Source organism: Eschrichtius robustus, chromosome 3 (genome assembly GCF_028021215.1).
Source record: "Eschrichtius robustus isolate mEscRob2 chromosome 3, mEscRob2.pri, whole genome shotgun sequence".
Lineage (NCBI taxonomy): Eukaryota > Metazoa > Chordata > Mammalia > Artiodactyla > Eschrichtiidae > Eschrichtius > Eschrichtius robustus.
In genome coordinates, this window is record NC_090826.1 from 18,659,628 (window position 1) to 18,730,898 (window position 71,271).

At 46.5% G+C, this 71,271-nt stretch overlaps 2 protein-coding genes and 1 pseudogene across 4 annotated transcripts; all 3 read left to right on the forward strand.

Annotated features, from left to right (window-relative positions):
* Positions 1–18,225: 18,225 nt before the first annotated feature.
* Positions 18,226–52,384, forward strand: LOC137761953 (elongation factor 1-alpha 1-like; annotated as a pseudogene).
* On the forward strand, positions 21,925–22,866 carry LOC137761955 (protein BEX1). Its single transcript, XM_068539147.1, has one exon. The coding sequence runs from the start codon at positions 22,266–22,268 to the stop codon at positions 22,650–22,652; it is 387 nt and encodes a 128-aa protein (XP_068395248.1). The 5' UTR covers positions 21,925–22,265; the 3' UTR covers positions 22,653–22,866.
* A 1,628-nt stretch (positions 52,385–54,012) lies between the features above and the next one.
* On the forward strand, positions 54,013–58,190 carry RPL11 (ribosomal protein L11). Of its 3 annotated transcripts, XM_068539146.1 has the most exons (6): positions 54,017–54,091; positions 54,852–55,002; positions 56,028–56,134; positions 56,442–56,573; positions 57,566–57,676; positions 58,109–58,190. In XM_068539146.1, exons 1-6 carry the CDS (start codon positions 54,086–54,088, stop codon positions 58,136–58,138), a joined length of 537 nt encoding a protein of 178 aa, XP_068395247.1. In that variant the 5' UTR covers positions 54,017–54,085; the 3' UTR covers positions 58,139–58,190. The 3 variants fall into 3 exon arrangements, with proteins under 3 accessions (XP_068395245.1, XP_068395247.1, XP_068395246.1); XM_068539144.1 differs by having other exon boundaries at positions 54,013–54,091; positions 57,566–58,190; XM_068539145.1 differs by lacking the exon at positions 54,017–54,091 and adding an exon at positions 54,701–54,723 and having other exon boundaries at positions 57,566–58,190.
* The last annotated feature ends 13,081 nt before the right edge of the window (positions 58,191–71,271 follow it).

The window sequence follows — 71,271 nt, forward strand, 5'->3', positions numbered from 1 at the left end:
CCAGGCAAAGAGCAGAGAGGAGAGTAGCCCAGCGGAGGGAAGGGTACATGCAAAGTCTCCGAGACAGGAAGAGCAGGGCATGTCCTAAAGACTGCCAGGAGAGCAGCATGGTTGGAGCCAAGTGAGCAAGGAGGTGAGGGGCAGGAGAGGAGGGTGGGGAAACCACCAGCGTGAAGAGTCCAAATTTTACTACAAGTGCAGTGGGAGGTTTTGGAAAGTAAAGTGTTGTTTACGTTTTTAAAAGATGACTCTGACTGCTGCGTGAAGATCAACTATCTATGAATTCATCTAAATAGTTCTTGTAGCCACTAGTATTTTTAGCCACTACCCCCTCTGTGCAAAGCAAAACTTCCCTTTATTGGTCTTAAATTTACTGCTTTCAGGTTTCAAGGGGAGCCCCCTTCTGCCTTGTATCTGAGGGTTATTGGGCCCCATGTGGGATCTCCGGTCAAGATTTTTAGAGTGGTTGAGAGGAAGGTCTCCCAGCTTGCTCCTTACCTGCTCTGTGATGTTTCCCCACCTGTGAAATGGAAAGGATGAGAGTGGTCACCTCAGAGAGGCTGTGAGGATGAAGCGAGTTGCAGCTTGGCCACAGGGATTGATCGATGCAGGCTAGCTGCCATGAAGATGATAATGGTGCTGATGGCGATGATGATGATGAGAGCAGTGATGGGGGTGGTGGGGATCCTGCTGCACGATCTGGGGTGAGTCACTGAACCTCTCCAGCCTGCGCTGAGAAATAAGATAAAATCAAGGTGCTGTAAAATAAGGGTGCTGGACCAGATGGTCTGCGGGGACCCACCCTGCCCTGATGTCCCAGGATTCCCTGATTTAGACCCTCTCTTCCTCCTTTCAGCCTGGTCACTCTCCTCCCTGCAATTTTGCTGTTCCCTACTGATGTGATGAGAGATGGAGCAGTTTGGCAGAGAGAAAACTGGCCTGGAGTCAGGAGGCCTGAGATTCCGGCTGTGCCATTATGCCGGAGTCCTCACCACAGTGCCTTTAACTTACGTTTAAACACACACGTAGAAGGAGAGAAGGGAGAGTGCAGCGTGCAGGAATCACGGCTACGGAGTCACACTCCCATCCCATCCCATGAGCACTCACACCTTCATGGGGACATGACCTAGTGTGACCTGCCCTGGTCCCCCAGTTGGTCCTAGTTGCCCCACATCCAGCAAAGTGTGAGCTCTCACCATGCCCAGGGTGATCCTGGCATTCAAAGGGTTTTTATACTGTGTGGCCCTAAATACAAGCCAACCTTTTCATCTGGTGGTCAGCGGAAGCCACAGCTATCTGTAACAACACAGAAGAATGAACCCCCCATATTCGCCGTCAGCTGATGGATGACCCTGTTTCCTGTTTCACTGGAAAAACAGAAGCAATCAGAAGGAGGCTTCCCCAGACTCCCGCCTCACCCTCCGCTCACCTGCTGTCCTCTGTGTCCTTTCTCTGCCTCTGCCCCGTTGCACTGATGCCTCGAGTGTACTTCTAAGACTACACCCTCCACTTGGGCTCTGCACTGTCCCTCTTGCTGACGCCGGGACACATCCAGCAATTCCTCCTGTTTCTCCTGCAGCGTCGGGTTTCCTCCCCTTCTACTGGTTATTCCCATCAACACACAACTATGCTGCAATTCTCCTGGTCTTAAGCACACATACGCACCTGCAAACACACACACACATTTCTTTGCTTCCCTTTACGGTAAAACTTCTCCAAGAGTTTTCCAGATTGACACTCTGTATTGCTCTTTTCCTTTTCTCTCTTGAACTCACTCTAGTTGGGCTTTCACCCCCACCACTCCATGGAAACTGCTCTTGTCAAGGTTATCAATGACCTCCTGCTGCCCAGTGCAATGGTCAGTTTTCAGTGTCCTCCTTAGCAGCATCTGACCAGGTGATCGAGCCCTCCTCCTTGTACACATCCTTCCTGGATCTTCCTGGATCCCACTCTCTTGGTTCCCCTCCCAACTCAGAGGATTCCTTTCCAGTCTCCTTCTCCCTCATCTTCCCGACATCCACATGCTGGAATTCCCTTGGACCTCTCCTCTCCTCTGGCTCACTCTCCAGGTGCCCTCATCCTTCCTGAGACTTTAAATACATTCTTAAATACTAATGACTATAGATTTGTTTCTCCAGCCCAGACCTTCCCACTCAACTCCAGAATCATACATCTCTACTCAGATATTCAGCAAGAAACCCAAACTCCATATGTGCACAATGGAACTCTTCACTTTTACCCTCAAACCTGACCCTCTGTTGGTCTTCTCGTCTCAGCAAGTAGCAACTCCATCCTTCCCGTTGCTCAGGCCACAATGAGGGTCATCCTTGACTTCTCTCTCGCACACCTACATCTGACTCAGCACAAATACCCCGGCCCTACCTTCAAAAGATGTCCAGAGGGAATTCCCTGGTGGTCCAGTGGTTAGGACTCGGTGCCTTCACTGCCAGGGCCCAGGTTTAATCCCTGGTCGGGGAACTAAGATGCTGAAAGCCACGTGGCGTGGCCAAAGGAAAAAAAAAAAAAGATGTCCAGAATCTGACCCTCTCCACAGCTACTACCTGTGTCCAAGGCACTGTTTTTTCCTGCCTGGTTTTGTGTAAAAGCCTCCCAGTGGGGCTCTGCTTCCTTCCTTGCCCCTCCCGCCGTGTTCCATTTTCCACATCATAGCCAGCATCATCTTTTAAAACATGAGTCAAATCACTTCATTCCAGTGGCTCCCTTCTCACTTGAAGAAAATCTTAACACCTTACCGAGACCTAGAAGGTCCTACTTGAGCTGTGCACACCTCTTCACCTTACCTCCTCTGGCTTTCTGCTCCCTCACTTCAGCTACCCTGGCATCCCTGCTGTTCTTTGAGCAGCCAAGCACAACTGCACCTCAGGGCCTTTGCACTTGCTGTTCCCTTCCCTCTGGCCCATTTATCCATCCACAGGGCTCACTTCTGCTCATCAATAAAGAGGCCTTCCCTGGCCACCTTACATAAAATAGCTCCCTGTCCTCCCCCCCCACACCTCTGCCACTTTCAAGCCCCCTCTCCTGCTTGACTTTTCTTCATAGCACTAGTCATTATTGAACGGACATACTAACCATTTTCTTGTTTATTTGTTTATCGTATGTCTGACCCCTAGAATGTCAGCTCCACAAAAGCAAAGACTTTGTTTCATCCTCTGCTGTATTATCCAGAACAGTGCCTGGCTCCTAGTGGCTGCTGAATAAATATATGTTAAATGAATGAAAGTGTGTGAATAACCCAGAAGCTATTTTTTAGTATCCACTGGGCATCTTCCTAAAGGATTTTCAAGCATTTGCTCATTCAACAAACATTTTGTGGGGTATTTTATTTATGTGCCAACTTAAAAACCCAACTTCCAGTAAGATGAATTTACACCGTGTTCTCTGTGTCATGGCCCTCCCTAGGTTCCTTCGGTGAGATGCAGAAACCATATATTCAACATGAATTTGTTGAGCATCTGTCACGTGCTGAGTATTGTGCCAGGGTCTGAAATTCAAAAAGGAACAGTCCAGGAATTCCCTGGTGGTCCAGTGGTTAAGACTTGGTTCTTTCACTGCTGTGGGCCCGGGTTCCATCCCTGGTCGGGGAAGTAAAAGATCCCGCAAGGTGCGGAGTGGGGAAAAAAAAAAACAACCCACAAAAAACAAACAAACAAAACAAAAAGGAGAGCTCAAAATAAGATCATCTCTGGAGAGAGAGGCAGAGACGAAAATGATATAATGTAAACACACAATTGCCCTAAGAGTAAAAATATTGGTGAGGATGTGGGTAACATCACAGGTGGAAATGTAAATCGGCAGGACCTTGTGGAAGGCAGGTCCTTTTGCTCCTGAATCTCCAGTGGAGGAATTTACCCTCAGGAGATTATCACCCAAAGACAAAAAGGCACAGGGAAGTTCACTGAACTTTTTTTTTCCATCATAGTGAAAAGTTGGAAACACCAATGTCCAAACCATAGGGGTTGGTTATGAAAATTATGATAGATCCATACAATGGATACTAAGTGGCCATAAACATGAGGTTGTGGAGGAATATTTCGTGAAACTTGAGATGATATTTGCAATATATTATTAAAAGTAAAAAATTTTTTAAAAACAGATTGCAGGGCTTCCCTGGTGGCACAGTGGTTGGGAATCCGCCTACCAATGCAGGGGACACGGCTTCGAGCCCTGGTCCGGGAAGATCCCACATGCCGCGGAGCAGCTAGGCCCGTGCACCACGGCTACTGAGCCTGTGCTCTAGAGCCCACGAGCCACAACTACTGAAGCCTGTGTGCCTAGAGCCCGAGCCCTGCAGCAGGAGAAACCACCACAATGAGAGGCCTGCGCACTGCAGCAAAGAGTGGCCCCCGCTCGCCGCAACTGGAGCAAGCCGCGCGCAGCAACAGAGACCCAATGCAGCCAAAAAATAAATAATAAATAAATAAATAAATTTATTTTAAAAAAAAACAGATTGCAAAACAACATGTATGTTATTCTTTTTTTTTAAAATGCATTTATTTATTTTTATTATTTTTAAAAAATTATTTATTTATTTATTTTTGGCTGTGTTGGGTCTTCGTTTCTGTGCGAGGGCTTTCTCTAGTTGCGGCAAGCGGGGTCCACTCTTCATCGCGGTGCGCGGGCCTCTCACTATCGCGGCCTCTCATGTTGCGGAGCACAGGCTCCAGACGCGCAGGCTCAGTAGTTGTGGCTCACGGGCCCAGTTGCTCCGCGGCCTGTGGGATCTTCCCAGACCAGGGCTTGAACCCGTGTCCCCTGCATTGGCAGGCAGATTCTCAACCACTGCGCCACCAGGGAAGCCCTGTTATTCTTATATACACATATTTGTATGTGTTTAGTTCCCGGAGGATGTTTAGATGGACAGCTCCCACATGTTGAAATGGGGTGGTTTCAGTTATCGAATTGGGGTGGTGCATGTGTGGGTGTTTATTGTGTTACTTTTTCAAACTTTCTGCGTGTTTGAAAAAATCTTACAAGAAAAAGTTGAAAGAAAATGTAGTTATTTTGGAGTAGAATGATTTGGGGAGATTTTTTTTTCTTCTTTGTAGTTTATGTATTTCATTGAATTTTCTATAATAAGCATCTACTACTTTTACAAAAATAATGAAGTGATTTCAAAATAAAAGATAGTTTGGGAGTTCCCTGGTGGTCCAGTGGTTAGGACTCAGCGCTTTCACTGACGTGGCCTGAGTTCAATCCCAGGTCGGGGAACTAAGATCCTGCAAGCCGCTCGGTGCGGCCAATCAATCAATCAATCAATAATAGCCCTTGTCATACAAAAAAAATTTTTTATTAAAAGAAATAAATAATAGCTGCCCTGATAGTTTAAAAAGAAAAAGGAAGACAATACCAATACTTGCAAATAGAGAATTGGGTAAATAAATCATGGGAGTCATATAAATACTGTGCTACTGTTTAAAAATGTGTAATAGAAAAGATATTTATAGTACTTTGATAAGCAGAAAAACAGGCCGTAAAATAGTCTGTACAGTATTAACTCATTTTCAAAAAATATATATATATATAATGCCCACCCACAGAGAAAACTGGAAATATCCGCTCCAAAAGGTTAGCAGTAGTTTTCTTTGGGAAATGGAATTACAGGTTGTTTTTTCCCCCTTCCTTTTGCTTATTTGTATGTCATAAGTCAGTTTTGTCCAATAGAACTTTCTGCGGTGATGGAAATGTTTTATATTTGCACTGTCCAATATGGTAGCCACTAGCCACGTGTAGCTACTGACCCTTGAAATGTGGCTAGTGAGACTGAAGAATTGAATTTTAAATTTTATTTAATTGTAATTAATTTAAATCTAAATGACCACGTGTAGTAAGTGTCTGTTGCATCGGGCAGCACAGTTCTGAAGTGTTTACAAGGAACACACACAGGCTTTGCAAAGAGGAAAAAGAGCTTTTCTTTCTTGTTTGTTTTGTTTGTTCATTTGCTCTGCCATGCTGCTTGCAGAGCTCCCTTGAGATCTCAGCAAGAGGCAGTGAGTGTGAGGGCCTTACAGACTGTAAAGTGCTGTGCTCAGGAGCTGCTTCTGTACATGACTCTTCTTCCTCTTGCCTGGGCCATTTTTCTTCCCCACCTCTGGGCTCTGATATGGAGCCCCGATGACAGAAAGCATCTCTGAGTGGCTCCTGGAAGTGGGGAAGGGTGTCCTGAGATCCGGCCTCTGCACCTAAGGAGGAATTCATTCGCTCATGCATTCATTCAACAGCCATTGCACACCTTCCCCCTGCTGCCCAGGCGCTGCACTAGGCCCCAGGTATAGAGGGGCCATGGCATGTGGAATCTGCCCACATGGAGATTAAAGTCAGGCTTGGGAGGCATGGAGTGGAGAGTCACAGGGCATGGACACTGAAGGCCTGAATTCGGGCCCCAGCTCAGCCTCCTCTGGGCAGGCCATTTCATCTTCCTAAACCTCCATTTTTTTCTTGTGTAAAAGTGAGAAAATAGTGACACTGCCCTGCTGATCCCACGGGGTTGATCAGGGCTGGGAAAGTGAATTGCAAAGGCCTGCGGAGATGTTCATGGTCAAAAAACATTTTCTCCTGGGGAATAAGTGGGCAGTGACAGCCAATTCAATGCCCACTGTAGGTATTATTATTGTTAATATTTGATCACAACACACCATAGTTTCTTTAAGCATAGTTGAAATATCAACCTTAGGAAGGCCAGAAAAAGATGTAACCGTTCATCCACGGGACATTTACTGATCCCCTATGGTGTTCCAAGCCAAGGTGGGGTAGGGGTTCTGTCTGGAAATACGGACCTGGATAATGGCCCTTCCCTTGGAAACCTGACAAGAGGGCAGAGGGGACACGAGGAGACAGACGAACTCCATTCGGCCGTTCCACTGGTATATGCCAGGCCGCTGGGGACGCAATGGAACAAGGCAGCCTCCGCTCTCAGGAAGCTTTCAAAGGAAGTGAGGGAGGTAGATATTCATCAAATAGCCACCCAAATATACAATGACGAACTGTGATACGGGTAAGAGGAGGAAGCACAGAGTGCTATGAAGGCATATCGTGGGCGATCGTGATTCACTGGCGGTGGGAGGGTCAGAGGTGTCTCTGAGGACCTGAAGGAGTTTAATAGGAGGTGAAGGGGTGCGGAAAGAGGTTCCAGGTGGAAGAAACAGTATGTGCAAAGGCCCGAGGTGGGAGGGGGAAGAGCGTTCCTGAGGCCAGTGTGGCTGGAACCCAGTGTGCAGAACAGATGGACTATATTATGTGGCTGGGGACAGAGCAGAGCCCACAGGGTCTGGTGGACCATGCTTGGGAGCCAGTGAAGGGTTTGAGGGGAGGGGCAGTGAGGGTAGCCGTCCATTCGTGGAAGAACACTGAAGGGGCAGGGTGGGCACAAGGGTGGCTGGTGTAAGGGAGGTGGCATTGGGGATGTGGACCAGGGGAGAGATGTGAGAGCTGTATGGGAGGTAAATAACTTGGTGTTGGATTCGCCCTGGGGGAGGTGGCAAGAGGGATCCTAGTGTGAGAAGCTCTGTGAGCAAGAAAGTTCTGATTAAAGCGGACTTGAGGGGCCTGGGGCAGGCCTCCCAGGTGGAGCAGGTCTCCCTGGGCTGTGGAACGGGTTGCAGCACCCCTGGTGGAGAGACAGCGGAAAAACAGTCTCCACAGATGAACCCATGGAGCAAAACTTGTGTGTGCTTGGGGATCTGGGGGTGAAATGAAACTAACATTAATTGAGTACTGGCCGTTTGGCCAGGCCCTATTCCAAATGCTTTACCTTCACCACCTCATTTAATCCCCACAACAACCCTACAAGGTCGGTGTTATTATCATTCCCATTTTACAGATGAGGACACTGAGGCTGGAAGAGGCTCTGCCACTGGGGCATGAACTCCAACCAGGCTGACCCCAGACCTGCCTTTGGGCCATGGGGTCAAACTGCTCATGTAGTTTGGGGTGACTAGAGCTGGAAGAGTTGGAGAAGCGAGAGGGATGAGGCCGAGGCTGGAGAGATGGGCTGGGACCAAACCCTGAAGGGCTGCATGTGTGCGGCTGGGGGATCTGGACTTTATTGTAGCAGAATAGGTAGCACGTTCTTAGGGTGAGGATGATGAGATCAGATGTGCTTTTTTGAGAAGTCACTGTAGAACCAGACGGGCAGAGAAAAGCCAGAGGGGGTGGGGAGACAGGCAGGGGAGAGACCACTGCAACAGTGGAGGGGAGGGTGGGAGGGCGAGGCTGCAGCTGCAGGGCTCCGGCAGGGGTGGACCCCAGCCAGACAGTTCCAGGTTCCATTCAATAGGGTGGCTGGCAGGTGGAATGTGAGGGGAGAGCAATCAAACTTGAGTAACTGGGTGGTGCTGATTATTTTATGCATGCAGAGAGCAAACTTTTATTGAGCACCTACTAAGTGCCAGGTCCTGATAAATGCACAGAGAGCACAGAGAAAAAAGATGGGATTGCTGGCCTGGAGAAGCCAAGAAGGGAAGTGGGAAACACTGGAAGAGAGGAAGGGAAGGGGAGGCAATGATGAGTTTGGTTGGGGGGTGCTGCGTTACAGGGGCCGGGGGTAGCCATGTGGCAATGTCCGGGGGACTCTGGAGAGAGGGTCCGGGACTCGGGAGAGAGGTCGAATCTGAGATACACGATTTTAAAAATCAAATCTTGAGCGCTGCCCTGCACAACCCCCCCCAAAGGGAAGACTTCATGTTGCTTATTGCCAGTTTTTTGTTTGCTTTTCAGGTTTGTACTACAAGGTTTAATAACAAAATCAAAGTTTTTTGGGGAAAAAAAAAACTTCCTGAAAATTATTGAACTATACACTTAAAATGAGTAAATTTATAACGTAAAAATTATAGCTCATAAGGTTTAAACATGCAATTAGGAAAAAACTGAGTCTTGAATTTTCTAGGAAGTCACGAAACACAGATGCGGAGAACACTCCCCACAGAGGGCAGGAGTGAAAGCCTGGTGACGTGACTGGACGTGGGTAACGCGGTGTGGCTGAATTCGGGCAGCTTGGGAGGGAACGGGAGTTGGTGCCTCTCTCTGAAGCCATCTGTTCTAGTCACATCACTGAGCACTGACCCCCTGCAGGTGCTGCAACACGAGCCTTTCATCCTAGATGGAATCAATCCTCCAGACAACCCCAGAAGGAAAGATGCCATCCTCATCTTACAGATGGGGAAACTGAGGTTCAGAGAAGTTAAGCCAGTTACCCAAAGTCACATTGCCTTTATTAAAGGACTAGAATCAGTCCAGTCCGGCTCTGTCAGCTCCAAAGTTTGGCTCCCAATGAACATTCTAGACCAAGTTTTGTCGCATACAGCAAACATCCCCATCCAAGCATAGGCAAGCAGTGCAGATGGGACCTGGGAGCCCAGTGTAGGGAGGCGAGGGGCCGAGACACTGGTGCTGCGATGGCTCCATCTGCTGGCTAAGGTGTGGAGCTAGGCCGCAAGGGGAAGGCGCTCATTCCTAACACAGTTCTCTTTTTCTGCCCCTCTTCTCAAAGCGGTTTCCTCCCTACAGCCCTGGGGGGCTAGTGGGCAGGGATTGTTGTCTGGCTTCAATTTACCAATAAGGAGACCAGGGCTCAGAGAGGAGAAGTGACTTCTCCAAGATGACTCAGAGAAGTAAAGGAAGACCCAGGATTCAAATGCATGTCAGTGAGATGCACTCCACATTCCACCTGCCCCCGGTGTGGACTTAGCCCCCAGCGTGTCCCCTGAGGGCATCTAGGGGCATCTAGGTCAATCCCCTCTCTTTCTGGTTCACAGATGGAAAACAGGTCAGGTAGTGACCTGATCGACCCAGCTTTGTCTCTGCGGGATTATGCCTTGCAGAGGCTACCTCAGGATTCGCACGGGGTTTTCTAGGTTCTCTGTCTGGGCAGAAGTCCCTCCCCCTCCCTGCTTGGGAATCTAAGCCAGGCGGCATTTCTCTTTGAGAAGTGGCTGCCCTTTCTCCTTCCTCAGCCCCTCAGGTATTCTGGGTCTCAGCTTCAGGAAGTAGGAAAGGGAGAAAAAGAAGGGAAGCTCAGTAGAAGTGGTGGTCAGGAAGCAGTGAGCTAGGAGGAGAGGCAGAGGCAGGGGCATTGCAGGAGGCAGAAACGTGGGGCCAGAGCAAGGCCAAGGTCAGCGGTGATGACAGCAAGGACCCTAGGCTGAGCTACCACTATTAAGGGACCTGCACGAGGTAGGTGCTTTTCGGGGATATCACCCTTAACCCTCTCAATGACCCTGAGAGGCAGGAAGGATTATTACCTTCATTTACAGCTGAGGAACAGTATCAGGGGATTGGAGTAACGTGCCCAAGGTTACACGCAAGTGAGTATTTTAGCTGGAATCTGAAAACAGGAAATGTGACTCCAGGAGAAAGGGATTGATGGAAAGCAGATGGGCTACCCAGACATCAGGCTAGGAGCGGGGAGCAAAGCTGCTGGGGGATCTTGCCGTTGTGCATATGAATGTATATGTGGCAGGGAGGGAGAGTGTCTGAGAGTCTGTTTTCACACCTTGGTGACAGCCCCGGGGCATGAGTTGTCTGACTGTGGCTGAGCAAGCTGGGATTGGTGAGGGGCCAGAAAGGCTTCTTGTCCCCCACATCCCTGGGCCGACTCCTAGTCACACTTCCCAACTCAGCTTAAAAGTCACCTCCTCTGGGAAGCCCTCCCGCATTGCTAAAACAGGGTCAGATCCCCATGTTACACACATGCAATGCTTCTCCTGCCAAGCACTCATCCTGTGTGTTAGTGTTTAACTCTTTGTATTTACTCAGTAAGTGCAAATTTGCCTCTGACCCAATGGGGATTGGTAGTGGGCAGGTACCAAAAAACTCTAGACAAAAAATAGACATGTGGGGCAGATTGCAGAGAGACCCACTAGCCTTGAATACTCAGTGCCTCCTGAGCTCCAGGCTCTGAGTTTTACTGAGAGAATGGAGAGCGACGGCTAATCTTCCCGTGGGTTAACTGGAGTTATATCAAACCAGCTTCCACTGGGTCTGCTTAATATCCATCTTTCCACCCTATTCGCCAGCCTGTGAAGGTCCAGATAACTGTCTTGATTCCTGCTGTATCCTCAGCACTTAACACAAAACCTCACATGTGGTCCTGGCATTAGGTAAACACTTGTTGAACAAATGAGTGAGTGAATGAATGAGGGCCATGAGTCTGGGCACCGGCTGGGGAGGCCAGGTTTGTTGTGAGGGTGTGAGGGGAAGGGACCCAGGAAGGACTTGCACAGGGTGGTGGCAGGGGGCCACCAGGTCACTTGTAGTCCCCTCTGCGATGACGTCTCCTGGAGTTTCACAGTGGGGGCTACATCCGGGGGCCCTGAGACAGCACCTCTGTGCTGGGCTGGCTTCCCTGAAAGGCAACTGGGAGAGAAAGCCTGGAGAAGGCAAGCAGTGTGTCCCCCTTCCTCCCCAGCCCCCAACCCAGATGGCTGGTCCCCTCTTTGCCCAACCCCTCCTGGGGAAACCGAGGAGGCTAAGCAGCCCATCCCGGGGCAGCGGGCCAGGCCACCCCACCAGCACCTGGCCAGGTACTGCCCTTGAGGCTGTTACCTGCAGCCTCCCTGGGAACAGTGGTAACGGAAATAGAAAACTCCCCCCCAGCCCCCATTCCCATGCCTGATCTGGAAGTAGGACTTAGGGATAGTGACAGCGGGGAGAAAGCGGCGGAGTCAGACAGATGCCACTGTTCATCTGCAAGAGGCACGTGAGCCTCAGCCCCCTCATCTGGAAAGGGGGATAATAATAGCCACCATTTCAGAGTTTGCTGTGAGGATTACATATTTTCCGGAGCATAGCTCGGTAGGTGACACCACTACCAATATAAACGGTGAGGAGTCAACCTCTCATCGTCTGCCCCTCACTAACATTAATACCTCATCTTTAGGGAGCACTTCCTATGTGCCAGCTACACTCTTAGCACTTTGCCTGCATTAATCATTTAATCCTCATACAAGGTTGTGCCTGTTTTGTAATAAAGACAAGGAGTCTTAGGCACAGCAGGACACACAGCTAGTAAGGAGTGGAGCTGGGATTTGAACCCAGACAGTCTGGCTCCAGAGCAGGTGTCCCTAACCACTTTGCCACATACTTGTATTGTCTGGTCAGGAGCATTTTTCACATTGCTGCGTCATTAGGGGTGATAATCTTCTTAGCCTCGCTGCAGTTGGTTCAGCTCAGCATTTTCTGATCACTTATTGGTGCCAGGCCCCGTGCTGGGATAGAAAAGGAGGCCACAGAGAGCTCTCAGTTGGGTTGGAGACAGACACTTACACAAATACCCACACTAGCAAGTGGTGGGTTCAGTGATAGTGCTTCTACAAGGCACAGAGGAGGGAAGGGTATACCTTAGGACAGATTTGACTGAAAGCAGAATGATTGGCTCAAAGAGAATGAATGTTTGTAAACTGAGCAGGGTCTTGAAGGATGAATAAGAGTTTGCCAGGCAAAGAAGTGGAAAGAACACTTCAGATAGAGAGAAGAGCATGTGCAAAGGTGGCATGAAACACCGTGGTAGGTTCAGAGCAGCAATCATTTAGTAAAACTGGAGCATAAAGAGGAGGGGGATGGTGTGTGGATGTTTCCAGGAATCAGGGTTTTTCACTCTATAGCTAATGGCAGCATTATAGGGCAATGCTGTAAAAGCCAGCTGTGTGGACTTGGGCAAGTTCCTTTACTTCTCTGAGCCTCTACTTTCTTTTCTGTAAATTGGGATACAATAAAAACTTCCTCATAGGACTGTAGTGAGAGTGAAATGAAATAATATCTGTTAGGTGTCTAAAACAAAGTGCTCAGTAAATGTGAGTTGTTGTTATTGTTACAATTATTATGAATATATGTAAAACATTTACTTCAAAAAAAAAAAAAAAGCAACAAGCAAATCTCCTTTTTTCAGATGGACTCCCAGAAGTGAGGGAGGAATTTAACAGATCAGATAGCACATGTTGAATAAATGAAGTTGAATTATTTTTTTAATATAAATTTATTTTATTTATTTATTTTTGACTGCATTGGGTCTTCATTGCTGTGCGCAGGCTTTCTCTAGTTGACGCAAGCAGGGGCTACTCTTCGTTGGGGTGCGCGGGCTTCTCATTGCGGTGGCTTCTCTTGTTGCAGAGCACGGGCTCTAGGTGCACAGGCTTCAGTAGTTGTGGCACGCGAGCTCAGTAGCTGTGGCTCGCGGGCTCTAGAGCGCAGACTCAGTAGTTGTGGCGCACAGGCTTAGTTGCTCCGAGGCATGTGGGATCTTCCCGGACCAGGGCTCAAATCCGTGTTCCCAGCATTGGCAGGTGGATTCTTAACCACTGCGCCACCAGGGAAGCCCCGAAGTTGAATTATTTACACAGAATTTTCCTCCCCCAAACTTAAAGGCAAAGTTCACAGTTTTGTTTTAAACCCCCAGGAGCATGTAAAACCAGGGAACATGGGAAGAAACCCAGTGTCTGCAATAACCCTGGAGTTTTTTTTCAAAGCATTTACTATAATCCATAGTAATGTATCGATCTGTGCAATTTATCTTTTTAACCTTTTCTTGAAGTATAATAAACACACACAAAAGCACACAGATTCTAAGTGTACGGTTCAATGCATTGTCACAAAATGAACACACCAGCATAGGGAATTCCTTGGCGGTCCAGTGGTTAGGACTCGGCGCTTTCACTGCCTGGGCTCGGGTTCAATCCCTGGTCCGGGAACTAAGATCCCACAAGCTGTGCAGCGCGGCCAAAAAAAGAAATTTAAAAAAATTAAAAAATGAACACACCAGCATAACCTGAGCCCAGATCAAGAAACAAAAATGAGGGACTTCCCTGGCAATCTAGTGGTTAAGACTCCACGCTTCCACTGAAGGGGGCACAGGTTCAATCCCTGATCTGGTAACTAGGATCCTGCATGTCGCGCTGAAAGAAACAAATATGACCAGCTTCCCCAGAAGCCCCCTTCTCACACCTCCCAGTCACCCCCTCTCCCACAGGTAGCTACTAGTGGGTAATTCTTTATTTATCCACATAGAAAGCATCTGTATCCCCTATGTATTATTTTCTTAGGGCTGCTGTCATAACAAAGTACCACAAACTTGGTGCTTTAAAACACCAGAAATTTCTTCTCTTGTAGTTCTGGAGGCCAGAAGTCCAAATTCAAGGTGTTTGCAGAGTCGGTTCCTTCTGAAGATTCTGTGGGAGACCCCATTCCATGACTTTCTCCTGGCGTCTGGGAGCTGCCAGCAAAATCCTTGGTGTCCCTGGGAAGGGTGACTGCCCTCCAGTCTCTGCTGCCTCCACAAGGCCTTTTCCTCTGTGTCTTTCTCAGTCCTGTTTTGTCTTTTACAGGGACATTCTCATTGGGTTTAGGGCCCTCCCTAATCCAGTCTGATCTCACTCCATCCTTATCTTAATTACATCTGCAAAGACCCAAATAAGGTCACATTCTGAGGTTCCAGGTGGACATGAATTTTGGGGGAGACACTATTCAACCCACTACACCTTACAAGAGTGCAAGCCCCAGGAGGGCAAGGGGTGTCACTCATGTTTGGATGCCCAGAACCCAGCCCAGGGCCTGGCATATATGAGCTGCTCACGAAATACTGGCTGAATAGATGAATAAGCAGTACATCTTCACATCAGGGGCACCAGCACTGCACTACTGACACGCGGTGGGTGGTCAGTAATTGACTGATGAGCAAATGAGATTTGAACACGAGTTGAGAATGAATGCAGAGGGTAGAAATGATAATAGGTGCTGTTCATTGCGCACTTACTTTGTGCTCCCTGGTTTCTGTGTCTGCTTCCACGAAATCTCATTTTACATATAAGTAGAGGGACCATATTTCCCCTTTACATGGGACAGTGCCAGTTTACATGTATTGTCCCAGCATAGTGAGTATTTCATTCTCACTCTCCCCTTTCATTCTCAGAAGTCAATAAAGTATGTGGTCACCCTACAGATAAGGCAAGTGAAGCTTTCCAAAGTGCTGAAGGGAATAAATTCAGCACCTGATTTGCACACTCAGAGGCTCTAAAGTCCTTGCCCTCAACTGCTAGTAGCGGTGGGGTGTGGATTAGGAGAGGTTGCTTGGCAGAGATAAGCTGGTGTCATCCAATCAACTCAAGAGAGAGGTCACAGCGTGGACGGGCGTCCTCCTGGCACTACAAGGCCAGCTCCCTCACTGCTCCCATCCAGTGATCCGTGGGGAGAAGAGGTGCTTCGTGAGAAGGAAGGGACAGCCCAGAGGATCCCTTTGGAGGACACGGACAAGACCTCAGAGAAGGAGGTTGAAAAGAGGGGCTTCCCCCTGGCCAGGCAACCCCTCAGGAGAAAGGTCTCTACAGGAGAAAGCCCCCCAGAGGACACTGTCCCCCTTTTCCTGGTGCCCAAGGAAAAGATTCCTGCAGAAAAGACTGGAAAGCTTCTGAATTTTGATAAGAGAAAGGGCTCACTCTGAACACTGCATCTTCTTCCCCAAACTCCTCCTTCTCCAGACTCCCCATCTTGGTCCACAAATCCCCACCCACACAGACTGGCTACCTAATTGGCAGGGCCCAGTGCAAAATAAAAATGCAAGGCCCCTTGTTTAAAAAGTATTAATAACTTCAGGACTGCAGCAGCAGGGCATTAAACCAGCACTGGGCCTTTCTGAGTATGGGGCTGTGCAGGTCACATGCCCGTAAAGCTGGCCCTGAAGCCACCTATCACCCAGGCTGGAAACCTGACTGTCATCCTTGGCTTCTCCCCCTCCTTCACCCCCACTTCAAGTCCTGTAGATTCAAGTTCACCAAACAGCTGCCCCCCTCCATCCTAAATGCCATTCCTCTGATCCAGGCAGCACTTCTCACCTCTGGACAAGAGCATCCGTTCAAATAGCTTCCAGTCTCGCCTGCTCTGGCCCATCCTCCAGAAGGAAAGCCACAGAAAGCTCCCCGAAGGCTAGTCTCACCCTAGCACCTCCCTGCCTAAAACCTTCAATGGCATCTGCTATGAACTGAACTGTGTCCCCCCAGCCGCAAACTCATATGTTAAAACTCTAACCCCCAATGTGACTTCTTTGGAAATAGGACCTTTAGGAGGTAACTAAGATTAAATGAGATCATAAGGTTGGGTTCCCCGATCCAATAGGATTGGTGTCCTTATAAGAAGAGACACCAGAGAGCTTGCCTCCACCCCGTCCCCAGCACAAGCACAGAGAAAAGGCCACGTGAGGCCCCAGGGAGAAGGTGGCCGTCTGCAAGCCAAGAAGAGAGTCTCACCAGAAATCGGACCTGCTGCCACCTTGATCTTGGACCTCTGGCCTCCAGAGCTGTAAGAAAATACATTTCTATTGTTTAAGTTACTGAGTCTGCGGTATTTTGTTATGGCAGTCCGAGCTTATACAGCTCCCCTCTGCCTAAGCTCTGGTCATGGTCTTTGTGGCCCTGTGTGGTCGGGACCCACCTCTCCAGACCATCTTCTTTCCTGTCTCTGGGGGTCCACAAGCTCTCTCTCCTCTGGGTCTTCCAACATGCTCTTCCTCTGCTTGAAACAGTCTTCTCCACCTCTTCATCTGGCCAAACGCTGCTCTACTTTCAGTCCAGCTTAGAAATGAAGCATCCCTGACCTCCCCCACCCGTGAACCGCCAGGTTGGGACCCTTCCTCCCTGCCCCTACAGACTTTCCACGCTCCCTCTCTTGTCAGTAAGGTTTGTCACTCATGTCACTACATATTTGGGGCCTCTCTTACTTGCTAGTTCAGGAGCTCCCTGAGTACTGGGACTTATTCTGTTCAACCTTCTGTCTGAAGCATCTGCTGGTCCCAGGGCCTTTTAACCCTGGTGGCTACTGCAGGAAGTTTGAGGCCAAAGAACGGGGCCGGAGAAGCAGGGCTGAGGGTGTAGGGAGAGAGTTTGGTTAATCTTTCACTCCCAGGGAGAATTTCAATTAGATATGCTTGGAATGGGTCATTCATTTATTCAGTCAACAAACATTCATTTATCTCCCAATTAGTGCTGGGCCCTGGGCCAGGAGCTAGGATGATGTGGGGAAGGCACCTGGGTCCCCACCAGGAAACACACAGACACGAGTCATTACATTTATCTGCCAGGTGAATAGTGGGAAAGAGAGGATTCAGAGGTCAGATGAGCCTAGATGCGAATGCAGGCTTTGTTCCTCATTAGCTGGTGACACTGGGCAATCCGTGCACCCCACCTTTTATATCTTGAAAGTGGCCCTGACATCCATCTGTTTGGATTAGTGATTGTCAAACTCCTTGGTCTCAGGAGCATTGTTAAGGACCCTACAGACATTTTGTTTATGTGGGTTATTTCTTTTCAGTATTTGCCATATTGAAAATTAAAATTGAGAAATGCTTAAAACACAGGAATACACAAACACACATTCCTTTTCCCATCAGAGCAATGGCACAGTCATGCCCCAGGACCTGTGCTCAAGCAGAAGAGCAAGAACCAAAGCCCCAGCCCCCAGGTCCAACTTTACGAGAAGCAGAGGCAAACCTTAAAAAAAAAAAATTAGTTTTTAAAACTGGCATTACAGATGGGCAATATGGCAGAACCAGTTGGAGAACTATGGAGATATTTCTCCTCCAGTGGATAAATAGCAGCTACCCCAAACCCCATGGGTGCCCTGAGCACCCTGGCAGCCTCAGCCCACCCCAGGGACCCTCCCACTATTGTAAATAATCCTAGAAAGAATACCCCTGTGATTATATTTCCTTTCAATAAATACCTAGAATTGAATTACTGAGTCAAAAGGATACACATTTTAAGGCTTTAGAGTCATATTCCCAAAATGCCCTGCAGAATGTTTCCGTCAATTGAAATTCCCACCAAGCAAGTATGAGAGTACCCATCTCCCCACGTCTTTCTCCAGAGATGGTCTTTATACTTTTTCTAATGCTTGAAAACCCAGAAGGTAAAAAATAGTATGTTGCTTTAATCTGCATTTCTTTGATTCTTAGAAATGTTGACTATTCTTTCTTGGTTTATTGCCTATTGACAGGGCCTCTTTTTATGGATTTCAAAGAAATTTTTATATTAAGATGACGCAGGGAATTCCCTGGCGGTCCAGTGGTTAGGACTCGGCACTTTTAGTCACAGGCCCGGGTTCCATCCCTGGTCGGGGAACTAAGATCCTGCAATTTTGCGGTGCAGCCAAAACAAAGATGATGCAACTGCAAAGTAAACTCTTGTTTCCAACCTGATTTGGGTACTGCGTCTTCCTCTCCTACCCCTTCTAACCTCCTCCATGGATCTAGGAGAGGAATCATTTTTACTGAACCCAGTAAGGCTTTTTACAGAAGAAATCTTGAGAAGATGGAAAATGAGAGATACTGAGGGATTCCAAGTGTTTCGCATTTTGGAAGATTTTCCTCTCCAATCTATCCCTCCCTGCTTCAAACTGGAAAGATTGCTGTGTTCTTTTGTAGCCAGAATAACTGAGTCATGATGGGGTGTGATCTTTCAGGCTTGCTACACTCTCTGGGCCAAATGGGTCCCCACCCAGGAGATCTCTTCACTTTTGAGCTGTGCTCACACAGGTAAGACCCAGCTTCTTGTCATCTCACCAAGCCCTGACTCACGGTGTCTCTGCTGCTCACCAGCTGTGTGTCATTGCAGGAGTCCCTTAACCTCTCTGTGCCTCAATGCCCGCTGAAATGAGAAAAACATTACCCACACATTAAAGTAATGTGTGTGTATGAGGCACTGGACACAATGCTTGGCATAGTGTAGGTGCTCAAGAAACATCTGTCAAATTAATAACTGACGGTTGTTTTCCTTTCAGTTTGTTCTTGTTGTTGGGGGGGGGTGTGTCCGTCCTTGTTTAGCTTTCTCTTTTTTTCTACTAAAAACAAACTCAGCTTTTCAGAAATATAATAAACCAAACCTCTGTGTTTTAACCTATGTGGGTTAGAAACCTTTGGTGACAAGGAACAGAAATTAACTGGAGTTTAATAGAAAAGAAAAAAAAGTGGGGAGAATCCATTACAAAGACTCAGGGGTGTCTCAGATTTCAAGAGCTTGAAATGGGGATTCTTCTCTCTGCTCCTCCCTGTAGGTCTGCTGTGTTCCTCTTTCTGTTTCTCTCTCTCTCTCTCCCTCAAGACTGGCTTTCTCTGCCACTGTGGCCACCAACAACTGCTTCTCCCAGTTAAAGTCTCAACTGCATAGAGATTCACTAACTGACCCTAAATCCCCAAACCAGGTTCTGACTCAAATCCTAGATCCCAGTCAGATGTTGTCTCTGGAGAAATAACACAGTCATTCACTGCTGGAGGGCAAATGAGTTCATCAGAACTGCTTTTTATAGGCAGGGAAAGACTGGGCCACCTAGGAGCTTGAGTTCTCCCAGAGACTGGGTGGAAATGACTAGAAATTGAATTCAGAGCTCACAGAATTGACCTCAGAAGGTCAGAGCTTGAAAGAGATTCCTATATTACCTAGTCTAACTTCTGCCCACATTAAAAAAATTTTTTTTTAATAAAGAAGGAATGAAGCCCAGAGGTATGTGGTTTGTCCGAGGCCCCCCAGCCAGTCAGAGACAGAGCTGGAACCAGAACTCAGGTCTCCTGGTACCATGGCTCAGGGTCAAGTTCTCAGTGAGGGAGGGGCTGTGACACTCCCCACTCTCTCAGGGAGCAAGCTGAGGCACAGAGCAGTCAGGTGGCGTGCCCAAGGTCCCCCAGCTGTGGCACCATCTGAGCCTGGGTCCAGTTCTTCCCATGAACCCCTGCGGAAGAGGGAAGGTGGGAGGAAGAACCGGAAAGGAAGATGGAAAAGGGGGGAGGGCAGGGAGAAGGATGGGGGAGGGGAACTGAAAGGCAGGGGAGAGGAGAGCGCCTCACCCTGGACAGGATCACCCTGAATGGGTTTGTCCCCCAGGAATTCTAGGCCCCTCCGTGCTGGTCATGGCTGTGAGTCCGTCACCTCAGTACTGCATCTTGTTCTTTCTCTCCATGACCTTGACCTTGCTCTTTCCGTCTTCTTGGTGAACCTGATGGATATTACCCCCAGATGAGGCCTTTCCTTCCCCTCCCTTCCCCTCCCTGCCATGTCCATCTTTCCCACCTGGGTGAAGGCTGGGCTCTGATGGGAAATAAAAGGTCAGAAGTAGAAAACCCAAATAGAGAACAAAAACTGGGACCCATGGGCTAAATTCAACGCTCAGAAGGTCTGGGTTTGGCCCAGATTACAATCTTGAGAAATTTGAAACACCTTAAAGAACCAGGTGTGACACCTGGAATAGATCCTGTATGTGGTCTTGTGACTTTTTATCCTTTCACCCTGTTCTCGAGGTTGTCTTCACAGGAAAGTAAATATTTCTCTATGCCCCAATTTCTATCAAATGTAAGAAAACAAAAGCCAGTGAGAGGGGCTTCCCTGGTGGCGCAGTGGTTGCGAATCCGCCTGCCAGTGCAGGGGACACAGGTTCGAGCCCTGGTCCGGGAAGATCCCACATGCCATGGAGCAACTAAGCCCGTGCGCCACAACTACTGAGCCTGAGCTCTAGAGCCCGTGAGCCACAACTACTGAGCCCATGTGCCGCAACTACGGAAGCCCACGCGCCTACAGCCCGTGCTCCACAACGAGAGAAGCCACTGCAATAAGAAGCCCCCGCACTGCAACGAAGAGTAGCTCCCGCTCTCTGCAACTAGAGGAAGCCTGCGCGCTGCAACGAACACCCAACACAGCCAAATAAAAAAAAAAAAAAAAAAAAAAGCCAATGAGAGATGGATGTTTCAAGAAAAATGGAAGTATCTTTGTGAACGAGAGCTCATTTCTATATGTTTAATTTTAAACAAACTGTCTGTGTTGCAGGAAGACAAATGATGCATTTCAACCTGCCTGGTCCCAGGAGGCACTGAGTTTGCAACCTCTGCCTTGAATGGTTCTAGCAAGTGTTTCTCAAAGGTGGGGCATTTTATTGGGCAAACGTTCTCTCTATTGGGCGGGAAAATCCATGCATTGAAGACGTTCAGCATCCCTGCCTACCTCCAATGCCTAGAGAATATCAGTAGTGCCTCCCAAACCTCTTAGAGGGTCCTTGGTGTAGGTTTCGACCCAGAAGCTTCCTGGGGGCTGGGCCAGCACCTGGGTAGCCATTGCACCACCGGCCTGGGCCTGGCACAGCGTTGGTGCTCAGCAAGCTCTTGTCCCGTTCTGGTCAGTCCTTCACTGAGGACCTACTGTGTGCCAGCACCATCTAGGCACTTCATATTCATACAGCTAATCCTTACAACATCCAACTGAAATCAGTATCATGAAGCCCATTTTAGAGGTAAAAATGCTGAGGCTCCGAGAGGGTAGCAAACGTGCCCAGGATCTCACAGCTGTGGAAGACCAGGACCAATAGAACCCAGCCCTCCTGACTCCAAGACCAGCTGTTTTGTACTTGTGTGATCAGGCCACCCAAGATGGCTGTGCTCTTGCTCTCTGTACATCCCTTGCTCCACCAGTCTCTGCTTCACCTACACCCTGTTCACATGCCTGACCTGCCCTCTTAATCATAGAGCCTCATCAGTAATTTCCTATGTACTTGCCCCCCATCCCAGCTAGTGATTGTTCTAATATTTAGATCAGAACTATCTCCACTATGATGGTTTGTTAAAGGGGTGTGCCCCTCTGCTGGTTTCCCTGGTAACTGATGAGCCAACCTGATCTCAACTCCCTCTATAACTGGTAGCCTTCCCCCCCCCCCCCCCCATAGCAAAGATTGCTGCCACGTCTGCCACACATGGTGGGGCAGCGCTCCAGAACCTTGCTTCAGACACGTAAGACCCCCATCCCCATCCATTAAACCACTGATATCTCTGTCACTGACTCCAGGCTCTCTCTTCTGTCGTGAGGCTGGGAAAGCACAGGGCTTGCATCCTGCGGGGGGCAGCCCAGCAGTACTGCAACACAGCTGCCTCTCAGACCATGGGGGAAGCAGAATGGAGCCCCTGGGGGCAGAGGTTTTGTTGCTCTCGTTCCCCAGTATGTAGAACAGTGCCTGGCACATAGTAGGTGTTTAATAATACTTGCTTTAAAAAATGAGTGAGAGGAACACACAAAGAAAGGAGAGCGTCGGGGCCCAAGCCGGTGCTTGGACAAGTGACACGGGGGGCAGGGGGAGGTCCCTGCTCCCGGTGGCCCTGAGGGAGTGCGGGCCGAGGTCGACCCCCAAGAGTAAGAGGCGCGGGGGCAGCAGGTCTGCGAGTCGAAGTGTCGCGGCGGCGGCACACTTGCAGCAAGAATCGGGAGGAGCAGGAGACAGCGAGGATAGGCCCAGGAGCAATGGCGTCCAAAGAGGAACAAGCAGTAAAAAATCTCTACATGGAAAATGCCAACCAGGAGAATGAAAACAAGGATGAAAAGGGGCAGGATGCTAATAAAGGAGAGCCTTTCGCCCTCCCTTTGGAAGCTGGTGAATATTGTGTACCTAGAGGAAATCGTAGGAGGTTCCGTGTTAGGCAGCCCATCCTGCAGTATAGATGGGACATGACTCAGAGGCTTGAAGAGCCACAGGCAAGGATGAAAGAAGAGAATATGGAAAGGGTTGGGGAGGAGGTGAGGCAGTTGATGGAAAAGCTGAGGGAAAAGCAGTTGAGTCATAGTCTGCGGGCAGTTAGCACTGACCCCCCTCACCATGACCATCATGATGAGTTCTGCCTTATGCCTTGAATCCTGATGTTTTCCCTGAAATTAGTAGGGAGACACACCTGCTTCCTAAACTTACATGTTTGTGACGTACCTTTGTTGTAAACCTTTTGATGTTACTTGTTTCTTGTGGGTCTCCTATCACCAGCTTCTAATTGAATGTTGTGTTTCTGACCCAATCTGTAAGTTTCTGTCAGCAGGAGAGTTTTACCTATTGCATGGAGAGATGTTCTTTATATATTGTGACGTTAATAAAGCAGTTTAAAAAAGCAAAAAAAAAAAAAAAATGAGTGAATACACTGATGAATGTGACATAGGTTATTACCATATCACAACTGCTAGTTTAGAGAGTCTGAACAACAGCTTTTAGAGCAGGAGAGAGATGCTTTCTGCCCAGGGACTCAGGGCAGCCTTCAGAAAGACTGACCAGTGGGCTGGACCTCGGAGGATGAGAATGGTTTCCACGCACCAGGCAGGGAGTGGTAGGAGAGGGCATTCTTGGCAAAGGGAAACATATTAGCAAAAGCCTGGAGGCTTGGAGAGAAGAAGACTTTCCTGAGGCCTCCTTGCAGCTTAGTTAGGTGGAGGAGCCAAGATTCAAGTCCAGAAAACTCAACTTCAGAACCCGTGCTCTTAACCACTACCCAGACTGCTTCCCATGCAATAAACAGCAAGGTCAGTCCGGGGCATTCAGGGAAGAATTGACAGGAATGAGGGATTGAATGACGATGGAGAGGAAGAAATCGAGAATGACTTCAGGTCCTCAGTTAAGTCACTCACTGAACAAGTAGTGAGCGTACATTCTGTGCCAAACTCCAGCTAGGAGTTAGAGAGTCAGGCACAAGTTAAGTCCCACCTCTGCCCCCCAGCTCACGGTGACCAGGCCCAAGGGCGAGAGGGCAGCCGCGGGAAGCTGACTCCTGGCACAAGTCATTAAAAGGTATTTCTTTTCTTGCCTCTTCCTCCAGGTACACAGGTTTATTTGGCATCACAAACACCATAGCAACCATATGGGGGAATCTTGTCTCCCATGGCTGTGGGGTTCTTAACCCCCCAGGGGAAGGACCTAGTTCAGGGGGCCAGGGATACCAGTTTTTCCCACTGCACCAGGGATTCTGTCCCCATTCCCTGGGACCACCAAAATCAGCTTGTCAGACAGAGAGCTAGTAGTATTCTCTCTTTCTCCCTTTTGCAAACCTGGCCTGAGATGGACATGCATTCCCCCCACCCCACCCCCAGGCAGAACTTCCTGTTCCCCCACAGATTATGCCAGCTTCTGGCATTTCTGCTGCTGTTGGACCTAGAGAATCCCAGAATATCAGACCAAAGGCATTGAAAGTGCTTCTAGGCCTGAGACCCTCAAATCCCTACCCTGGCGAACATGGCCCTGGGTCATGTGTGGACATGGGGCTTCTTCAGAGCAGGGGTCACAAGCTCTTTTTTTTTTTTTCCTTAAATATTTATTTATTTATTTATGGCTGCATCGGGTTTTAGTTGCGGCATGTGGGATCTTTCGTCGTGGCTCACGGGCTTCTCTCTAGTCGTGGCGTGAGGGCTCAGTAGTTGTGGCGCACAGGCTTAGTTGCCCTGCAGCAACTAAGTTCCCTGACCTTAGTTCCCTGACCATGGATCGAACCCGTGTCCCCTGTATTGGAAGGCGGACTCTCAACCACTGGACCACCAGGGAAATCCCCACAAACTCTTGTAAACTGTGAAGTGGGCTGAGTGCAGGGGAAAAAAACTGAAATGGTGCATATATGTATGGTTCTGCCCCCCATTTTTACATGGATTCTAATGTGTAAGATACACAGTTCCTGACCTTACTTTTTTACTTAATTAATCTTGAAAAGCATTTCCTTCCTTCCTTTCTTTCTTTTTTTCTTTCTTTTTCTTTCTTTCTTTCTTCCTTCCTTTCTTTTTCTCTTTCTTCCTTCCTTTTTTTCTTTCTTTCTTTCTTCCTTCCTTTCTTTCTTTTTCTCTTTCTTCCTTCCTTTTTCTTTCTTTCTTTCACAGCTGTAATAGTATTCTACTGTACAGATGAACCAAACTTTTAAAACAATCTAGAGAGATGCCCATGGGTGTCCTTAAATAGAAGAGTTGAGAAGCCCTAAAATTTTATCCACCTCCTTCTTTTTTACAAATGAGGAAACAGAAGTTCAGAGGGAGAGGACTATCATTTATTGAACATCCAATACATGCCAGGCATGTTCACATATGTGATCTGGGTTTATCCTCATGAGATATATATTAGTATCTCCATTTTATGGAGGAGGAAACAGAGGCTCAAAGAGGTTAAGACACTTGTCAAAGACCGCACAGCTAGTGAATGACAAAGCTGGAATTTAAACTCAGGTCTGTGTAACTCTACGCCCTTAGCCAATTTGTAGAAAAGCCAACTTGTGCTAAGAAGGATGAGGCTAGGGATTTGGCCAGCATTTTAGAGGGGGAGGCAGGGTGTAGTGGTGGCCATGGAGATTACTGAGAGCCCAGGAGTAGCTGGGTAAAAATTCAGGAGCAGTTTGTGGATTCCTCAATCCCACCTGGAGTTCTTTCAGCTCAAACCCCCATCCTCACCCCACACCCTGATCCTAAACCCAGACGGCTTACTGTGGTCATAAATAGAATCCATTACTCCACACCTATGCTGTCCCCCTGCTTCCTTTGGGGATTCCATTTATACCTTATACTTAAAGTAGCTTGAAGTTGTTCCAAGCTCACTGATGCTTTGTAATTATTTTTAAGTCTTTTTCTCTTAAATCTGTCTCATTTTGGATACTTTCTATTGCTGTGTCTTTAAGTTCACTAACCTTTTTATTGGCTGTATCTAGTCTGTTGTTAGTCCTATCCAGGTATTTTTCACTTTAGATGTTGTGGTATTAATCTCTACAATTTTGATTTGGGTCTTTTAAAATACCCAAAAAGGGACTTCCCTGATGGCACAGTGGTTGGGACTCCGCACTCCCAATGCGGGGGGCCCGGGTTCGATCCCTGCTTGGCGAGCTGAATCCTGCATGCATGCCACGGCTGGGAGTTTGCATGCCACAACTAAGGAGCCCACGTGCCGCAACTAAGGAGGCTGCGAGCTGCAACTGAGGAGCCTGTCTGCTGCAGCTGGGGAGCCTGCCAGCCACAACTAAGGAGCCTGCCTGCCACAACTAAGACCCGGTGCAAACAAATAAATAAATAATAAAAACTATTAAAAATAAAATAAAATACCCAAAAGAATTGAAAGCAGGATCTGGAAGAGATACTTGTACACCCATGTTCAAGACAGCATTAGTCACAATTGCTAAAACATAGAAGCAGCTCAAATGTCCATCAGTGGATGGACGGATAAGTAAAATGTGGTGTATACATACAATGGAATATTATTCAACCTTAAAAAGGAAGGAAATTCTGACATATGCTACAACACAGATGAACCTTAAGGACATTATAAGTAAAATAAGCCAGTCACAAAAAGACATACACTGTTTGATTCCACTTATATGAAATACTTAGAGCAGCCAAAATCATAAAGACAGAAATTGTGTGGTTGCCAGGGGCTGGGGGGAGGGGTAAATGAAAAGTTATTTTTTAATGGATACAGAGTTTCCGTTCTGTAAGATGAAAAGACTTACGGGAATGGATGGTGGTGATGGTTGCACAACAATGTAAATGTATTTAATATCACTCAATTGTATGCTTAAAAATGGTTAAGATGTTAAATTTTATGTATTTTTTAACCAAAAATTTTAAAAGACGTTAAAAATCTTCCATGTCTCTACTTACCATGTTTAACCTTTCTTCTACCTGCCTGAACACCTAGAATGTAGTTACAGTAACTCTTAATTCCCTTTTCTACTAATTCTATCATCTGTGTCATTTTGGAGTCTGTTTCTATTGATTGGGGTTTTTTTCTGCTCATTTTGGGTCTTATTTACTTGCTTATTTGCATGTCTGACAACTTATTGGATGCCAGACATCATAAATTTTACCTTTTTTGGTGCTGGATATATATATATATTTTTTAAATTTATTTATTTATTTATTTTTGGCTGTGTTGGGTCATCGTTTCTGTGCGAGAGCCTTCTCCAGTTGCGGCGAGCGGGGGCCACTCTTCATCGCGGTGCGCGGGCCTCTCACTGTTGCGGCCTCTCCCGTTGTGGAGCACAGGCTCCAGACGCGCAGGCTCAGTAGCTGTGACGCACGGGCTTAAGTTGCTCCGCGGCATGTGGGATCCTCCCAGACTAGGGCTCGAACCCGTGTCCCCTGCATTGGCAGGCAGACTCCCAGCCACTGCGCCACCAGGGAAGTCCTGGTGCTGGATATTTTTGTATTCCTATAAATTTTCTTGAAATTTGTTCTGGGCCACAAGTTACTCGGAAATAGATTTATTCTTTCGAGGCCTGTTTTGAGGCTTTCTAAGGTGGGATTAAAGCAGCCGTTATTCTAGGGCTCATTTTGTGCCACTACTGAGACAGTACACTTCTGAGTACTTTACCCAATCCCTCTTGAATTGTGAGGTTTTCCACTCTGGCTGGTGGGAATACAAAGTATTCCCGACGCTAGTGAATTCTGGTGATGGTTCTTTCCCCAGCCTCAGGTAGTTAAGTTTCTTTACACATCAGCTAATTCAGTTCCTCAGCTGAAGAGGGAACCCTCTGCAGATCTCTGTCTGCAGCTCTCTCCTCTCTGGTGCTTGGCCCTGCTAACTTCCTTCCTTGGTTCCATCTCTACCCCAGGAGTCTGCCAGGCCCGCCCTGGGCTCCCCTCCCTCTGCTGCAGCTCAGAAACTGTCTCCAGGCAATAAGCTGGAGCCATCGTAAACTCACCGTATTGGTTTCCCCTTCTCAGGAATCACTGTCCTCCACTGCTCGTGGGCCATGTTAGAAAACCATTGTTTCATATATTTTTTTGTCCAGTTTTTTTAGTTGTTTCAGGTGAGGGAGTTTATCTGGTACCTGTTACTCTATCTTGGCCCACAGCAGAAGTGTTAACAGATTTTTAATGGACTAGTTTATAGTTTATTTTTAGGATCTACTAAGGAGAAGGGTCCTTGGACAAAGCAGCCTTTAAAATAGTCTCTAAGGATAATCACAGAAAGGCTTGGAGAACTACACAATTCATGAAAAGTAGAGGTCTGTTTTGTTTGTTTGCTTTTTAATTGAAGTATAGTCGTTTTACAATGTTGTGTTAGTTTCAGGTATACAGCAAAGTGATTCAGTCATATATCTATGTGACTATAGAACAGTCATATTCTATAGTCATATATAAGCATATATATATATATATATACTTTTTCAGATTCTTTTCCATTATAAGTTATTACAAGGTATTGAATATACTTCCCTGTGCTATACAGTAGGTTCTTACTGCTTATCTATTCTATATATAGTAGTGCGTATCTGTTAATCCCAAACTCCTAAGTCATCCCTCCCCTCTCCCTTTCCCCTTTGGTACAGAGGTCACTTTTTCGTATTAGGAGTCAGAGGCCAGAGTCCCTCCTGTTCAAGACAGCCTGCAGGCTGCCTTTCAGGGGAATTCAGACTGGTTCTTGCTCTCATACCTGACCCATCTGTCTACAAATGGTGGCATCAGCCCTCTCCCTCCACCCTCCTTGGTAGGCACCTGTGCGGTTACACCTACATCAAACTCCTCCCCAGAGCCACAGGAAACAGGATAATGGAACCTTGGCATCCCACCCTGGGAAGCGTAAGAATCTTTGCACTAAATATTAAATACGTTGGGAGATGGAGCGGCCTCTCGTAGCCACTGCCCCCCACACCCCCTCAAAAGAAAACTTAAACTTTTATTTTGGAATAATTATAAACTCAAAGGAAAGTGTAAAAACAGTGCATGGAGACTTGTGTATCCTCACCCAGATTCCCCCTGTGGTGACGTCTTACATAGCTGTAGTACAGTATCTTAGTTCCCTGACCAGAGATTGAACCCATGACCCCTGCAGTGGAAGCATGGAGTCCTAACCACGGGACCGCCAGGGAATTCCCTGTAGTACAGTACCTAAACTGGGAAAGTCACATTACTCCTGCTGCATTACTACTAACTGGTCCACAGATCTTGTTCAGTTTTCACCATCTTCTAAAAATTGCACTCATTCGTGTGTATGTGTGTGTAGTTCTACTTTATGCCCTGTAGAGGTTCCAGTAAGCACCATTACAGTCAAGTTGCAGAATAGTCCTGTCATCACAGCTGCTTTGTCCCGTGTCTTGTATTCCTAAACACTCCCACCCTATCCCACCTCCTCACCCCTGTCCCTGTCCCCCTGGCAACCACTGATCTGGTCTTCATCTCCATAGTTGTGTCGTGTTAAGAATGTTCTACAAATGGAATCACACAGTACGTAATCTTTTGGAATTGACTTTTTTTCACCAAGCATAATGCCCTTGAGGTCCATCCAGGTTGTTGCATGTTTCAATAGTTCATTCCTTGGTGTCGCTGAGTCATATTCCATGTCATGAATGCTCCAGAGTTTTCAGCCATGATTGCATTAAATACATTTTCGCCACCTTTCTCTCTTCTCCTTCTGGGACCCCTATAATGTGAAGGTTAGTACGCTTGATGTTGTCCCAGATGTCCCTTAAACCGTTCTCATTTTTTAAAATTTGTTTTTCTTTTTGCTGTTCTGATTGGGTGATTTCCATTATTCTATCTTCCAGATCACTTATGCCTTCTTCTGTATGACCTGTTAGTCTGCTATTAATTCCTTCTAGTGCGTTTTTCACTTCAGTTTTTGTATTCTTCAGTTCTGACTGGTTCTTTTTTTTTTTTTAATATTTATTTATTTATTTGGCTGCTCTGGGTCTTAGTTGCAGCACACGGGATCTTCAATGCAGCATGCTGGATCTTTTAGTTGCGGCATGCAAACTCTTAGCTATGGCATGTGGGATCTAGTTCCCTGACCAGGGATCGAACCCGGGCTCCCTGCATTGGGAGCATGGAGCCTTAGCCACTGGACCACCAGGGAAGTCCCTGACTGGTTCTTTTTTATATTTTCTAGTTTGTTGTTAAAATTCTCACTGTGTTTATCTATTCTTTTCCGTAGTTCAGTTAACATTCCTATTACTAATGCTTTGAGCCCTTTATCTGGCAAATTATTTATCTCTGTTTCATTAGTTGTTTTTGCAGGGTTTTTTCTTGTTCTTTCATTTGAAACAAATTCTTCTGTCTCTATGAAGTTAGGTGAAACAGTTACCTATCCTGATCCTGAAGGGTTGTCCTTGTGTGGGAATGTCCCTCTACAGTCCAGTGGCTTTGGTAGAAGAGCTGGATCTGATGAGAGCATGAGTCACATCTCCCCCCAGAGTACCCTGGCAGCTATCACCTTGGTAGGAGGTGGGGCTGGAGGTGGAGAGGCGAGAGCCAGAGCCGGGTGTGAACAGGGGCTGCTCTACTCAGTAGACACCACCACCATATCGGGGTGTGGTCAAATCCCAAATTGCTGGAGCAGAAGCCCTGAGGGTCAGGCTCTAGCAGGTTCTGTTCCCTCTCCGGCATCAGCACCTTCTCCCCAGAGGGGAGCAGTGCTGGAGCAAGAGGGGCCGGAGCAAGTGCCTGGTGAGGGCCGGGATGCAGGCTGTGATGTTCCCAGCACACCTGTCAGAGTTCCAGACCACTCCCAATCTGCCATAGGATTTTTTTTAAAGAAAGGAAAAACATGAAGGAAATATGACAATTTAACGATGATAGTGTCTGGGTGGTTGTAGGATTATGAATAATTTGGTTTTCTTTCTGTATTTCTATAACTGCTATATTGACTATATATTGCTTTTTTATTGAAGTATAGTTGGTTTACAATATTGTGTTAGTTTCAGGTATACAGAAAAGTGATTCAGTTATATATATTTTTTCAAATTATTTTCCATTACAGGTTATTAGAAGATATTGAATATTGTTTCCCTGTTATACAGCAAATCCTTATTGCTTATCTATTTTATTTATAGTAGTTTATATCTGTTGATCCCATACTCCTAATTATCCCTTCCTCCCTCCCTTAAGTTCTCTCTTTGGTAACCACAAGTTTGATTTCCATGTCTATGAGTCTGTTTCTGTTTTGTATACAGATTCATTTGTATTATTTTTTAAATTCCACATATAAGTGATATCATATACTATTTTTGTTTCTCTCACTTGTGTACTGCTTTAATAATTAACAATTAATTAATTTAGTAATTAATTTTTTCAAACCCAAACTTTAGTGTTGAGGGAAAAAAAGACAGACTGTGAAAATGTGTGAAAGACTGAGCTTGGCCTCCCTGTTTTAAATCCTTTTCTGTACCTTCCTTCCTAGCCGCAGGGATGATGGAAAAACACTTTAGTTTGATTCTGGATAAAACTTGCCAATTCCACGAGCATTCACTGCAGACCTACGGTGTGCCAGGCCCTTTGCTAGGTCCTGGGGGATACAGAGATGACTGAGCCATGGTCCTTGCCCTGGAAGACCTCATAATGGAGTCTCCAGTATTGGCTTTTCTTAGAACTAGAAGCAGTTTTATCTGGAGGCTGAAGCCTTAGGCCAAACCAAAGTGTCCAAAGGTGGCATTAAAAGAATCAGCAAGTCAGTGGGAAAAGCCCTTTGGGAGAAGGAAAGGGAGAAGAAAGGGGGAGTAGTTGGTGATGTTTTAAAAGAGGAACCCCAGACCTCCCTGGTGGCGCAGTGGTTAAGAATCCACATGCCAATGCAGGGGACACAGATTCGAGTCCTGGTCCGGGAAGATCCCACATGCCGCGGAGCAACTAAGCCTGTGTGCCACAACTACTGAGCCTGCGCTCTACAGCCCGCAAGCCACAACTACTGAGCCCATGCGCCACAACTACTGAAGCCCACGTGCCTAGAGCCTGTGCTCTGCAACAAGAGAAGCCACCTCAATGAGAAACCCGCGCACCGCAGCAAAGAGTAGCCCCCGCTCACCGCAATGAAGATCCAATGCAGCCAAAAATAAAATGTAAATAAATAAATAAATTTATTAAAAAAAAAAAAAAAGAGGAACCCGAAGCAGCAAATTGCTTGCTCTGGTCTGAATGCTTCCGATGTTGAAATCTGAAAGCGTGATGTGATGGTATTAGGAGATCTGGCCTTTGGGGACTGCGCCCTTATAAAAGAGGCCTGAGGGAGCTCCCTTGCCCCGTCCACCATGTGAGGACACAACAAGAAGTCAGGTCTACCCACCACCAGAGCCTCCCATCAAGCCTCTTAGATAGCCTCAACCACCAGAGGGCAGACAACAGAAGCAAGAAAAACTACAATCCTGCAGCCTGTGGACCAAAAACCACAGTTACAGAAAGATAGACAAGATGAAAAGGCAGAGGGCTATGTACCAGATGAAGGAACAAGAAAAAACCCCAGAAAAACAACTAAATGAAGTGGAGATAGGCAACCTTCCAGAAAAAGAATTCAGAATAATGACAGTGAAGATGATCCAGGACCTCGGAATAAGAATGGAGGCAAAGATTGAGAAGATGCAAGAAATGATTAACAAAGACCTAGAAGAATTAAAGAACAAACAAACAGAGATGACCAATACAATAACTGAAATGAAAACTACACTAGAAGGAATCAATAGCAGAATAACTGAGGCAGAAGAACAGATAAGTGACCTGGAAGACAGAATGGTGGAATTCACTGCTATGGAACAGAATAAAGAAAAAAGAATGAAAAGAAATGAAGACAGCCTAAGAGACCTCTGGGACAACATTAAACGCAACAACATTCGCATTATAGGGGTCCCAGAAGGAGAAGAGAGAGAGAAAGGACCAGAGAAAATATTTGAAGAGATTATAGTCGAAAACTTCCCTAACATGGGAAAGGAAATAGCCACCCAAGTCCAGGAAGCGCAGAGAGTCCGAGGCAGGATAAACCCAAGGAGAAACACGCCAAGACACATAGCAATCAAACTGGCAAAAATTAAAGACAAAGAAAAACTACTGAAAGCAGCAAGGGAAAAACGACAAATAACATACAAGGGAACTCCCATAAGGTTAACAGCTGATTTCTCAGCAGAAACTCTGCAAGCCAGAAGGGAGTGGCATGATATACTTAAAGTGATGAAAGGGAAGAACCTACAACCAAGATTACTCTACCCGGCAAGGATCTCATTTAGATTTGATGGAGAAATCAAAAGCTTTACAGACAAGCAAAAGCTAAGAGAATTCAGCACCACCAAACCAGCTCTACAACAAATGCTAAAGGAACTTCTCTAAGTGGGAAACACAAGAGAAGAAAAGGACCTACAAAAACAAACCCAAAACAATTAAGAAAATGGTCATAGGAACATACATATGTATAATTACCTTAAACGTGAATGGATTAAATGCCCCAACCAAAAGACATAGACTGGCTGAATGGATACAAAAACAAGACCCATATATATGCTGTCTACAAGAGACCCACTTTAGACCTAGGGACACATACAGACTGAAAGTGAGGGGATGGAAAAAGATATTCCATGCAAATGGAAATCAAAAGAAAGCTGGAGTAGCTATACTCATATCAGATAAAATAGACTTTAAAATAAAGAATGTTACAAGAGACAAGGAAGGACACTACATAATGATCCAGGGATCAATCCAAGAAGAAGATATAACAATTATAACTATATATGCACCCAGCATAGGAGCACCTCAATACATAAGGCAACTGCTAACAGCTATAAAAGAGGAAATCGACAGTAACACAATAATAGTGGGGGACTTTAACACTTCACTTACACCAATGGACAGATCATCCAAAATGAAAATAAATAAGGAAACAGAAGCTTTAAATGACACAATAGACCAGATAGATTTAATTGATATATATAGGACATTCCATCCAAAAACAGCAGATTACACGTTCTTCTCAAGTGCACACGGAACATTCTCCAGGATAGATCACATCTTGGGTCACAAATCAAGCCTCAGTAAATTTAAGAAAATTGAAATCATATCAAGCATCTTTTCTGACCACAACGCTATGAGATTAGAAATGAATTACAGGGAAAAAAACGTAAAAAAGACAAACACATGGAGGCTAAACAATACGTTACTAAATAACCAAGAGATCACTGAAGAAATCAAAGAGGAAATAAAAAAGTATCTAGAGACAAATGACAATGAAAACACGACGACCCAAAACCTATGGGATGCAGCAAAAGCGGTTCTAAGAGGGAAGTTTATAGCTATACAAGCCTACCTAAAGAAACAAGAAAAATCTCAAGTAAACAATCTAACCTTACACCTAAAGAAACTAGAGAAAGAAGAACAAACAAAACCCAAAGTTAGCAGAAGGAAAGAAATCATAAAGATCAGAGCAGAAATAAATGAAATAGAAACAAAGAAAACAATAGCAAAGATCAATAAAACTAAAAGTTGGTTCTTTGAGAAGATAAACAAAATTGATAAGCCATTAGCCAGACTCATCAAGAAAAAGAGGGAGAGGACTCAAATCAATAAAATCAGAAACGAAAAAGGAGAAGTTACAACAGACACCGCAGAAATACAAAGCATCCTAAGAGACTACTGCAAGCAACTTTATGCCAATAAAATGGACAACCTGGAAGAAATGGACAAATTCTTAGAAAGGTATAACCTTCCAAGACTGAATCAGGAAGAAATAGAAAATATGAACAGACCAATCACAAGTAATGAAATTGAAACTGTGATTAAAAATCTTCCAACAAACAAAAGTCCAGGACCAGATGGCTTCACAGGTGAATTCTATCAAACATTTAGAGAAGAGCTAACACCCATCCTTCTCAAACTCTTCCAAAAAATTGCAGAGGAAGGAACACTCCCAAACTCATTCTATGAGGCCACCATCACCCTGATACCAAAACCAGACAAAGACACTACAAAAAAAGAAAATTACAGACCAATATCACTGATGAATATAGATGCAAAAATCCTCAACAAAATACTAGCAAACAGAATCCAACAACACATTAAAAGGATCATACACCACGATCAAGTGGGATTTATCCCAGGGATGCAAGGATTCTTCAATATACGCAAATCAATCAATGTGATACACCATATTAACAAATTGAAGAATAAAAACCATATGATCATCTCAATAGATGCAGAAAAAGCTTTTGACAAAATTCAACACCCATTTCTGATAAAAACTCTCCAGAAAGTGGGCATAGAGGGAACCTACCTCAACATAATAAAGGCCATATATGACAAACCCACAGCAAACATCATTCTCAATGGTGAAAAACTGAAAGCATTTCCTCCAAGATCAGGAACGAGACAAGGATGTCCACTCTCACCACTATTATCCAACATAGTTCTGGAAGTCCTAGCCACGGCAATCAGAGAAGAAAAAGAAATAAAAGGAATACAAATTGGAAAAGAAGAAGTAAAACTGTCACTGTTTGCAGATGACATGATACTATACATAGAGAATCCTAAAACTGCCACCAGAAAACTGCTAGAGCTAATTAATGAATATGGTAAAGTTGCAGGATACAAAATTAATGCACAGAAATCTCTTGCATTCCTATACACTAATGATGAAAAATCTGAAAGAGAAATTATGGAAACACTCCCATTTACCATTGCAACAAAAAGAATAAAATACTTAGGAATAAACCTACCTAGGGAGACAAAAGACCTGTATGCAGAAAACTATAAGACACTGATGAAAGAAATTAAAGATGATACCAACAGATGGAGAGATATACCATGTTCTTGGATTGGAAGAATCAACATTGTGAAAATGAGTATACTACCCAAAGCAATCTACAGATTCAATGCAATCCCTATCAAATTACCAATGGCATTGTTTACGGAGCTAGAACAAATCATCTTAAAATTTGTATGGAGACACAAAAGACCCCGAATAGCCAAAGCAGTCTTGAGGCAAAAAAATGGAGCTGGAGGAATCAGACTCCCTGACTTCAGACTCTACTACAAAGCTACAGTAATCAAGACAATATGGTACTGGCACAAAAACAGAAACATAGATCAATGGAACAAGATAGAAAGCCCAGAGATTAACCCATGCACCTATGGTCAACTAATCTATGACAAAGGAGGCAAAGATATACAATGGAGAAAAGACAGTCTCTTCAATAAGTGGTGCTGGGAAAACTGGACAGCTACATGTAAAAGAATGAAATTAGAATACTCCCTAACACCATACACAAAAATAAACTCAAAATGGATTAGAGACCTAAATATAAGACTGGACACCATAAAACTCTTAGAGGAAAACATAGGAAGAACACTCTTTGACATAAATCACAGCAAGATCTTTTTTGATCCACCTCCTAGAGTAATGGAAATAAAAACAAAAATAAACAAGTGGGACCTAATGAAACTTCAAAGCTTTTGCACAGCAAAGGAAACCATAAACAAGACGAAAAGACAACCCTCAGAATGGGAGAAAATATTTGCAAATGAATCAACGGACAAAGGATTAATCTCCAAAATATATAAACAGCTCATTCAGCTCAATATCAAAGAAACAAACACCCCAATCCAAAAATGGGCAGAAGACCTAAATAGACATTTCTCCAAAGAAGACATACAGACGGGCACGAAGCACATGAAAAGATGCTCAACATCACTAATTATTAGAGAAATGCAAATCAAAACTACAATGAGGTATCACCTCACTCCTGTTAGAATGGGCATCATCAGAAAATCTACAAACAACAAATGCTGGAGAGGGTGTGGAGAAAAGGGAACCCTCTTGCACTGTTGGTGGGAATGTAAATTGATACAGCCACTATGGAGAACAATATGGAGGTTCCTTAAAAAACTAAAAATAGAATTACCATAAGACCCAGCAATCCCACTACTGGGCATATACCCAGAGAAAACCGTAATTCAAAAAGACACATGCACCCGAATGTTCATTGCAGCACTATTTACAATAGCCAGGTCATGGAAGCAACCTAAATGCCCATCAGCAGACGAATGGATAAAGAAGATGTGGTACATATATACAATGGAATATTACTCAGCCATAAAAAGGAACGAAACTGAGTCATTTGTTGAGACGTGGATGGATCTAGAGACAGTCATACAGAGTGAAGTAAGTCAGAAAGAGAAAAACAAATATCGTATATTAACACATGTATGTGGAACCTAGAAAAATGGTACAGATGAGCCAGTTTGCAGGGCAGAAGTTGAGACACAGATGTAGAGAATGGACATATGGACACCAAGGGGGGAAAACTGCGGTGAGGTGGGGATGGTGGTGTGCTGAATTGGGCGATTGGGATTGACATGTATACACTGATGGGTATAAAATTGATGCCTAATAAGAACCTGCAGTATATTAAAAAAAAAAAAAAAAAAGAAGTCAGCCCCCCAGAAGAGGGCCCTCCCCCAACCATGCTGGTATCCTAACCTCAGACTTCCAGCCTCCAGAACTGTGAGAAATAAGTTTCTATTGTTTTTAAGCCATGCAGTCTGTAGTGTTTTGTTATAGCAGCCTGAACTAAAACACTGCCAATGGTGGAGTTTCTGGGGTGATGATAGGCTGGTGCAGAGAAGGACCCTCAGGGACAATAAGTCACTACCAACCTCCCCTTGGCAAAAAGCCCAGTCCAGTGCTTTTAAAAACCCAGATACTAGAAAACCCCTTAAGAGGTAAAATGAAATTTCTGACCCATTTGGGGAGGTGGTCAGCAAATAATCAGCATGTTAAAACCATTGATTAGGAACTTATTGACATATTTCTACAGGCTAACGCCATACAACAAACAGGCATTCCTGCAGCAAAATCATTTTACAGCTCACATGATGTTCACAATAATCCTGTGAGGACGGCTATCACCATCCTTCCCTTACCAATGAGATAATGAGGGTCAGAGAGGTCAAGTGACCTGCCCAAGTTCACACAGCCATGAGGTGGTAGAGCTGTGGCTTGGGGCCTGGTCTTTGGATCCTAAAGCCAGTTTCCTTCCCAGCACTCCACAGATAGTCTCAGAAACATGAGCTGAAAGGCCAGAGATGGGTGAGAAATATAACTGTCCCTAGGAGATAGGGTAGGAGGTCCCCGGAAGAAAAGAACCAGATATAGAGAAGCCACTTTAGGCCTAACCCTCTTTTTCTTTTGATATTTATTTATTATTTGGCTGCGCCGGGTCTTAGTTGAGGCAGACGGAATCTTCATTGCCACATGTGGGATCTTCACTGTGGCGTGCGGGGTCTTTTAGTTATGGCATGTGGGCTCTTAGTTGCGGCGTACGGGATCTAGTTCCCTGACCAGAGATCGAACCCAGGCCCCCCCCACGTTGGGAGCGTGGAGTCTTAACCACTGGACCACCAGGAAAGACCCAGGCCTAACCCATTTTGTGATCTAAGCTTGGCCACAATGCTTGCCCTTGAACACGTCTCAGTAATAATGATCTTAAGGGAACAGACAAGAGAAGTAACAAGAGCAAAGATAATAAATCAGTTGTAAAGACTCCCAGTTCTGTTTCAATGGTAAAGATTAGCCTGAAGCACTGTCTTGAGTTGTTTGGCAGAATTTAAACCCCCTCAACCATGAGATCAACTGGAACCTAAGGAATGATGATGCTGACCTTTGCTGACCCTCAGGACTTCAACCAACTAAAGCTTGGACTCTGTCAACCTTTCCCCCAACTCTATGCTGAGTTCTCCTCTGCTCAAGCCCCCTCATGAATATGCATGTACCCTCAGCTTAAAACTTCCCCAGTTTTGCTGCTCAAGGAGGCACTGCCTTGGGCAGGATCCCCGGTGTTCTCCTTACTTACTGCGAGTGATAAATCCGTCTCCCGTTCCTTGGCTTTGTTGTGTCTTTTGGCTCAACATCCACCAAGAGGTGAACCCAGTTTTCGGGTAACACTAGAGCCTCACTTTACCTTTTATGAACTTATGGGAGTTAACAGCCAAAAATTTCTGTTCACGTAAGAAGATGCAAAATAATTAGTAAACAGCAAAGCTTAGATGAAGTTGAAATTAACTACATCATCCAACCACCCACTCACAAATCATTTCTCTATCACCACCTGTATCCAGGAGGAAGGACCAGAATTGGTCATGTCATCAGCAAAGGGTTTAGTAACAGCCCCGTCAGCTGTCCCCAGCTCCCCATCGCCCTGGTTGTAAGAATATTTTTCTCTGCGGTTTGTGGTTAGAGCGCCCCCATGTGTTTCTACTTTGCCTTAAGTCTTTTAAAGCGGGGGTCCCCAACCCACCCCCCGCCCCCCGCCCCGGGCCACAGACCGGTACCAGTCCACGGCCTGTTAGGAACAGGGCTGCACAGCAGGAGGTGAGCGGCGGGCATCTGCGGTGCCCCATCGCTCGCATTACTGCCTGAACCCCCCACCCCCAGAGTCAGTGGAAAAATTGTCTTCCACGAAACCGGTCCCTGCTGCCAAAAAGGCTGGGGACCGCTGTTTTAAAGGACCTACAGTATTGCCAGCATCCTCTGGATTTATAGTGGGGGGAGGGGTGCCGTATCTCCTAGAATCACCACAACACTGAGAGGTAGTTGGAAACCTGGGCTCAGAGGGGCTGGAGGACCATAGGAGGAGAGTGGTAAAGCCAGGGTTCTAATCCAGTTAGGTCAGCCTGTTCTTTCTGCCACCTTTCCCTGCATCACACTGGTCTCCGGGCACAGAGCCTGGTCCTCAGGAACTGATGTGTGGATAGTTCCAAACGCTGGCATCGTGCTGGCCTCACACTCCAGTCCAGAAGCTCTGACCCTCAACCCTGGCGGCAGCCCTTCCCTCAGGGGAGACAGACCCCTCCAGCTCATCTTCCCCTCCAGATCCCACCCTCGATATTCACTTAGTGAGCCACTCCCGGAGGCTGGGAGCCCAGAGATGAACAGGGCTGTGGCTGCAGTCACATCCCTTCCTCCCTTCATTCCTTCAGACATTAATTCTCTGAGAGGCAGAGCTGGCCTCTGGCTAAGATGCTGGGGTCAGACAACTTGTGTTCCAAACCTAGTTCTGCTACCTTCTCACCGGTGGTCCTGCTCCTGAGCCGCAGGGTCCTCACTTTTCAGAGAGAGTTCGTAGCAGCATAAAGGGGATGGTGCGCACAGGGCTCCGGGGCAGGGCCTGGAAGGCGGTAGGCAGCGATTCTGCATTTACTCAACAAACGCAGGGTTTGCAATGGGTCGGGCTCTGCGCTGCCTGGAGACAGGAATGAATCCATTCGCTTCTTGAGGCCCAGGACGACCCAGGAGGCAGATATGTATAAAGCTAGAGCTCCCACCCTTTCCCATACACACGCCTGAACGCCCAGGGACAGCAAGTACAGGACCTCCTCTGGACCCCAGGTTCCTGCCTTCACCTCCCATCCTCAAGCCTGCCTTTGACCCTTGGGCCATCTCTCAGTGCCCAGCCTGGCATTGGGAGTGGTGGGGAGAGGGTGTCGTTCAGCATCTCAAAGCCCAGAGGTGCCTCCTTTTGGTGGGCAGCGGGCTCACGCCCCTCCCCACCTGAAACATGACAGCCCACCCCCCGACAGCTGGGCCCTGGGTTTCTCCCACGTGGTCCAGAGGACCAGTGGGAGCCAATGGGGATGTGGGGATGCAAGGGGCAGGCCTGGGATGTGGGCTGTAAAAGGGGGTGGGGCCGGGCACCCGGTGGGTCGGCTCTAGATGCCAAGAAGCACCAGGGGCTCCTCCCGACTCAGGAGGTAGACACGACCCCCTTGGAGCCGGGGGAGAGACCACAGCAGCCTCCCCAGGTGCGAGGTGTTGGGGAGGCGCCCTTCCCTTTCCTTCCTGGCCAACTGTTTTCCTCTCCTGTCTCAACCTCTGCTGGCCCAGTCCCAGGGAAGGTGAGCTAGGGGCAGGGGCCCTGAGCACACCTGTCCTTCTCTCTCCCAGCAGCTCCCAGCATGGGCAAGAGATCAGTATCGTGGTCATCGGCCACGCGGACTCGGGCAAGTCCACCACAAATGAGCGTCTTACCTACGAATGCGGGGGTGTCAACAAGAGGACCATCGAAAGGTTTGAGAAGGAGGCCTCCGAGCTGAGGCTGCTCTGCCTGAGTGCCCCCCGCCCCCTTTCCAGCCTTGGTTTCCCTGGGAGGGAGCCCTTGTGCTGGGGGAGGGCACAGCCCGCTCCCGCTGAGCACCTGCTGGGCTGGTAGGTGCTTTTCTTCATCATTCCAGGCAGGTGGTGTGGCTGCCATTTTCCAGGTGAGGAAATGAGGCTCGGGAGGGTTAAACAGCTCGCCTGAAGGTGGCACCAAGGTTTAAATTCAAGTGTGCCACACTGTATCTCAGGAGGTAAAGCTGCATCCCCATTTAAAAGGGGGAAAAGGATTCATTTGCCGTGCACCTATTATGGATGTTGAGGCAGACCCTGGAGATACAACGGCGAACATAACAAGCCTTGTCCCCCGGAACTCTTGGTCACACACCATTGTGCCACACAACCAGCTCAGTAACCGCGTGGGTGCTGTAGGAGCCCAGGGCAGGGATAATGAACACGGCCTGGGAGGCCCTGAAGGCTTCCCAGAGGAAGGGACCCCCTCTGAGTCTTGAGGAAATGAGGAGGGTATCCATGGGCCACGAGGAGACCAGAACAGCAGGTCAGAGCACCTCAGGTGGAGTGCGGTTGATGAAAGGGGGACACGGGCCTTGACAGCCCTGCTAAGGAGTCTAGCCACTGTCCCTGCAGCTACTAAAGGACTGCAAGCACGGGAATGACGGGGTCAGACAAGTCTTTTAGGAAGAGCACACTGGGGGCAGCAAAGGGACAACAGACCAAAGGGCCCAACACTGGGGGCTGGGAAGCCAGTCAGCAGGTTGTTGCAGCTGAACAGGTGAGCAAGAATGCTGGCCTGGGCTCAGGCAGCAGCAGTGGCATGGAGAGTAATGGATGGAGTCCAGGGGCATGGAGGTGGGGAATCCACAGAACTTAGGGGTTAGCTCTAGGTAAGGGGGTGAGGGAAGAAGAAGAATTCCTGGCTTGAGAAAGTGGATGGTTGGTGAATACCAGAGGCAGAGCTGGTCTGGGTCTGAAAGAGTCTGCCCGAGATGTGTGACACTTGAGGTGTCCACGGGGCAGCTGTATATTGACGTCTGGAGCTTGGGAGGGAAGCCCAGGTTGGAGACTAGACCACGGGAGTAAGCAGGGCACATGCTGTGGGAAAGGGTGAGGGACAGAGCCCTGGGATGCGTGGAGAAAGAGAAGCCCATGCAGGAGAATGAGAACGGAGGGCCAGGGAGGTGGGTGGAAAACCCTGGAGAAAGTTAAAGAAGCATGTCAGCAAGATGGGAGGGGTCTGAGAACCCGCTGCTGCACAGGTATAAATAAGGAGGATTGAAAAAAGACAGTAATTAACAGGGCATAAATTTGTGCCATCGGCTACGTAGATCCCGTTTTCCTACTCTTGGCTTCCAGAGGTGTCGTCAGTTGCTGTGGAGCCACTTATGGGGCAGGGGCCAGTCAGGAAAGCTTTAGAACCCTGAGAAAAGACGGGCTGGCCCAGAGCCAGTATGGTGGAGCATAACCGAGAAGTTCCTGGAGAAACAAATGACCAGATGCGGTGGTTCTCGAATTTTCGGGTCTTAGAAACCCTTTATACTCTTACAGGGACCCCAAAGAGTTTTTGTTTATGTCAATTAGACATATCTACATTTACCATATTCAAAATTAAAACTGAGTTTTTAAAATATTTAATTCATTTAAAAATAACAGTATGGGGACTCCCCTGGTGGTGCAATGGTTAGGAATCCACCTGCCAGTGCAGGGGACACAGGTTCGAGCCCTGGTCCGGGAAGATCCCACATGCCACGGAGCAACGAAGCCCATGTGCCACAACTACTGAGCCTGTGCTCTGGAGCCTGCGAGCCACAACTACTGAGCCCGTGTGCCACAGCTACTGAAGCCCACGCACCTAGAGCCCATGCTCCGCAACAAGAGAAGCCACCGCAATGAGAAGCCTGCGCATCGCAACGAAGAGTAGCCCCCGCTCGCCGCAACTAGAGAAAGCCCGCACGCAGCAACGAAGACCCAACGCAGCCAAAAATAATAAATAAATAAATCTATTTAAAAAATAAATAACAGTAATAAACCCCTTACATATTAAATAAATATCATAGTTTTGTGTTTGAAAAATAACTATTTTTCAAAACAAAAAAATCTTAGAGTGGTTGCATTGTTTTACATTTTTTGCAGGTATCATTAATGTCTGGCTTAATGGCAGACAGCTGGATTCTCTTATCAGCTTCTGCATAAATCTGTTGCAATTTCATATCATGTAGTCTCTAAAAAACACAGCTAGAGGACCTGCAACCACTCTTCGAGAACTGCTTATCTAATATATATTCTAAACTGTGGGAGACTTTATACAAGTTCCTAAGTCAGGACACCTGGGTTCTAGTCCTATCTCCTAACAAACTAATTCATTTTCTTGAAGAATCTACCTGGTCTCTGGATTCTCCTGATCTCCACTCTGCCTTCAGGGCCTAGCACAGCACTTAGAACTGAAATGAACAAATGTTCAGGGTCTCCCAGCTGGCAAGAGGTAGAGTACAGCCTAGACCAACATGGTAACCTGTATATGCTACAGAATTTTTAGTAGCCTCATTTTCACCAGTGCTGAAAGAAATTCAACTTACCCAGGATCCCAGGGGTAATTCTCAGTCACAGCTACCATTTAACACAGGGTAATGGTTAAGAGCATGAACTTTAGCGTCAGATGCCTTGGGTTCAAATCCTGCCTCTGCTGCTTATTACCTGTGTGATCTTGAGCTAGTCAGTTCATTTCTCTATTACGTCATCTGTAAAATGGAGATAACAAAACTTCACTGAATCACTGTGAGAATTCAATGAGATAATCCATGTTAAGTACTAAAAACAGCACCAGGTACATGGTCAGCATTACTTACATGTTTGCTGCTGTTACTTCAAGGCTCACTGTGGCCCTGGGTCACTCTGACTCTAAAACTTGCTCTGAAAGAAAAACTTAATTGTACTAGTAATACATTCTATTATTTTAAAAATTCAAAGGCATCTCCATACACTGCCCTGTTACTGTCTCCTCTGACTCTCAGCTTACTTGGGAACTTTCTTCTTGGTCGGTAGGCAGCTTTGGAAGGCAGAGTGACCCTGGGGTTTTCCCTCCCACTCCTAGCCCAGATGGGCAAAGGCTCCTTCAAGTACACCTGGGTGCTGGACAAGCTGAAGGCAGAGGGGGAGCATGGCACACCACTGACATCTCCCTGTGGAAGTTCCAGACCAAGACACACTACATCACCAACATCAATGTCCCGGGTCACAGGGACTTCATCAAGAACATGATCATGGGCACCTCGCAGGCACCACCAGGGGGTGCTGTCTGCTCTGCCATGGGGGCCCTGCTATGAGGATGGGCAGTGGTTATTCTAGGACAGGTCTGAGTTGGACCTTCCTCTCTGTCCCTCAGGCCAGCTGGACTGCGCTGTGCTGACCGTGGCAAGTGGTGTAGGCGAGTCTGAGTCTGGCGTCGTCAAGAACAGGCAGACCCGTGATTATGCACAGCAGGCCTGTACACTGGGTGTGAGGCAGCTCATGGTGGCGGTCAACAAGGTGGACATCACAGAGCCTGCTTACCGTAGGGCGCGCTTCGAGGAAACCAGCAAGGAGGTGAAGGCCTCTCTCAAGAAGATCGGTTAAAACACTAAGGCTGTTGTCTTTGTGCCCATCTGAGGCGGGCTTGGGGACAACATGACAGAACCCAGCACAAAGGTGAGGGCGGATGGGGGCAGGGCCAATTACATGAGACTTTCCAACTCAAATCTTTGGGCTTTTCCTAGAATATAATACCTAGGATTTAGAGTGTGCTTCTAGGTCAGTCACCGTGAGTGATCTGCATCCCCGTGGGATACATGATTTGACTCCCATTTTACAGAGGAACAAACAGAGGTAACTCAAGACTACGTGACTAGTAAGCATAGAGCTGCACTGTCCAATATGGTGGCCACTGATTATATGTGGCTATTTAAATTATTAAATCAAGTAAATGCAGTTCCTTAGTTGCATTAGCTACACTTCAAGTACCCAACAACCATATGTGGTTACCATATTGGACAGTGCAGTTATGAAACACTTCTGTCATTGCAGAAAGTTCTGTTGGGTAGTGCTAGCGGAGTGTAGAATTCTAGCCCACGCTCACTGCGTCTAAGCTATCCTACCTCTCAAGATGGGTTAGGCAGTTATGGGAGTAATATAAATGTCTAAGATATAGTCACTGTGCCCGTGGATCCCAGAATCTAGTAAGGTTTAACATTCCTAGATGAGTGTCACCCTACTAAGGAAGTCTAGCTCTAGCATCAGACCTGGGTTCAAGCCCCATTTCCATCCCTTGCCCACAGTAAAGGGACGAGTGAGGTATTAATGCTCTGGGACTTAGGACTCACTTCACGGGGTTGTGGGAATTACCTGGGAGACTCCACATGGGCATCTGTTCACACAAACAGTTGGCGCTCAAGCGCTAACTGCTACTACTTATTGCATTTGCCTAAAGCCTACCTTTTCTATAACTGACTTGAGGATTCTTAAGCTTTTTGCTCCCCATGTACATAGCTATCTTTTTCTGACTATAAAAGTAATGTCTAACTTTTTACAAGGAGCATTTCATGCAGATATGAAGCATAAACTGCAATCCCATGGCTTAACAGATAACCTAGTTTTCATGTAGTTCTTTCTCGACGTTCACAGCTGGACTCAAACTAAACATAATATTCTATAACACTTCTAATTTTTAAAATTTCCTTGCCATTTAAACATGTTCAGGGACTTCCCTGGTGGTCCAGTGGTTAAGACTCCACGCTCCCAATGAGGGGGCCCAGGTTTGATCCCTGGTCAGGGAACTAGATCCCACATGCTGCAGCTAAGAGCCCCCATGCTGCAACTAAAAGATTCTGTATGACAGCTAAAGGTCCCACGTGCCGCAACTAAAAAAGAGCCCGCATGCCGCAACTAAAGATGCTGCATGTCACAATGAAGATCCCGCGTGCCACAACTAAGACCTGGCACAACTAAATAGATAAATAGATAAATATTTTAAACATGTTCAATAGTTAATGGGTGTGTTTTGTATTGAACCTCAAAATACAGTATTTTGTTTAGCCATATCCATTATTAAATGAAAATCGTGATTAATGATAGAAGTAATTACTATGTGACAGATACCAGACTAAGCACTTCACACATACAAAACCCCATGAAGAAGGCATTTTATTCCCATGTGAAGTAAGAAAACTGAGACACAGTTAAGGAATAGCCCAAGGTCATGAACTTCTAAGAATACTGTTTCTAATTTTATTTAAAATTGCCATAAGCATTTTGGTAAATAAATCTTTGCACGTGTCCTCAATAACTTAATTAGTATAATCCCTAATGAAACAAAGGGTTGGCATTATTTTGGAGTCTTCTGACATATCCTGCCCAATTGCCCTTGAGAAAGATTAGAACTGCCATTGGCAATGTGTTCCTTTGGACGGTATTTGAACTTTTGCACACAGGGCACTGTGCTTGGTGCTGAGGGTACCACAGTGAATAAGAAGCAGCTCTGCTCACAGCACTCAGTCTTTTGTGTGTGTGTGTGTGTGTGTGTGTGTGTGTGTGTGTGTGTGTGTGTGTTGGGGGTGGGGAATAATATCATGTATGATGACAAGTGCTGAGAAAAATCTAAAAGGTAAAGGGACAAGGTAAGAGTGCGTTAGTGGTAAAAGGGGACTCATCTAAAATGACAAATCTGAAGCTTTTGATGCCTGTTTCCCCATGCCGACATTTTTGTTTGGTTTTTTGTTTTTTGTTTTTGGCTGCGTTGGGTCTTAGTTGCCGCGTGCGGGCTTTTCTCTAGTTGTGGTGAGTGGGGGCTACTCTTCGTTGCGGTGCGCGGGCTTCTCATTGCAGTGGTTTCTCTTGTTGCAGAGCACAGGCTCTAGGCGCACGGACTTCAGTAGTTGCAGCACGTGGGCTCTAGGCATGCGAGCTTCAGTAGTTGTGGCACGTGGGCTCAGTAGTTGTGGCTTGCAGGCTCCAGAGCGCAGGCTCAGCAGTTGTGTTGCGCGGGCTTAGTTGCTCCACAGCACGTGGGATCTTCCCGGACCAGGGATCAAACCTGTGTCCCCTGTATTGGCAAGCGGATTCTTAACTACTGTGCCACCAAAGAAGTCCCACCCACATCCTGAGGTTTGTTACACACTTCAGCTAGTAAGATAAGGGAGTTTCACGCTCACGTCCTTTCGAGCATTTATTAGGCACCTACCATGTTCTAGATGCTAAAAGAACAAAGCATGCAGCCAGTGGACTAGATGGTAGACTTGGAGTTTAGACTCAGCTCTCAAATACCTGTGACATTGAACTCCTCGGTTTCCCCAGCTTTAAGATGGAGATGATGCCAACCTCAAAGGCTGTGCAGGTCTGTGAGTTGGCACAGAGCTAAGTGAGTTGCCAAGTTCATCAAATTAATTGAAGAGCTCATCCTCATTGAGAGGCTGGTGTTTGATAAAGAGTTGGCCTCATTATCAACTCCTGGTTTAGCCATCTGCCAGTCATCGGTCCTTTGGCAACCTACTTCTGACCCTCAATTATCCCCTCTGGAAAAAGAAGGAATACTTTTATTTTTTTTACAAGTCTGAATTATTTATACAAAATTGCTTATTAAATTTTTTCAAAGCCTCCTACCTCTCCCCTCTCCCCCATCCTCTGTAAGAGTTGCGTGTTAATAGAAATGGTAGCCTTCTTCCTTGGGCCACTAATTTTTGAGTCCATGAGGCGAGATGTGTTCTGTGTGGCTTCTGTACTGCATAGCTTTGCTTCTCTTCCGTGGAAGAAGGCTTCCTTGACTGGAGCCTTCTTCCCCATCCACCAAAACCTTCCCTGATGCCCCTTCCTCACCCTTTCACCCATGGCAGTTGTTGCCTCTTCCCCTTCTGAGAGTCTCACTAAGAACTGAGAGTTCACAGAGCTTGCTGTGAGTGCCCTCAGGGCCAGGGCACCTACCCCTCTCTACAGTGCTGTGGTAGGGGCCGGTGTTTCCTTTGATACAGGTGGGATACTGAAGTTTCAAAGCCTAGACATTTGCTCAAGGACCTACGGCTGAAAGGAGGAACTTCATCAGGATTCCAATTGTCTGCCTGACCTATAAGGTCCAAGTGCTGACCAGCTCTTGGTCAGCCCACCTGGCCCTTAATATCAACCACCTTGATTCTTTCTGTATGTCCTCTGTGCTGGATTTCCAGTTAACTGATAAATCTTTGAAGGCAAAGATGATGTCTCTGATGAGCTTTGGGTAGGGTTTTTAGAGGAGTAAATACAACGTCTGCTTAAAAGGCCTGCACATGGGCTTCCCTGGTGGCGCAGTGGTTGAGAATCTGCCTGCCAATGCAGGGAACACGGGTTCGAGCCCTGGTCTGGGAAGATCCCACATGCCGCGGAGCGACTAGGCCCGTGAGCCACAATTGCTGAGCCTGCGCGCCTGGAGCCTGTGCTCCGCAACAAGAGAGGCCGCGATAGTGAGAGGCCCGTGCACCACGATGAAGAGTGGTCCCCACTTGCCGCAACTAGAGAAAGCCCTCGCACAGAAACGAAGACCCAACACGGCCATAAATAAATAAATAAAAATTAAAAAAAAAAAAAAAAAGGCCTGCACACAATGCACCGTCATACTGAAAGTCATCTTCCCAGAAGGTCTTTTACTCAATAATGTGCCCTTGCTTATAAGTCTGCTTCCTTGGTCTTCGCATGTTGTAGCACATTCTTTAGGGTACTTCGGTTGGGAAGCATCTTAGTCTTTAGAAGGTATGAGTGTTAAGAGTATTTGAGTCTTGTTTTCGTTCTTATTACTAATGTTTACTTAACTTTGCTGAACATTAACATGTCCTTTCTCTTCTCTGGACCTCAGTTTCCCCATCTGTATAATGAGCAGATGGAATGAGATGTAAGGGCTGTTCAGATTCTAGGAATCTCTGCTTCCTAAAACGTATGGGCTCAACTCAGGGGCAATGCCTGCGAGATCTGGAGTAATTGCCACCATTTAGTGGGCACATAGTACGTACCAAGTATTGTGCTTGGTGGACTGTGTGGTCTTTTGTGTCTTTACACTGGTCTGCCAGTAGGCAGTGATATTGCCGTTTCACAGATGAGGAAGCCCAGGCTCAGAATGCTTAAAGAAATTCCTTGAGGTCCCATGTTAAGTGCGGGCTGGTACCTGGGACAGGCTTTCTCAGGGCTGAGTAAGGTGCACATTTGGTGGCTTTTCCAGATGCCCTGGTTCCGAAGCTGGAAAATTATCAGGAAGGAAGGGAACGTGGTAGGCACGACGCTACTAGAAGCGTTGGACTCCATCATGCCGCCTGCCTGCCCTATAGAGAAGCCCCTGCGGCTGTCCCTGCAGGATGTCTACAAGACTGGGGGTGAGCACATGCTGGGTGGGGGTACTTGGGGTTGAGGGCCCACTAGGGTCTGGTTTCTCTGTCCCTCCAGGTATTGGCACCGTGCCCGTGGGCCAAGTAGAAACTGGCATCCTCAAGCCGGGCATGGTGGTGATCTTTGCCCCCTGCAACATCACCGCCAAGGTCAAGTCTGTGGAGATGCACCGCAAGGCCCTGGCTGAGTCCCTGCCTGGTGACAACATGGGCTTCAATGTGAAGAACGTGTCCTTAAAGGACATCAGGCAGGGCAACGTGGCAGGGGACAGCAAGAATGACCTGCCCTTAGGGATGGGAGCTTCCTCTCCCGGGTGAGAAAGCCCACTTACGGGTGTCCTCCTGAAGTGGCCATACCGTCCTGAGAACAGGATGGGTCACTGGGTCATTCAGGAAGTGGTCACTGAGCACAGGCTCCATGCTGGGCGCTTGTCAGCAGTGTAGGTACAGTCAGACAGTCTGGGTTAGTACCCTGACTCTGCAGTGTATTTGCTGTTTGCCCTTGAACGAGATGATGCATTTTGCTGATCTGGTTAGTTTCCAAAGTACGATCTTGATGCCTTAAAGCAGTAGTTCTCAAACCAAATGCGTTAGAAATCACTGGGGAAGTGTTTCAAAAATTCAGATTCCTAGAACTCTCCCTAGTGGTTCTGATTCAGTAGGTTTGTGTGGAACCTGGGAATCTGTATGCTTGGACCTCTCAGGTGTTTCCTTGGCCCAGAGTCAGAATATGAAGCCCTTTCTTTTTTCTTTCAATTTGGCCACGCCACATGCCATGTGGGATCTTAGCTCCCTCTACAAACCCGCACCCCCTGCAGTGCAAGCACGAGTCTTAACCACTGGACTGCCAGGGAAGTCCCATGAAACCCTTTCTTAATGCAATGTCTAGCACACTCTTCTTTTTTTTTAAATTAATTTATTTATTTAGTTTTGGCTGCGCCGGGTCTTTGTTGCTGCACGCGGGCTTTCTCTAGTTCCGGCGAGCGGGGGCTACTCTTCTTTGCGGTGCATGGGCTTCTCATTGCAGTGGCTCCTCTCGTTGTGGAGCACGGGCTCTAGGCGCTTGGGCTCAGTAGTTGTGGCGCACGGGCTTAGCTGCTCCGAGGCATGTGGGATCTTCCCGGACCATGGATCGAACCTGTGTCCCCTGCATCGGCAGGCGGATTCTTAACCACTGCGCCACCAGGGAAGTCCCTCGCACATTCTTCTTTGTGCATGTGGAGGCTAGGACTACCTTGCAGTGATCTTGGGATTATTAAATGAGGTGATGTATAAAACAGCTGACCTGGGGCCACCTAACAAGTTAAGTAGCTATTATTATAATCCATTTTTCTAGAAGGTGGGGGGAAGTAGTACACATAATAATATCTATCACTCATAGACATCATTTATACCCAGCTCTGCCACTTCCTCGCTATGAAATTTTGGGTTACACAGCCTCCCTGCTGTGAACATTAAACTGAAATGAATGAGATTTGCTTTGCACGGAACTTGGTATACCCTATAAACATTCAAATATTCACTATGATTTAAATTGTGTCCAAGGTAGCTGACCCCTTAGCTGGTTAGAGCCACCTCCTTTGAAGGATGCTTGGCTAATACCCTCCTCATCCCCCGTTCCCCCCCACTTCCCCCCAGTTCCAGGTGATCATCTTCAACCATCCTGGCAGCATTGCAGCTGGCTACTCACCAGTTCTGGACTGCCACAGCGCCCATCACCTGCAAGTTTGCAGAGCTGAGAGAGAAGCTTGACCGGCACTCAGGCAAGAAGCTGGAAGACAACCCTAAAGCCCTGAAGTCTGGGGAGGCAGGCATCACCCAGATGATTCTGAGCAATCCCATGTGCATGGAAAGCTTCCCTGAGGACCCACCCCTTGGTAAGGCCCAACAGCAACTGGCTACCGGGGCTGCTCCCTCCTCCTCCCAGCTCCAGGGAGCCAGTTGGCCAATGTGTCACACCTGAGCCGGGAAGCAGAACCTGGTCAGAGGATCTGAGTGCCAGGTTAGAAGGGCCCAGAAAGGGAAAGCAGCTTGCCTAGTGTCACACAGGAAGGCAGGGGCCACTTTAGAGCCTTGCTAACTCAAAGTGTGGTCTGTGCACCAGCAGCATGGGAATCCCCTGGGAGTTGGTTAGAAATGCAGAATCTCAGGCTCCATCCAGACCTGCTGAATTCAAATCTTCATTTTAACAAGATCTCCAGGTAACCGAGGTGCACATCAAAGTCTGAGAAGCACTGACCTAGAGAAGGTGAACAGTAAAGAGAGTAGTGGGGACTTTTTTTCCTTCCACTACTCTCTGGCGCAGTGGTTTTCAAACCTAGTGGATTACCAGCACTACTGATGGAGCCTATTGAACCCAAAGGCTCAGATTCCCCAATCTTAGACTCCCCAGTTATCTTAGGCATGACTGGGCTTGAAGCACAAGAGCTTTCTGAACTCAATACACAGGGAATGGCACTTCCTACTCTGTGCTAGGCTCTGTGCTAAATGTCAGGCTGCCAGGTCACCAAAGCCGTGGAGAAAAAAGCAGCTACTTGAGGCAGAGTCACCAAGGCGACCATAAAAGCCACCAAGAAGTGAGTGGTGATGGCTACTCAGGCCCCTCCAGGCCAGGGGCAGCCCAGGCAGAGCCACACCTGGGGAAAGAGTGGCTCAAGAAGACTTGGACTTGCTCTTCTCTTGCCTGGGCTGTCCTAAACCTGCCCCTGCTAACTGGGTTTTCTTTTTGCTGATGAGTTTCAGGCATGGGGATAAAGCACAAGTCATTTTGCCTCTGCTTCTACTGACCTGGATGTCTCAAGCAAGGAGGAAGCAGAGGGGTGCTGGGTCTCATTCTGCCCCTCTGCCTTCCTCCTGGGGGCCTGACTGGTGCAAGAACCACAGAGCTGGGGTCACAGGGAGGAAAAGGCGTAAAGGAGGAAGCCGGGGGCAGCTTTTGGCCCTGGCTTAGTTCATCAGTTCCTAGAACAGGACTGGACTCTGGTGTTAGACCCCCGACTTAAATAGTGTCTATAAACGTTACTGAACCTCTGTGTGCCTTGTGTGCCCATCTATAAAATGGGAAAACAATAGTATTTGCCTCCACAGGGATGTTGAAGTTTGAGTGAGTTGGTACCTACTGGGCACGGCATATCAGTATCAATTAGCTATTCCTCATTACCACCTGTGGGTATTGCTGTCAAGCGACTCGCCTGGAGAAAAATTGTAGTGGGAGGGAATGAGATGGCAGTTCTTGAGGATAAGCTTTTATGTATCTTCCTAGGTACATGTTTCCCTGAAATTATTTTCTCTACTTTGATGATTTCAGACTTACAGAGAAGTTGCAAGAAGTCCCACGTATCCTTCATCCAGATTCTCCAAATCTTAAATTTACCACATTTGCTTTATCCTTTTCCCTCTAAATATACATTTTTTTCTGAACCATTTGATAATAAACTGCAGATATGCTGCCCCTTTCCTCCAAATACCGAATGTGTATTTCTTTTTTTCTTTTTTAATAGCAAGTAGTTTGAAAGTTTACTGAGTTTTTAAAAATTATTATTATTTACTTGGTTGCACCAGGTCTTAGTCGTGGCTTGCCATCTCCTTAGTTGCAGCAGGCAGGCTCCTTAGTTGTGGCATGCGAACTCTTAGGTGCAGCATGCTTGTGGGATCTAGTTCCCTGACCAGGGATCGAACCTGGGCCCCCTGCATTGGGAGCATGGAGTCTTATCCACTGCGCCACCAGGGAAGTCCCTGGATGTATATTTCTTAAACCTAAGGACAGTCTCTTATGTAACCAAGCTCACATAATCAGGTCAAGCATTAAATTACCATGCATACATTTCTGAAGTCTACAGATTTTGTCAGTGGGTCCAATAATGTGATTTATAGGAACAGAAAATGAAGGATCATGTGCCACATCCAGCTGTCACATCTCTGGAGTTTTGGAGCAGTCCCTTGCTTGGCTCTGCCCATCCTAGGGGTCTGCCTGAGGTCCCTGCTCTGGACTAGTGCTGGGTGCTTGGTAGACAAGGCTCAGAGGATGGGCCTTTTCTCTTTGCTTTCCTCCATCAGAAGTGTCCTCCCAGAAGTGTCCTTTCGTCCCTAAGGATGATACAAGGAGAACCTGGGGGCTTCTACCTCCCCCACGGGGATGAGAGAAGGAATTATGGCTGTAGAAGAAAGCCCCTTCACTCCTTTTCCACCAAAGCCCTGTATGTTCTCCTTTCTCCATTTGTCTCTGTCAAAGAAACCCCCTGACTCACGGCCAGCTTCTGTCTGGGGTGTGGATCCTGGCACAGCACCCCCTTGGGTCCTGCTGACGAGGATTTAGCACAAACCAGGGAGGCCTGTTACTGTCTGAGGTTGGAGTACTTGTCTGTCAGAGACTAATCCGTAAGCCATCTTTGTGCCTGCAGGATGACCCTCTCTTGATTATGTACCATGTCTAACACTTTTTGGGGGGAGGGGGTTGCTTGAATATAGTGGGTTTACATTCATAAGAATAACCCACTATATTATTATTGTTATTATTATTATTATTACCTCATTTAATTTTCACAACAACCTCGAGTGATATAAGTACCCATTTTAAAGCTGAGGGAAACTGAGGCTGAAGGAGATATAATTAGTAACCTGCCCAAGATCTCATAGCTACTGAGCTAGCCAAGACAGGACCACATCTGCCTGTCTTCACAGCTCAGGACTCTTAAGCCAACACTCTGTTCTAACTACTATTTAAATATTTAAATGCCATTTGTTTACACTGTTACAGAGTAAAACTGTTACTTCATAATTTGCATAACTGACAGTGTATTCTGGCAGTCTCAACACGCAAGAACCACCCGTACCTGAGGCTGTGGGAGGGAACAGCGTCCCTGGGGACCGGAAATTCAAGGAAATGCCAGTTCAGGGAGCTTTAAAAACCGGCTTTTGGAAAAGCCCAAGCCCCAGTGGTCAGTCAGCGTCGCCTGCAGTTGACATCTGTGTCCACGAGGGGGAAGCCGACTCTACGCGGCTCCGGACGCGCCTCTCTTCCTCTCCCTCATCTCGCTGGTTAGCCTGGGAAAAGGGCCCGCCTCCTGGCCCATAAGGCCCTGGCTCAGAAGTCTCACTTTCTCTTCCTGTTTTCCGTCATGGCGGTGAGTAACCGAGGCCTGGGTTTGCTTCCCTTCATCCGCTTCCATCCACGGCCGGCGGAGCCTGCGGGGGTTACCTCGCCCGCCGCCCGAGGAGAACGGAGCCCGCAATGCCGGCCGTGCCGAAACTGGCAGAGCCATAGGAGCCGAGGGCGCGGAGCTGGACCCAGTCACCTTCCTCCCATCCTCCCAGGAGCAGGCTCGGGGCAGCCGCGGGAGGCCCAGAAGCACGGCCCGCAGGCTGCAGCGAGGGCCAGTGGAGCGATCGGAGGGGTGTCTGGGACGCGGGGTTCGGACCTGTTGCTGGGCCTCGGGTCTTGAAACTTGCCCGATGCTGGGGAGCCTCAGCCGGTTCCTCCTCGGGGCAGGGGCCAGGCTTCGGCCGCAGCCACTGTACGGCTTCCGAATGGGGTCGGGGAGCTGCCCAGCCACGTGCTGTTTACTCACCCCTCACCGGCCGTGTAACGGGGCGCCCTCCGTCACCTTACACTTTGAGCCCCTTAGGGTGAATCACCCTCATTGTCTGTAGCTTTTCCACTCGGAACCTGTCCTGTTTCTGTTCACCCGTTCCGTGCGTGGGGGAAGGAGAAACAAGACCCCGAGATGTCTTCCTCGGTGCCTCCCACACAAACATGGTGATAATTCTTGAACCTTTAGGGCTTTCGGGACTATTTGGGATGAGCGGAAATGCGCTGTGTATAAATATTAGGCTGGCAGCTCTGGCGGGGTTGTGTGTGTTGACGGCTGCGCTTCCCTGTTGCAGCAGGATCAAGGGGAGAAGGAGAACCCCATGCGGGAACTTCGCATCCGCAAGCTCTGCCTCAACATCTGCGTGGGGGAGAGTGGAGACAGGCTGACCCGGGCAGCCAAGGTGCTGGAGCAGCTCACAGGCCAGACCCCTGTGTTCTCCAAAGGTGAGTCGTGGCCGGCAGGGAGAGGGCTGGCGGCTGGAGATGTCCGGATGTTTCTAACCTCGCCTGCTGTCAAGCCTGTTTTGTACCCATTTTGAAGGTGACAGTTGATATCTCGTTAAAGCATTGCCTTCCTGAGCTTCCCAGGAAGTATCTCCCTTCCACCATAGGAGTGGTATTGGAATACCAGATTTCGTATGAGCCGGGATTCAGCTAAGACTAGCCCAAGTAGAGATTTTTGCAAGTAACGAGAGTATGAGGTAGCGTGGAAATGTTGGGAATGCAGAAAATGGTATTTGGCTTGATTAGCAGTTAGGGTTACATAGGCTACAATTAGAACAGGGCCGTGTCCCTAGACTAATCTAGTTCACATCCTGGCTCCATCACTTGCTAGTCTGTGACTTCGGCTTCTCTGGGCCTCAGCTTCCTTATTTGCATGCAGGGGATGGTAGTATTTGCATTACAAGATCGCGGGGGACAGAATATGTTATATGAAATGCCTTCTGCATACCAAGCACAGCGTAGGCATTACTGTTGTTACATTTTTTGTTTTTAGAGTTTCATTGCTTTGGGGTAATGGAATATGGCAAGTCCTTGGAGTCTCAGCCTGCCTCTTACTACCAACTGATCTTGTGCAAGTTAACCTTTCACGGCTTCTGTAAAATGGGGATACAATAAGGTTTTAGCAAATATTAGCTATTATTAATAAACATTATTAGTAGAATGCATGGTCATTTTCCTTTAGCTTATACTGGTTGTGAACTTGCCCTTCCTGAGACTTTGACATTATGGCTCTGAGGTCTTAATTGCTCGAGTATGGCTGAGTGACTTGAAGCTGGAAAATCTGTTTCTGTGTTAGAATTGAATCTGATTAACTGATACAAGTTGACACTGATTAGAACACCACCACTTTAGAATGTGGATGGATACTTAATGTCTCTTTGGAGTCATAGAGTTGATTTTCTGGGGAAGAGGGGAGTGCAGTGGGAGTATGACAACAGCTGACTCCTTGTTACCCCTGCCTGCAGCTAGATACACTGTCAGATCCTTTGGCATCAGAAGAAATGAAAAAATTGCTGTCCATTGCACAGTCCGTGGGGCCAAGGCAGAAGAAATCCTGGAGAAAGGTCTGAAGGTGAGGCTGATCCCTCCGTGGGATAATACTGAAGAGCACCAAGTTAGCGCACAGTTACCGGGGTAGTAGTTACACTTAATGTTCTGTCTTCTGACTTTTGAACTTCTAAAGGGTTTTTCCCTTCCCTTCGAAAGTTAGTAGTTATATGAAATCCATAGCTGTGATTTGGTGTAGTGGGAAGATCAGATTTTGTTCCTGGCCAAATTACATTGAATTGTGTTTTGGGGGTCCTGAGTGTTGCAGGCTGAGCTAGTTACTGGGGGGGTTGAGTTAACAGGGAGTGATTGCTGCGTTTTTTTTTCCTCAGGTGCGAGAGTATGAGTTAAGAAAAAATAACTTCTCAGATACTGGAAACTTTGGCTTTGGGATCCAAGAACACATCGATCTGGGGATCAAATATGACCCAAGCATTGGTATCTACGGCCTGGACTTCTATGTGGTATGAATACTTAATTTTTTCTCCTCCTGGTCTGTGAGAGCGGAATCTGTTCCTCCTTTATTTCGTATGTGCTAGCTTGATGGTGACATGTTGGGTTGGGGCTTTGAGTGTCGTCTGTCTTCTCTCCCTTGGGAAGATACACCTCGTTTGTGGCAGGTGTGGGGATACAGCACTGTGAACTAGATGGGCAAGATCCGTGACGTTTCCGGTCTAGGATCTAGCAAGCACTGATGTTGCCCAAAGGTGGGCGAAGGAAACAGTTCCATCCAGCCACTGAACTGAAAATTTGAGAGAGTGTACTGGGGTTGCATTTGGCGTTTGGGTTGGCTGCACTGAGGCTGCTCTTTCCCTGCTTCTTCCCTTAGACTCTGGGAATGGGGTGGCTTCCCTCCAGAGGACATGGAAGCAGGTTTGACGAGGGGGCTGTTTGCTCAGGATGGGGATTTTAATGTAGACGTGACCATTTGTGTCACTGTAATGTTTTGGTCCAACCATCAAAGTAAATAAATGGCGAAATGCTGAAGTCCTGACTAGTATGAACCTGAAGGATGGCAGCACTCTCCTTGCTAGATTTGAACATCCAGACAAATGGTAGTGAGAGTTGGGTGCTCACGGGGGATGACAAACCTTTAAGAAGCACTTTTGAGCTGAAGCAGAGGAGAGAACTAGTTATTTCTTTGTGCTTCTTGAAATTTTAAGATTTCTACAATGCACATGTTGAAGTAAAATTTATTTGCTATTTTTTAAAATAAAAGTGCTTTGAGGTGTGGGGGCAGCGGTGAATCCTTAGCTACCATTGGAAGTTAGGTAGGGGAGCGGGGAGGAGCTGCAAGTGCAGCCTCCAGAGCAGACCTGTAGTGTATAGGAAGGCGATCATGGGTCTCTTGGGCCACCAGGTAACTCTTGAAGCTCAGTCGCTCCAATGTGTGAGTCTTGTCTGTCTGCTCTTGACTCTGAGCTGGCTAGGTGACTGTTGGTTATTCCTGGGACAGGTGCTGGGTAGGCCAGGTTTCAGCATCGCAGACAAGAAGCGCAGGACAGGCTGCATTGGGGCCAAACACAGAATCAGCAAAGAGGAGGCCATGCGCTGGTTCCAGCAGAAGGTAAAGCTTGATCTGTCTAAGGTGAAGTGGTGGAATGTGGTGTTGGTGAATGGAGTTGGGATACGGGGATGCAAAGTCTAGCACCCTTTGGTGGGTAGCTCTTTTAAAGGTGGAACATTTGGGCAACTTGGAAAATGGGCTTCCAGGGTTGGTGGTTTAAAAGAACACCCAGAACCAGGCTTTCTCCCCAGCCCCATGAATGCAGATAGCTGGAAGGGGAGGAATACGGCTTTAATAGGAGCCCCTTTTCTCAGGGTATAGTGCAGTTGAGCATAGTGTAGCAATTGTTAAAGATGGCCAGCTTCCTGTTTAGGGATATGGGATTCAAAGCCGAAGTTCATGTACCTGATTTGAATTCTTGAACGTTAGCCATTGCTGCAATCTTCACTGTTAACCACCTGTTCTGAAAAAATAAAATCTGTTCTCTTTCAGTATGATGGGATCATCCTTCCTGGCAAATAAATTCCCGTTTCTATCCAAAAGGCTAATAAAAAGTTTTCAGTGAAATGTACAATTACTGTTGTGTGTTCTGTGAAAGGAGCCTGGCCATATTCAAGTCCTTGGACCTCAAGCCACTTAAAGCTTCGATGGGAGTAGCTGGTAACAACCCTGTCATCCCCGATTGGATGCCAGTGTTTCCTGGCAGATCCAAACCTGAGAGCTTCGCAGCACTGTCTGTGCTCACCACACCCTTGTTGACAGGCTGTGGTGCGGTGACCCTGTGGAAACTGACTGTAGAGGGGAGGGAATGGTTGGGGCTGGGTTTGAATTTAGAGCCTTGGTTAAAGTGGGGTGCAGGGCTCCCCTCTGTTCAGCGATTCTGCTCTTCACTAGAGGTTTTACCAGCAATGATGTCTGAAGGGATCAGAGGCTTTGGTGTGGTGCTTGGGGTTAAATATTGGACTGAGTTTTCCTTTAAAATGAGAATCTAGAGTTTGTGAGACTATAAGTAGAGAAAGGGGGTGGTCTTTGAGACACATTGCATGGATTTGATTCCTCACCCTGCATTTTATTAGCTGTGTATAAATCTGCCTCAGCTTCCCCGTATGTATCGTGAAGGCAATAATGGTTATATCCCTCAGGGTTAAACGGTTTAATACTTGTAGAATGCTTAAACTTGTACCAGGCACATAGTGCTCAAAAGGGATTAATTTTGTGTTATCATCTGTGAGAAATGTTACTCTTATCCAGTTTGCTCCCCCTTTGGTGTGAAAGTGGAACGTGTCTTGCCTATACTTTACCAGGTCACTGAAGCAGTGACATTCAGAAGCCACCATTTCTCTACTGGACACAGTACTTGGCCAGTGGTTCATAGTTTGAATTTTGAGCACAAGTTAACTCAATAATTTACTCACTTGTGACTAATGAGTTCAGTTGTCCCTGGGCCACCTTTTCATTGCTGTTAAATGGTTCTCTAATTTAATAGCTGCCTTCGTAGGTATTTTTAAACCTTGAAGTTATTTGGTATGCCCAACTTTTTATGAAGATACTACTTATTTTGTCTTCCTGATAAAGTCTTAGGCATCAGATCCAGATGCTTAAAGGGGAGAATCATGAAATGTGTTAGCATAAACTTTTTGTTTCACTTGAAACATCAGTGTGCATTCACTTCTCAGTCTTTTACTGTGGGCCACCACTTTGTAAATGGAGTAAAGACTTGTGAAGGAGCCCAATTCTTGTGATTCAGCTTCTCTTTTATAGGCGGGGGCACCTCATTGTTTAACATCTGTAATTACACTAACAACTACAACTGGAATAAACATCTTTGAGAACAGAGTAACTCTTGGTGAATATATTAGCTAACTAGGACTGGGTGCTAGCTGCTGTGGGAAGTCAGTATATTTTCCAGGGGTGGGAGTGTATGTATGCTAGTTTCATCTAAATAAAGCATTGCAGGAAAATGAAATGTAGAAAGTGAAAGTCCTTCTAATAGTATTGCCGTCCTTGTGCTCTTTACTGTTAGCCATTTGCCGTGTAGCTGTGTTTTTAAGTTTGTGGTACTATTTAGTTTAACAGTGTAAACCTGCCCACCCTCCATTTGGTCCTGCTGTATTGTGTACTCAGTTGAGTTCACTTCCCATTTAAAAATTAAACTGCCCGGGCTTCTGGCCCAGAGGAAAAAAGGCCCTACGGAGTTTGGAGAGTAGCTGGATTTTACTCCGAGTTCTAGCAGTGGTATTTTAGGTGAGTGATGAGACATTTGGGAACTGGAACAGGTGAGGATGCTTCCTTAACCAGTTTAGAGCGGCAGTGCCAGGAAAGCTTACCCGCTCTCTGATTAGAAGCTTGGCTTCCAGACAAATGTCACACAGGGTCTGAAGCATTGATGTTTGGGTTGAGCTTGCTTGGGTCACTTGGGGGGTTGTTAGAACTCCTGTAGGCCCCACCTCAGACCCGAATTCCGTTAACAAGATCTGTAGGTGATATGTATGCATACTAAAGAGTAGAAGCGCTAACCGCATCCTAAGGTCAAAACGGAGAGAGGGAAGGTATAACAGGGAGACTTCTTGAATAAGTTTAGTTTTATGAAGTTCCTGCTGTGTGGTTTTTCTCATTTCCTCAGCTGCCACCCATGAAAACTTAGGTAGATGTTAGGTGACTCTGCACCCACGCTACATGTGGTTGTCTTCAGAACAAGGTAGTGTCCCTGGCGGGCATCTGTCTGTATCCCAGTTTCAGGCCCGGGAACACTAGATGCTGCTTGGCTGAATGAATGTTGTAGTCCTGCAACTACCCTTTGGGGCAGAGTTCTCAAACGGGTAGTGTTGCCCCTCCCCGTCCTGGGGTATTTGGATATTTGTGGGGGTGGGCTTTTGGTTATCACAGTAACTAGGGCTGCTGTTGGCTACTGGAGGTCAAGGATACTAAACATTCCGCCATTCGGGATGATCACAAATGTGTGAAGTGCTATGGGGGTAGGTACAGGGTGGTTACTGATGACTTTAGCTACATGATGGGGCGAGCCAGCTGTGCAAACGCTAGGAGGTCCCAGTCTGGTTGAGAAACAGCAGGGAGACCACGACCAGAGAGAGCGAGGGCTGGGGAGAACAGTCAGGTCAGGCCTGTCTTTGGAGGCTCCAGCTGTTTTGGCAAGACAGACTTTAGGAAGGGGAACTAGGGCAGAAAGGGAGGGACCACGTGGGCTGTTGTTCCAGGGTGCTGGCATGTCATCCACATCGGATAGCTAAACGGACAGGAGAGATCAAAATCCAGCCAGGGAAGTGTAGTCACAGGAAATCGTGTACGTGCATATGTTACTGTTTTGAGATGTTAGGTAGAAAATGTGCCAAATAATTTCAGTCAGAAATTATTGCACGAGAATCACAAGACTAAAGACAGGTTCTCTATTGGAAATGCTAATTCACAAACATGGCTAATGTTACCTTCCGGCCTTTTTTTAAAAAAAAAAAAACAAATTGAGAGGAAACTATAGCTATAATCGGTGCTTTTTTTCCCCTCTTAACATAAAGTGTTTTCATGTCATTACAGTGGCTTCATAACATGCCATGCTTTAGATGTATAGGCCATATACTACCTTAATCTATGCAGCCAGCACCAAATGTCAGGAATGTCAGTTCCATAGAACTGCCCCAGTAGAAGCACTGTTGTCCTGTTTTCTTGGCCCTCTGTCCAGGGAGTGTGTGTAAGGTTCTTGTATCTTAAAGCTGTTGGATGGTGTTATATAATTTCTGCTCTGCTTCTGCCAGCATCGTGACCATAGGCAAGTAACAGCAAACTTCAGCCTCTCTGGCCCTCTATAGCAAAGCCTATTGGGTTTTGTGCTTTTGCCTTTTCCTCCAGCTTAACCACCCGCTAGACCCAACCTGTTAAACTCCATGTGTACACTGAGGCGCTCTAGCCGACTGCTGAGTGAAGACAATGAGTAGGCTGCCAGAGGGGCCTGAGTCTTACAGGCTTAAGGCCCAGGCCGTCTAGGTGAGTGGTGAGGTCAGGGCCCAGAAACCACCCACAAATAGTTTAAACTGCCTGCCACTGGGGACCTAGCTGGTGTCTGGGGGTACAGTACCACTTTAAGAGCAGCTTGTTACGGAAACCAAGGTTGTGGTTGTCAGAGGGGAATCCAGCCTGAGGTACCCGGGGGCACCAGGAAGACTGAACTTGACTGTTCAAGGTGCAGGTGCAGGAAAGCTTAGGAAACAAATGCAGATGGTTTGTGTTTTTACATATCTGAACAAAAATAATGTGTGATTGTACCAATTAAGGACGTTGTGTAACATGATTTAGGATTATATTTATCACTATTGGTTTAATTTGTTATGTAATAAATATATCAACAGTTACCTGGAATCTGAAAGTAGCTTTAAAGGGAAAGGCATTCGACAACCTAAGCAAAAGTGATGTTCTAGACTCCGCCGGTTACCCTGCTAAACACATTGCTTTGATAACATGACTTTTAACCCTTTTAATACTGTGGTGACTGCCTCTGGAAATGTTTTCCTATAGTGTATTTCTATTTTTTGCTTTTAAAGATTGGTTCTGCTTCCTGTATTGTTTTCTATGTGTACAATTTCTTATGGATCTATATGTAAAAAACGGGGTATAATTCTATGAGGAAATGAAATATGGTTTATACCATCTCTATTTTCAAAATTCCAAATTTCTTATTGTACTCCAAAATAACTGAAAACAACCAGTTAATTAAAAAGCACCTATTGAAAAACAAAAAAAAGGCTGCTTCTGCTTCTGCGTAATCATTACACGGTATATCACAGTGGGTAAGAGCACAGAATTTGGAATTTAAGCATCTCAAATCCCTTGCAGGTCCCTAACAGATAGTGTAGGCTTGTTTTCTATGAAAGGTCCCACTAGCTGCCACATCACCCCTTTTCCAACTCTAATTTTAGGAAATAGCTGTGCAATAGTTGTTACTCTGAGGGTGGTGGTCCAGGCAAACACCTGGGGGGCAGGGGTATGCTTTCCCAGATGTTGGTTGGGATTCTTTCCTGACATGCATATTATCTCATTTAGTTTTCATAACTATGAGGTGCTACGATGATGAGGACATAGAGACTGGCTGTCTTTTTGTACAGTTTTATATAGCTCTTGTTGTAATAAGGTTAAACCTTTTTATAGCTTCTGTTGTAATAAGGTTAAACCACACATCTGCCCCTTGAAATATACTTCCATTAAATTTTCCTTGAAATTAGGTTGACAGGCCCACAAAATGCTAGCCTACATTCTCCAAGTCCCCAAGAGGGCTGACAATCATAGAAATGGAGTTGGTCTTTACTTTTCAAAGACTGGGTCTACAGGGACAAACACCCAAGTAACTGCTGAGTTATAATTAAAGGAAGAAAGTTCTTGAGAATGGGAGATGTGTGCATTTTGTAGCTCATGTTCTGTAACCTCGGGCACAAGGCTGTGTCTCACTGTGTGCTCCCAGTGTCTGACCTCCGAGACCAGCTTGTTGCTCAGATAGGGCACAACCAGCAACACTGCCCGTTACTACCTGGGTGAGACTGCAGGCAAGTCAGCCAACCTCTCTGGGCCTAAGGTCTTGTGTAAAATAGGTCAACACCTACCTTTCAGGGTTATTTTCAAGAGTTAAAGGTAGTATATGTAAATCACATAGTAGGAGCTGTTATCAGTATGTAAATACTACATATTTTTTGAATATATATTCTTCGTGGTCTGTGGTAGGCTTTATTCTGAGACTTGAGTGCTTCTCTTTCCTGGGAAAGGAAAGAAGATGAGGATGAGGGTTATTCACTGTAAAGGCGCTGAGTAAGCTCAGATTCAGGGGGTTGTTTTCAAAAAACTGGGCCTTGAGAATGACAGTAACTTGGAGAGGAACCAGGCACAGCTTCCTGTTCTCTCATTTCAGCATTTCTCTCCTTATTCATTCAACAAATACTTGAGTGCTTACCTCCCTGAAGCATGGCATTGAACCGGACAGATACAGTCCTTGCTGCTAAAGTGGACGAAAAGTACATGTTCCTCCTTCCCCCACTTCTCAGGTAGAAGAAAAATCCAGTGTCCTTTTTAATGTTATAAAGAACAAAATAGGGCTCCTCCCCAATATTACAGTACAGTGATATTAACTATGCTTTTCCAGATCATCCCTCAGCACCACCCAAAAAATGGAGGGTTGGGATTTGCTCCTTCCCAGGGCATTCCAACCCCCCTCTTCCCCCTCCCCCAGTGTTGAAAAGCACTGCATGAGTTGGGTCCTGGGGGCGGGTTTGAGTTCACAGAGCTCAGTTAAGCGTGGTCTAGGGCCACCTGCATCAGTCAGCTGTTAAAAATGCTGATTCCTGAACTCCACTCAGAGACTTGAACTTTGTGGGGCTTAGCAATTCGCATTTTATAGCACTGAAAGTTAAGAGATTCGTTGTTCTCTCAACAATAGCTTTCAGAGTTTTTTGACCACAGCACCCCGCCACACACACACACACACACACACACACAAATTTTATATCACCACTTATTAAATACTTACATATATACTCACCTCTGAAAAATATTTCATGAAACAATACCCTTACTACAGGCAATGCATTCTCATTTTATAGTCTGTTCTGTTATTTTATTTCTTTTCCTGATGCTGGTTCTAACCCATTAAATCTGCAGTTTGAAAAATCCTGCTTTCCAGGGTAGTCAGTTGTGTTTCAATCACAAAGTCAGAACTTCTGAGCTAGAAGAGCCCTCAGAGGTGATCTGATCCAGCAGTCCCTAAGTCCTAATCCTTGCCCAGCACTGGACTGGTTACGGGAGAATCACCTGAGACATATGTTTAAAATACAGATTCCAGCCCCAACCCCAAAGAGCTTCGAGGAGAAGTAGGAATCCTTTTTGTAACAGCCTTCCTAGATGATTTGTGTGCACAGCCACGTTTGAAAGTTCTAGGATGCAACCCTTAATGCTGTGAAGGCCCTCTAGAATGGCAGAGGATTTGAATTTGCCTGTGTGTATATAGCGGGCGGAGTTTCTCAATTTGTAAACCACCTCTAGTTTATTTCTGAAGTACTGTTATTTACCAGATGTTTTTCTTTAAAAGTCATAAAAGAACCTGTCACTGAATTTACAGGTTTGACATGTTTATTATATTACTTTATATATTTTTAGTTGGCCGTGCCATGTAGCTTGCAGGATCTTAGTTCCCCGACCAGGGATTGAACCCAGGGCCACGGCAGTGAAAGCACTGAGTCCTAACCACTGGACCACCAGGGAATTCCCCTACTTTTAGTGTATTGTACTCCAGTAAATATACTAAATAGATATGTAACTATCTAAAAAAATGTGTCCTACTTAAGTCATTTATTCTGTAAAGTTTTTGAGTGCCTACTATATGCCCGGCACTGTTTAAAGTTCTTAGGCTATATCAGCAAACACAAACAAAGATTTCTGGGAATTCCCTGGCGGTCCAGTGGTTAGGACTCCGTGTTTCCACTGCAGGGGGCATGGGTTCGATCCCTGGTCGGGGAACTAAGATCCCTCATGCCGCATGGCGTGGCCAAAAAAACAAAAGATTTCTGCCTTCGTAGAGCTTAAATTCTAGTGGAAGGAGATGGATAATAAACAAGACACAAGTAAATTATAAAGTATGTCATGAAATGATGTGCACTGTGGAGAAAAGAAAAAGTAGGGTGGGAAGGGGGGATGGGGAAGGTGGTCAGGGTAGGCCTCATTGAGAGAGTGAGGTTTGAGAGGACTTGAAGGAGGTAAGAGTTGGCCAAATGGATCTGTGAGGCAGAGTTTTCCAGAGAGGGAGCAGCTAGAGCAAAGGCCCTCCACCGGAGGGGTATGTAGCACAGAGACCAGGAGAGCCAGGCAGAGTAGGAGGGGATGAGGTCAGAGAGGTTAAGCGGGTGAGGAAGCTGCCTGGGTAGGGCTTCGTAAGCCGTTATAAAGACTCTGGCCTTCACTGTGAGTAAAACGGATCACTCTGCAGAGTTAGAGCAGAGGTATCACATGATCTGACTTCTATTTTAAAGCTAACTCTGCTGTTTGAGACTGGAATATGGGGGAATGGGTAGAAGCAGGAAGGCCTGTTAGAAAGTATTGCAATAATCCAATCATGTTGGGTCTGACATGGTGGCAGTATTGGAGGTGGCGAGAAATGGTCAGATAATAGGTTTAGAAGGTAAACCAGCAGGATTGCTTTGAATGAATGGATGAGCGATGTGAGAGAAAGAGAAATCAAGAATGATTAAAATTTCTGGCCTAAGCAACAGAAAATACAGTTGCCATTAATTTCGATAGGGAAGGCTGTGTTTGGAGCAGATTAGACAGGAAACTAGGAATTCCATTCTGAACATGATTAAGATGTCTATTAATCATCCAAGAGGAGATGTGGAATAGGCAGCCCAGAGGCTGGAGTTTGGGCTGCACATGTGTGTTTGGGGGTCTTCAGCATCAGGATATCCATATTTAAAGTCTTGAGACTGGATGAAATCATAAAGGAGTGGGTGTGGTGAAAAGATGACCCAGGACTGAACCTTGGGGTACTTCAGCATTAAGAGGTCTGGGAAAAGAAGAGGAATTGACAAAGGAGACTCAGAAGGAAGGACTAGTAAAGTAGGAGGGAAAACAGGAGAGTTTGGTGTCCTGGAAGCCAAGTGAGGACGCGTGCGGGAGGAGGGTGTGATGAACTCAGGGAAGTGCTGCCGGTGGGTCAAGTAAAGTGAACACTGAGAACTGACCATTAGATTTCTCAACATGGAGGCACTAGTGACCTTGACTGGAGAGGTGCCGGTAGGGTGGTAGAGGTGACAACCTGAGCAGAGTGACTGGAGACAGCTGGTATAGACAGCTCTTAGGAGGAGTTTTGCTGTCAAGGGGAGCAAAGATGGGTGAAATAGCTTTTTCTGGTGATTGGAAAAGTCCAGTAGGAAAAAAAAAATTGATGTGGGAGAGGGGAGATGTGCTGTAGCAATACCTTTGAATAAGCGAGAGGGGTTACTTTAAGCACACAGGTGGAGGGATTCAGTTTGGGTAGAACTGTGGCTGGTAAGTCAAGAGGCTGAGTATGTGGGTGTAGATGTTGGTAGGTGGTGGATGTGGGATGAAGATCCGTGGACATTCTCTTCTGATTGAGCTTCCATTTTCTCAGTGAAGCAGGAGAGTAAGGATGGGGGGAGAGGTGTTAGGCCTTAGAGAAGGAGTGAAAGAATCATTTGGGAGAGTCCCGCACCAGATATGGAGGAACACTCCTGAAGGGCAGGACCCTCTCAGTGGAGCACCGATGGGTGAAGAGACAGGTTGAGAGCTAATGGGCCATGTTCAAGATCACACAGCTGGTTAAAGGCAGAGCCAAGCCCAACCCAGATGGCCTGGTTTTCTGGCCTGGTACTTGATAGATGCACAAGGAACTAATCTTTTCCATGATAGAATCTTTGCTCTTCCTGGTAGCGTCTCAACCTGCGAGTCTGTCCTGATACAGAGTGCTGTCATGCGAAAAGCTTCCTCTCACCTCTGCTCTTGCTTTCTGGCTTCTGTCTTGGCTGTCTTCCAGCCCTGCTCTGTATCTTTGTCTTACAGATCAGTGACGATCAAACCTAAGAGCGCATTAGGATCTCCTGGAAGACTTGTAAAAACCAGCTTGCTGGGACCCCACCCTCAGAGTTTCTGATTCATTAGATCTGGGGTGGTGTCTGAGAATTTGCATTTCTAACAAGTTCCCAGTTGATACTGAGGCTACTCATTCAAGAACCATTCTTTGAGAACCACTGAACTAGGCTGTATACTTCTCTGTAACTCATTCATTCAGCAAATTCATATTGTGGGCCTGCAGTGTATTGGGATCTGGGGGATACAGCAATGAAAGACAGTCTCTGTCCCCGAGGAACTCCCAGTTTAGTGGAGGAGACAAGTGAATAAATCAACAATGTGCTTCCACAGCTTTTTTTCCCTCAGCTTTATTGAGGTACAATTGACAAGTAAAATTATATATATTTAAAGTATACAATGTGATGATATATGTATACATGTGAAATTATTACTACAGTCAAGTTAGCTAACACACTTATCACCTCACATAGTTATCTGTGTGTGCGTGTGTGTGTGTGTGTGTGTGTGTGAGAACACTTGAGTATACTTCTCTAACTTTATTCGTTCCAGTACTGCTTTTATTATTATTTTTTTGCCATATCCAGGTACCACCTGTATTATTGCCTAATGTTTATTTTAAAGGGACTCAATTGTTAAATTTATATCTGTTTATATCCTACTATAAATGGAACATCAGTATCAGTAGCTGGTTAGATTCCGTTGCCTGCTAAAGGCTCCGGGCCTGAGGCTTGCTCTATTCGAGAATAAGTAGCAGTAGTCAGAGAGGAGCTAAAGAGAACTAACTATAGTAATTATCTGCTCCTGAGCGCCTACCCTGAGCAGGTAATGAGTTAATGTTATTAACTCTCTCGATCCTTGGCACGGCCCCATTTATACTCTTATCTGTACGGTACAGATGAAGAAGCTGGGGCACAGAGAAGTCAATGGCTATTATGTAGCATAGCAGGGAGTGAGCCCAGGCAGTCTGGCTCCAGGGGCCGTGCTCTTCACCACCACCTGATCACCACCACCGCACTGAAACTTCCTGCTTGTAGTCAGAGATTAAAAGAGAAATGGAAAGGGGATACCTTTCTCACTTTGCGATTCAATATTATTTAAATATTGTACCCACCCCATACTTAGGATACAGCAGGTTAGAAAACCGATGGATTGTGTGCCAGAGGTTTGCTCAGGCTGTTCTGTGATTATGTGTGTGTGTGTGTGTGTGTGTGTGTGTGTGTGTGTTGCAGCGGGGGAGGGGGGGCGGGGGCAGCGGAGGTTGATGACAAAAAACTCACTTGATTTAAATGTCGGTGTCGTGAGTGAACCAGGCAAAGAAAAGGGTTGAGGAAAGTCATTTCAGACAAGGCAATAGTGATCACTAAGGTATGGAAGCGGGAAGAAGGATGTTAAGTTGTGTCTGGAGCCGAGAGCAGTGTTGGGGGCATGGCAGGAAGGCTTTGGGAAGCCGCTGGCTGTAATGGGGAGGACACGAGCTCTGGAGCCACAGAGACCAGGGATGGAATCCCAGTCCTGGCTCTTAATGACCTTCCGATCTTGGTGAGTTTCTTAATTTCTCTGAATTCAGTTTCTTTGATAAGTAGGGATAGATATTCCTATGTGACTTGGTTATTATGAAGAGTGAAAATAATGTAAGTGAAGTTATTATGACACAGATGGTCAAATGATTATCAGTCTCCTTTGTGTTTAGAAAGCTCCTCCTAGCAGCAGGGTACCAGGGGCGTCAAGACTGGGCAGAGGCAGAAGCACCAGGAACATTTTGCCATACTCCTGATGTAAGATGATGTGACCTGAAATGAGGCAGTTGGAGAGGGGGTGGCAAGTAGAGATAGCTGAGTGGCGTCTGGTGTTTGTGAATTTTAGTCAGAGTTATAGCTGTTTGCAAGCAAACCTGGAAGTCTGTAGCAAACTTTAATTTGTAATTTTGCTGGGACATCCTAAGAGGTATCTGTTATGAAAATCATTTGCTAGTGAGGGTGATGGAGGTGAAGAGAAAATGATGTGCTCTAAAGAAAATGGTTTCAGAGACACAAACCCATGGGGGATAAAGAGTGGAAGTCAGATTCGGCAGCCTTGAATCCATGATGTGAGGTGGCCCCTGTATAGGCAGAATACTGTGTACTCCGCAGCAAAGAGGAAATGCCATTTGTTTCCATCATTTTCATCCACAGTAAAAATTAATAATCCAAGGAGAAGGAAGAGGTCAGGCAAAAGTTGACAAGATTATTTAATAGCTCTATAAAGCACCATAGTCCTGGATTTATGTGATCAGTGGGTATCTAAGGGTCTTTTTTTTCCCCCCAGTTATACCTTATATCATATTTTGGGGGCAATTATATGGAAGTATAAATTTGGGGAAGTCTCAAAAGTCTCCTATCCTTCCAGAATATCAAGCGTTCTCTGTAGAACTGATAGGCTTTGGTCTATAATTTTCAAGGCTATACTTTTCTCATGTTTTCAAAGATGGCAACGACAAATGAAGTCAGTGAGTGCAAGTTCTGAAAAGCGATTACAGGCCATGGAGCTTAGTTTGAGATATGTTAATCCAGTATCCTGGTCCAGGCTTTCAAAGTATATGCCACTGACCAGAGCATATCTGGAGGGCTGTGGTCAGTTTGGAGGTTTTGACATATCAAAGTAAGGTCCAAGGAGGGCCTCCAGGAGTTAAGTGTAAAAGATGTCTAGACTGTTTGAGATTTCTTGTACAAATACATCTCCTTCATCCAAGCTAGAAGCATATAATTGTCCAGACTGGTGGGTTCAGCCTAGACTGACTCCCACTGAGCCATAACAGCTATTAGAGATGAAAAAAGGGCTTTCAATTCAGACCGGCCTTGTACTGTTGAACTTGAGCTTGTACATTAACCTCTCTGAGCTTCCGTTTTCTTATTTGCAAAATAGAGATAATGCTATTATGCAAGATTATTGAGAATTAAGTGAGATGATACCAGGGACTTCCCTGGTGGTGCAGTGGTTAAGAATCCGCCTTCCAATGCAGGGGATGCAGGTTCAATCCCTGGTCAGGCAACTAGATCCCACATGCATGCCGCAACTAAGAGTTCGCATGCCACAACTAAGGAGCCCTCAAGCCGCAACTAAAGAGAACACATGCCACAACTAAGAAGCCCATTGGCCGCAACTAAGGAGCCGGCGAGCTGCAACTAAGGAGCACACGTGTCGCAACTAAGGAGCCCACCTGCCGCAACTAAGACCTGGCACAACCAAAATAAATAATAAAAAAATAAAAAGTAAAAAAAAAATAGATGAGATCATACCATATAGTAGGTCCATGACAAGCACTGGCTTGGACATTCTTACAGGAAACTTCTAAAAAGCCTTTGTTTAGAAGAATAGAATAGAATAGGTAACATCTATCTAGTTTCTCATCTAATAAATATCAAAAACTAGTGTATTTCAGGTACTGTTTAAGCTCTGGGTATACTTACTCTCATGGGGATTACATTTAGTAAACAAACATATATAACATCAAGCATTGATTAAGTGGTATGAAAGTTAACTGGGTAGAAGATGATGGAGGATGTAAATAAAAAGAGTGGTTAGGGGAGACCTCTGGGCAGGCTACACTTGAACAGACCTGAAGTGAGGGAGGCAGCCTTGTTGTGAGTATCTAGGAAGGCGCTAATTCTAGACAGAGGGAACCCTGACATGAGAAAGGACCTGGCCACTTTGAGAAACTGCAAGGAGGCCAGTGTGACTGGAACACAACAAGGGAGTGGGAGAATGGAAAGAAAAGAGGCTGGAGAGGTGCAGAGCAGACCACTTAAGGCCTCAAAGGCCATGGTAATAAAGAGTTTGGGTTTATTATGTGATGGGAAGGTGTTGAGGGGGGTTGGAAAGGAAATTGAGGTGGTCTGATGTAGGTTCCTCCCCTCATGCCTGTGACATTTCATCAACCTTTTTTTTTTTTCCAGAGATTCATGACATTTTATTGCTGGAATGGCCCCTAGAAATTACATGCTCCAGGGTTCACATATTTAAATACCTATAGTGGCTGGGAGTAACAGAGATGGTTGAAGCTGGCATGGTGGTGGACCCTTCCCCTT

Excerpts from the sequence above, each read along its gene's own strand:
- LOC137761955 (XM_068539147.1), top strand. The coding sequence starts at position 22,266 with ATGGCGTCCAAAGAGGAACAAGCAGTAAAAAATCTCTACATGGAAAAT.
- RPL11 (XM_068539144.1), top strand. Across the intron at positions 56,135-56,441 it reads TCCTGGAGAAAGGTCTGAAG|GTGCGAGAGTATGAGTTAAG; the intron begins GTGAGGCTGATC and ends TTTTTTCCTCAG. Across the intron at positions 56,574-57,565 it reads ACGGCCTGGACTTCTATGTG|GTGCTGGGTAGGCCAGGTTT; the intron begins GTATGAATACTT and ends TTCCTGGGACAG.